The sequence below is a fragment of the Geotrypetes seraphini genome, chromosome 7 (genome assembly GCF_902459505.1).
Source record: "Geotrypetes seraphini chromosome 7, aGeoSer1.1, whole genome shotgun sequence".
Taxonomy (NCBI): domain Eukaryota; kingdom Metazoa; phylum Chordata; class Amphibia; order Gymnophiona; family Dermophiidae; genus Geotrypetes; species Geotrypetes seraphini.
In genome coordinates, this window is record NC_047090.1 from 170536307 (window position 1) to 170608395 (window position 72089).

Below are 72089 nucleotides of genomic sequence, written 5' to 3' on the forward strand. Positions count from 1 at the left end.
TCCCATTTTTTAGTTTGTAAATTACATGAGAGATAATAAAATACATCATTACTGTGATATATATCAATATGTTAAATGAAACATGTTGTTATTGGTACTAACCTTTATAAAAAATGTGACACGGATAATAAATTAAAAAAGTCGAGAATACTTATGTGGACATTTATTCTCAGCACCATATATATATAGTACTTGTAACAATAACTAATCAAACATAACACACAACATTGCCCCTTCCTATGTCCATAGTGCCCCCAGTGCGTCCTTCACCTCACCCCCCCCTCCGATGCCCACCTGCCTTCCATCCCCCTTCCATTGAACACCCCCCATGCCATCCTGCCTGCCTGCCTTCCATTAAACCCCCCCACTACCCCCTCCAATGCCAGCCTGCCTGCCTCCCATCCCCCTTCCACTGAAACCCCCCCCCCCCGATGCCAGTCTGGGCCGCCCTGTTCTGACGGATCCACGTTTTGCCTCTCTCCCCGCGGGGCTGGGCTTTGCCCAGCTGTTTCCGGACTGACGTCTTTCCCTCCCCGATCCTCCTCCCAGGGCGAGAAAAAGAAAGGGAGAAGCCGAGTCGGCGCCCCGTTGCGGCCGGAGCCGGTTCTGATCCCGAAGCGTAGAATTTCTCCTTATTTTTGGTTCAGTGTTTTAGTGTTCACTGTTTTTAGAATAGTGTAATTTTAATTTTGCTAACAATTTGAATGTAGGCCCCTCTTGATCTTGAGGCCCTAGGCTGAAGCCTAGTTAGCCTATAGGAAAATCTGGCCCTGCCTGTACACCATCACTGCAGTTTTTTCTCTTGTTCTTTTGATTTGTCATTTCACTGCAGTTTCGTTGGATATTTTTTTGTTTTCTTATTATTAGATGCGTACATCTTCTATATTAGTGATTGCAAATTTGGGACCTGCTCGACCTTTTTTTTTTGCTCATCAGCTCCTTTGGGGCTCCTTTTACAAAGGTGCGCTAGCGTTTTTAGCACACGCTATCCGAAAAACTACCGCCTGCTCAAGAGGTAGCGGCTAGCACGTGCGGCATTTTAGCGCGCTCTATTCCGCGCGTTAAGGCCCTAACGCACCTTTGTAAAAGGAGCCCTTAGTGTTTGTGCAGCCCCAGACAAATGTTTTTCTTCCAATGCGGCCCAGGGAACAGGTTGGACACCCCTGCTCTAAGGACTAGCTAGATGCATACAAATTGTTTTTCTATAAGTGACAAATGCTAAAAAAAAATTTCATGCATGCAACAAGTTCTAAAAACCAAACATTTTCCACGTTTGCAAGTATTTTTGTGAGCGGCCATGTAAAATCCATGAGTGACGCTTCTAGAATGTATGAGCAATTGCTCATGAGCTCCACCTAGAGGGAACATAGGCCACAACCGAAAAAAATATAAGCTAAATGCAAAATCTTTTCCCTTTCCTTTGTTCTATTAGGGTGTGAGCATTTTCTCCAGCTCTATCACTGGTGTATGTGATCTAGCCTAAGTGCATAGGTACATATGTGGTTTGTTCAAAAAGTTCCAGGCCTGATTTTATAAAAATTTATTAAACAATCTTACAACTTATTCCATTGGATAGAAACATAGAAACATGATGGCAGATAAAGGCCAAATGACCCATCCAGTCTGCCCATCCGCAGTAACCATTATCTCTTCCTCTCCCTATTGGCTAAGGCTCTTTACACCTGCATTGTGATGTCATAGAACTTTAGTAACATTGAAACATAGAAACATGATGGCAGATAAAGGCCAAATGGCCCATCTAGTCTGCCCATCCACAGCAACCATTATCTGTTCCTTTCCCTATTGGCTAAGGCTCTTTACACCTGCATTGTGATGTCATAGAACTTTGGTAAGATTGAAACATAGAAACATGATGGCAGATAAAGGCCAAATGGCCCATTCAGTCTGCCCATCCGCAGTAACCATTATCTCATATTCTCTAAGAGATCCCACGTGCCTATCCCATGTTTTCTTGAATTCAGACACAGTCTCTGTCTCCACCACCTCTTCTGGGAGACTGTTCCACACATCTACCACTCTTTCTATAAAAAAGTATTTCCTTAGATTACTCCTGAGCCTATCACCTCTTAACTTCATCCTATGTCCTCTCATTCTAGAGCTTCCGTTCAAATGAAAGAGACTTCAAAGTACTCCCCTTCCCTACATATACGCTTTTTCCAACGTCGTTTTCCACTTCTGGAAACAATCCTGAAACGCATCTTCAGGAATCGCTAAAAGTTGCTGCGTCAAATTTTGCTTTATGTCTTCAATGGTATTGAATCGCCTTCATTTCAATGTGGATTTAAGTTTAGGACACAAGAAGTCAGCAGGGACCAAGTCAGGAGAGTAAGGTGGCTGGGGAAGAGCTATCATCACATTTTTTGTGCAAATTTTGATGGCAGCGTGAGCAGGCGCGTTGTTGTGATGCAGGAACCATGACTGTTCCCTCCAAAGTTTGGGCTACTTCCTCCTGATTCTCTCACGGAGTCATTTCAACACTTTCAGATAGTAATTGTGGTTGACAGTTTGTCCTTATGGCAAAAATTCATAGTGAACAATGCCGCGACTGTCAAAAAAAAAAGTTAACATTATTTTGACGTTCAACCGAACTTGCCGAGCTTATGTCAGTATTGCCGATGTTTTGGTTCTCCATTGAGATGATTGAGCTTTGGTTTCCACGTCATAATCGTAGATCCATGTCTCATCACCAGTTATCACTTTATCAAGAAATGTTTCATCTTCATTTGCCTGCTCAAGAATATTCTGACAGATCATGACTCGGTTGTTCTTCTGGTCGTCGGTCATCAACCATGGAACAAACTTTGCCGCAACACGAGACATCCCCAACTTCTCTGTTAGAATGTTGTGGCATGAACCAATGGAGATGCTGCATTCCTCTGCTAATTCTCTAATAGTTACTCGTTGATTAACATGCATAAGAACTCTCACTTGATCAACATCATCATCATCATTTGACATTTATGGTCTTCCAGTTTGCGAATCGTCTTCCACTGATTCACGACCACTTTTGAAGGGTGAATACCATTCAAAACACCTTCCACGACTCATGACATGTTCCCCATAAGCCACTTTCAACATTTCATAAGTTTCTGTAGCGGTCTTACCCAATTTAAAACAGAACTTCACGCTGTAGCGCTGCTCATTGAGGTCGCACATGATGAAAAATTGGCGATCACGCAAACACACTTTCACAAAAACTGCTGTAGCTCAGAGACAAAAACAGATATCAACAAACAGAAAAAAAGGCGATTGCTTGTGAGGTTTCAAACTACTCAACGCCACCTAGCGTGTCTCAAAAGAACTTCCCATTGGTGCACAATTCAAACTGTCCTGGAACTTTTTGAACACACCTCGTATAAGGGATCTTCTAAAAATTTCTGCACTTTTATTTTTTTAAACACTGTGTATTAAATATTTTAAAAGCAAATTACATCACGACCTGCAAGATGAGATGGTTTGCATGACTGATTAGTCACATGGCATTCAATGACATGCCCTCTTCCCATTTCTCTTGCCCCAACCACTTCCCACGAAAATATGAACGTGTGGAAACGTTTGAAGAACCCTCGTATATACCTGGATAGAACAGCATTTAGTAATGGAAAGCAGGTGTGTGGGGAGTGTTTTAATGTTTGCTTCTGATAGGTTTTACGGTCTGAATTTGGTGTTCCTTTCTAATTACTTTGAAAATGTTTTATTATAAACCGTTGATTTATTGTGAGAGGTGATATTCTGGGTGTCCCAAAAGACACTACACATTTTTTTAATATACAGTATTCTTAGCATCAACAAAAGAGTCATTGCAGTTGTACTTGCTAGGCTTGCCATCACATTCCAACACTTCGAAGACTAGTTGTATACCTCCACACGAGCACCACCATTTTCGATAACTTTAAGCCACCTTCGAACGCGAGCCTCTCTGACGTTTTGCAGCATCTCTTCCCTGACCTCGCCTGCAGGCCATGCTTATTCTTTCCTCAAGCTGTGACAGGTTACGGGGCTTATTCTTTTGCAGATGGCCTCAAGTCTCTGCGAATGTTACCTGGAACGACATAAAAAAAAAAAAAGTGTGTTGTGACTTTTGGGACACCCTGTATAAAGTTCTGAATAAACTATATACTATACATTGACTCCTCAACTGCTCCCAGACAAACTTGGTGGCACTTCATCCCTGGGCAGCTTGCAAGCCTCAATTAAAGGTTGGTGATTTTTCAAGGAAATAGCATTCATCGTCTCTCCACGTCTGAATCTTACCAGCCTGGTAATCCATGTTTCTGATTCATACAGCATTAAGAGGGTTCATAGACAACCCCGTGAAAGACAAAGGCGCGTGCCGACAATTGAGCGCAAGACGGAGGCGTGCGCTGAAGAAAATTACAGTTTTTAGGGGATCCGACGGGGATCCACGCCCCCCCCCCCCCCGTTGGAGCCCTAAAAACAGTAATTTTGTGCGGTGCGCACCCCCGCGCTGCGCTCAATTGTCTGCGTGCACCTTTGTCCCGGCGCGCTTTTGACCTGACACCCATTAAGAGATTTGCCAGACATGTCCTCCTTTTGAGGACATGTCCAGGGGGCCAGACGGCTGTTCAAAACCCACCACATTGTCCGGCTTTTGAAAAGAAATTGCGGATGTCTTCTTGCCCAACGAATAGGCAGCAGGGGCCAGGACTGGGGGGCGGAGCTGTGGCATAATGGGGGCAGGGATGGGTGGAACTGGGCATGGCTGGGGGGGCGTGTCTAGGGGGTCCGGATTTAACTGACGTAAAATCTGGTAACCCTAAGTGTGTGAGGCAAACAAGCAGAAAGCTGAGCCGTGAAAGCGACGATGGCAGTTTAATTGCATGAAGGTGACTTTAGAAGGCGAGCCGAGGCCGGTGCGAGCAGCAGGTAGGAGATGTTACTCGCTGCCGGCAAAGTTTTGATGAGGTGGCTGGGCAGAGAGGAGAGATGCTAGCTCCGAGTGCCCCTCCTTGCTATGCCACTGTGCACAATAACACAAAAAAATGACGGCACATAAAGTCCCCCACAGTCCATCCAATGTGCCCTATAAGGTAGCCAGAGCCGTGCCTGCCACTCTTTGCAGGCCCCAGCCCCCTATGCTTAAACACTGGTTCAATCAAGTCTCCACCATGCCAACCATATAAGCAGCCAAACATGATGGGAAGTCTTGGTTATAACCTGCGAGTTCCTTTACGACGCTTACCGATTGTCTACCAAGACTAGTTACTCACTGAGCTGCTTAAATTAGACCAGTTCATATATGGATCTTTATTTATCAGCTGCCAATGGTCGCTGCTGTCCCCCTGGCTGTCCAGGAGGTGAAAGCTTGTAATTTAGGTCTTACGGTGCACTAAGCAGTTACGAGTCTCTTGGAAAAGAAAAAAACTATTTCTAGGGCTATTTCCCGGGGGCAGGGGTAGAAGCAGACAAGCCCTTGAACTTGATGTACGAGGTGCACTGGGCAACTGGTCGTTCAGACCTGCATATTCCCAATCTCGATTATGAGCTTTAGTTTTCCTTCTTAGCTTCCCGTTCTTGAATCTATTCAGGCAGCCTTAATGAAACAGGTTGTTCACCCTCTCCAAGGTAGGGAGAACGAGCGGGCACTCTCTAAAGTTGAAAGGGGATAGATTCCGTACAAACATAAGGAAGTTCTTCACCCAGAGAGTGGCGGAAAACTGGAACGCTCTCCCGGAGGCTGTCATAGGGGAAAACACCCTTCAGGGACTCAAGGCAAAGTTGGACAAGTTCCTGCTAAACTGGAACGTACGCAGGTGAGGCTGGACTCATTTAGATCACTGGTCTTTGACCTAAGGGCCGCCGCGGGAGCAGACTGCTGGGCACGATGGACCACTAGTCTGACCCAGCAGCGGTAATTCGTATGTTCTTATGTTTTATCCTTTTTCATTCTCCTTTCTTGATCTCTCCCTTTTGCATCTCTTTAGTCTATTTTGTTGACATATAATCCCCCTGGTTTTATGATATTTTGTACAATTGCCTAGAATTAAGATAGGTGATATAGAAAATTATCATTAAACTTGAAACTTGACTTTGAGTGCTATTCTGGGGGGGGGGGGGGGGCAGGTCAATGTGCTGCTTTGCTTCTGGTGAACACTGCACCAGGCGATTTCCAATTGCATTCCTTTTTTTTCCGTTGCGCCTCGGCAGTGCCGTAGCCATTCCCGTGGGCCGCTGGATATCTGCGAACAGAATTCAGGAACATTTGGTTCCAGCAGCCTGATGAATCTGGCACAAGAAGTGATGTCATTGTTCGGCAGATCGCCTCTCTGCCAGCTTGGCAGCTTTCGAAACAACAGGCTCTCTGCTAGCTGGCTGCGTTCGGCGGGGCCGCCTGCTGGTGTTTCCAATTCTGTGAAATTAAGTAGATTTCCCCCCCCCTCCCCCTTTTAGCCCTTAGAGGGACGCCATTTTGATGGTTTTCACCCTGGGGGATGAGTTTTCTAGACCTGGAGGCACGGGCAGTGCTGCCTCCTGAAATGCAGTCTCCATGGCAACGCTTCCTGCTTAGAGAGATCCTGGATGATTTTAGAAACGCCACACTTTTCAACATTTATGTTCCTTTGGTTTTCAATTGGTGGTTCACCCTCACAGGCTATCCTTTCTAAGGGGCCCTTTTACTAAAATTTAGTGCAGACTAACGGGCTCAGAACAGGTAACAAGGTTGACATACATAAAGCATAGACAAACAAATTATGAATTTACATGTGTACAGTAGCGTTGGATATAGAGTCAAGTCTAGCATACAATTTGGTCATTTTAAATTAACATACGGTTATTTCCATGCAGTGGTGTAGTGAGGGTGAGGCGCCTCTCCCTGCCCTTGTCTCTGCCCCCACCCTGCTTCTTCCCTGATTCTGCCTGCTGTGTGCACCCCTTCCCCCCCCCCCGTACTTCTAGTTGAAGTTGTTGCTCGCAGCGATCAACAACCTGCGTGGCACCCGGAAGTGACGTCAGTGGGAGAGCCGACGGGGTCGCGAGGAGCACGTGGTTGACCGCCGCAAACAACAACTTCCACTAGAGGTCTGGAGGAAGGTAAGGGGGGGGCACACTCGTGGAGGGGAGGAATGGGAAGAGGCGGGGGCAAAGAAGAGGAGGGGTGTCGGTGCCCCCACCAACATGGTGCCCGGGGCAGACCGCCCCCCCCTTACTATGCCACTGTTTCCATCTTCAGTTAACAGAGGGGATCTAGTTCAATCTATACTTCTCCCTCCATATTCACAGTGATAAGGGATTAACAGGCCCGCAAATACAGAAAAAAACACGAATAACTTTTTCATATGTTATTCAATTAAAATCCATCGTGAATATAGTGAAACCGCGAATAACATGGTGAGAGACCTGGCCTGTGCCTGAAGGAGAGGCAAAACACGGTGAAGAAAGTGCTGGGAATTGGTGATTTTCTCTGTAAACACTTGGAATCGGCGATTTTTCTATGCAAGCTGACGTAATGCGGGGGGATGGAGCCAGCAAGCTAAAAACTGCAAATAATCGAAATCGCGATGGCTGAAACTGTGACTACGGAGGGAGAAGTGTACATTAGAATATATATGGTATATGGTTGGAAGGGAGTGACTGGATTTATGGGAAGAAGTAGGTTTTTATTGCTTTCCTCACGTTCCGAAACCCTTTGAGTGATCTGACGTGAGGAGGCAGTTGATTCCAATAGCTTGGTAGGAGGTGGGAGTAGGAACGGTGTCTGGCGCTCTGGAGTTGGAGAGCGTGACCAGGAGGTATTTGCTTGCTCTAAGCTGTAGGAAAATGGCCCCTAATTCATCTCTCGGTCAGGAACTCAACGAGGTCTTCCCTTTTTCATATATGAGACTTGTCGCTAGCGTACTATTCATATGTCATATTTTGGCCAAATAGTGCAAGTCAAATGGCAAAATTATACTTATTGGGCCAGATTCTGTAAACAGCCCTAAATTGGCGGCGTTTACAAAAATGGACGCTGGCCACATGTCAATCATGCTTAAGCACCGTTAATAATAATAATAATGATTTATTTTATATACCACCATACCCAGAAGTTCTAGGCGGTTCACAACAATTTATACATACAATACAAATCATTTAAAAATTCAGCAAGTTAGATACATACGATATAGGAGGAAATACAAACAACTTTCAAATGAATAAAAGATAGTAAGGTAAATATTATGATACATTAGGAACCCTGCTTATTGAATAATTGAGTTTTTATTTGTTTTCTGAAATCAAGATAAGAGGAGGCTTCTAACACAGTTTTGGCATCCATGAGTTCAACTTGGCCGCCTGAAAAGAAAATAACAATATTTTATTGAAGGATATGCAAACAGAATCACGGCTAACAACGCCTACGAAAAAAACGTAGGCATCTGCAATGTAGGCCAGAGTTTTACTGGCCTACATTGCAGGCGACTAAGTTCTGTAGTGAATCGCGCCTAAAGGCGCCCAAGTGCCGCTCCACTCCTAGCCATGCCCACTTAGGCATAAGGCGCCTTTAGGCATCCTGCTGTAGATGCCTCCTGGTATCTACTATTTTTCGTGAGTTTTAATCAGTTTTAAACAACACGGTCAATTACCATGCCAATTAAACAATTAAGTTAGATGGCGCCATTTATAGAATATGGCCCTTCCTCCCCTAAACACAAGTTAGCTTATCGCAGTGTGACTTACCCACCCCCTTTTATCAGGCTGCACTAGGTAAGTGCTCTGAGCTCATAGGAATTCTATGAGTGTTGGAGTATTTGCCATGCTGACTCATAAGAACCTAAGCAATGCCTCCACTGGGTCAGACATGAGGTCCATCGTGCCCAGCAGTCCGCTCACGCGGCGGCCCAACAGGTCCAGGACTTGTGCAGTAATCCTCTATCCATACCCCTCTATCCCCTTTTCCAGCAGGATATTGTCCAATCCTTTCTTGAACCCCAGTACCGTACTCTGCCCTATTACGTCCTCTGCAAGCGCATTCCAGGTGTCCACCACACGTTGGGTAAAGAAGAACTTCCTAGCATTTGTTTTGAATCTGCCCCCTTTCAACTTTTCCGAATGCCCTCTTGTTCTTTTATTTTTTGAAAGTTTGAAAAATCTGTCCCTCTCTACTCTCTCTATGCCCTTCGTGATCTTGTAAGTCTCTATCATATCCCCTCTAATTCTCCTCTTCTCCAGGGAAAAGAAACCCAGTTTCTCCAATCTCTCAGCGTATGAAAGGTTTTCCATCCCCTTTATCAGACACGTTGCTCTCCTCTGAACCCTCTCGAGTAACGCCATGTCCTTCGTAAGGTACGGCGACCAATATTGGACGCAGTACTCCAGATGCGGATGCACCATCGCCCGATACAATGGCAGGATAACTTCTTTCGTTCTGGTTGTAATACCCTTCTTGATTATGCATTCTGTTTGCCTTCTTAGCAGCCGCTGTGCACTGTGCTGTCGGCTTCATTGTCATGTCCACCATTACCCCCAAGTCCCTTTCTTGGGTACTCTCAGTCAATAACATCCCTCCCATCGTATAGTTGTACCTTGGGTTTCTGTTTCCCACATGTAATACTTTACATTTCTCAACGTTGAACTTCATCTGCCATCTCGTTGCCCATTCCCCTACTTTGTTCAAGTCCCTTTGCAATTCTTCGCAGTCCTCTTTAGTCCGAGCTCCACTAAATAGTTTGGTGTCGTCTGCAAATTTTATTATTTCGCACTTTGTCCCTGTTTCTAGATCATTTATGAATATATTAAATAGCAGAGGCCCTAGTACTTAGCCCTGCGGGACCCCACTCGTGACCCTCCTCCAGTCCGAGTAGTGGCCCTTCACTCCTACCCTCTGTTTCCTACCCGCCAAACAGTTTCTGATCCATCTATGTACGTCTCCTTCCACCCCATGGTTCTTCAGTTTCCGGAGTAGGCGTTCATGGGCCACCTTGTCAAAGGCTTTTTGGAAATCTAGATATATGATGTCTATGGGGTCTCCTTTGTCCATCCATTTGTTAATTCCTTCATTAGGCATGGTCTCCCCTTGCAGAAACTATGTTGACTGGTTATCAGAAGTTCTTTTCTTTCAAAATGTTCATCGATGTTTTCTTTTATCAGTGCTTCCGCCATTTTTCCCGGAACCGAGGTCAGACTCACTGGTCTGTAGTTTCCCGGGTCACCTCTTGATCCCTTTTTAAAGATGGGCGTAATGTTGGCTATCTTCCAGTCCTCCGGGATCACGCCTGTTTTCAGGGATAGATTGCAAATTTGCTGCAGTAGTTCCGCTATCTCCTCCTTTAATTCCTTCAGAATGGATGTTAATTTTTCTGCTTGATTTCCATTGATGAATTGCTCAGGTTCCGGTATGTTGGATGTGTCTTCGTTTGTGAATACAGACGAAAAGAACATGTTAAGTCTTTCTGCCACTTCTTTCTCCTCCTTCACCACTCCCTTCCTGTCTCCGTCGTCCAGCGGTCCCACCTCCTCCCTAGCCGGCTGCTTCCCTTTAACATATCTAAAGAACGGTTTGAAATTCCATGCTTCCCTGGCTAGTGTCTCTTCATACTCTCTTTTGGCTTTTCGAACCACAGGGTGACATTCTTTTTGATACTTCCTGTGCTCTTTCCAGTTCCCCTCAGTTTTGTCCTTTTTTCCATTTCCTGAATGAATTTTTCTTATTGCCTATCGCTTCCTTCACTATTTTAGTTATCCACGCCGGGTCTTTTGTTCGATTCTTTTTTGCACCCCTTTCTGAATCAGAAAGGGGATATACAGATTTTGCGCCTGGCTCACTGTGTTCATGAGAAAAGACTAGAAATGTTCTACCATTTGCCATTTTTTTGAAAGTGTTCCTAAGTTTCTTCCTTACCATTTCCCTCATTGCTTCATAGTTTCCTTTTCTAATGCAGCTTGATAAAAAGGGCCCTTAATTAGATATAAGCCTTGCAAAAACATGCAAGTCATCTCATAATGCAAACTGAATAATACAACTTGGAGTAAGAGATGGCTGACGTATTTTATTCATAGGTAGCGCATGTTATTGTCCATTAGTCTAATCTAAGATTTCTGAATCGCTCTAATACCATTTAGTTCAAGGTGATTTACATCAAAAAGAAGCCATAATTATACTATGGGAAAATACAATTCCTTGGATAAAAAGATGTCCTTATAATTCTTTAACTAACAGTACTAACTTTACAATCTGTCAAATAAAAATGTTTTCAACATTCTACGAAACTTCCAATAAATCATTCCAAATAACAATAGCAGCATATGTAAAAGAACATAAGAATAGCTTTACTGGGTCAGACCAATGGTCCATCCAGCCCAAGGAGTAGCAACATTCCATTGAGAATCCTAAGGCATAGCAAGCTTCTGGAATCCCAAAGAGTAACAAAAGATTCCGGAACCCCAAGGAGTAGCAACATTCCATTCAGAATCCTAAAGAATACCAAGATTCTGGAATCCCAAAGAGTAACAAAAGATTCCGGAACCCCAAGGAGTAGCAACATTCCATTCAGAATCCTAAAGAATACCAAGATTCTGGAATCCCAAAGAGTAACAAAAGATTCCGGAACCCCAAGGAGTAGCAACATTCCATTCAGAATCCTAAAGAATACCAAGATTCTGGAATCCCAAAAAGTAACAAAAGATTCCGGAACCCCAAGGAGTAGCAACATTCCATTCAGAATCCTAAAGAATACCAAGATTCTGGAATCCCAAAGAGTAACAAAAGATTCCGGAACCCCAAGGAGTAGCAACATTCCATTCAGAATCCTAAGGAATACCAAGATTCTGGAATCCCAAAGAGTAACAAAAGATTCCAGAACCCCAAGGAGTAGCAACATTCCATTCAGAATCCTAAGGAATAGCAAGATTCCGGACCCCAAAGAGTAGCAACATTCCATTCAGAATCCTAAAGAGTAACAAAAGATTCCGGAACCCCAAGGAGTAGCAACATTCCTTGCTAATGATCCAGGGCAAGCAGTGGCTTCCCCCATGACATTTAAAATGTATATCTCTAAAAGGTACATTAGATAGATTGTGAGCCCACTGGGACAGACAGGGAAGAATGCTTGAGTACCTGAATAAATTCATGTAAACCGTTCTGAGCTCCCTGGGAGAACAGTATAGAAAATTCATTAATAAGCACAACACTACTCAGTGCCTACGTTTTAGATGACATTTGTAGAATCGGGGCCTATGTCTTATCAGGTTTATGTCATATTTGATGACTTTTGTTTTCTTAATCTGCCTAGAGTATGGGATGGCATGTACATTTTTTATACATCAGTAACTAAAATGCCGTTTGCCATTTTTCACAAGCAATTTCATATGTGGAAAACACAATACACAATCTACGTGAAAGAGTTAAGCTACACTATTAGTAAAAGACACTTGTAGGGAAGTTATCAGTGTAGGCTACTGTTAAGACGTATTATTGTACTGTTACCATCCCCCCTCCCCCCCTTCGTTATTAGTAATTAGGTCTCGTTGCATAAAATAACATAAGTTAGTGGTAAACTAACAAATCTTAACAGTGGTCCACGTTGATAAAGTTCCCCCCTTAGTGTGAAGAGTTTGAGTCTCTGATAACCAGAGCTGCTATTGTGATGTCATAATGCCTCATTCCACCAATGCCTAAGAGCCAACCTAAGTTGCTTTACTTAGAATCAAGTAGTATTGTAACTGTATTGATAAAAGTTTATAAATAGGAAATGGAAATAAGGCAATTTTTTGGACTAAAACCTCTTTTCCTCAGGTCAGGACAGGATACCATAACAGTACTGTTCTGAAGAAAAATTTGGCCTCTGAAAGCTAATTGAAAAATGGATTAGTCCAATAAAATGGTATTTTCTTATTTCTCATTATTTGTTTTATTTTTATTTGTTAATTTGTAAAGTGGTGATTGTTATGTATCAGTTTTTTCAAAATTACATCTACTGTCTTTATATTTTGCACTGTATTAGAGGACATGTGTTACTGTTTTTGTGGTGTTGCATTGTATGCAGAGTCTGGTTTCTTGGCGGTTCAGTTTAACTTTTGTCTACATATTTCTATTTTTAGTTTGTGATTATTCCATATTGGGCGAGGGTGTATCTCTTCTGTGTGTATGAAAAGGACATAGTTTTCAGATGGCATTGACTACAGGATCAATTGACTGCGGGATCTGGCTTGTTTAGTTTTACAATGTATGTGTTGGTGTTCTAGTGCTCACTGCAGTGTTTAAGATGCTGCCTTTTCCTAGGTACACTCTTGTGCGATATGTGGATTGTTACTAAAAATCATATTTTTCATATAGATGGGGGGGTGTCAAAAAAATGATGGCCCCCGGGTGTCACTGCTCCCACCCCCACCAAAATAAGTAAGATCTGTACTCAGACGATTTGAACATGGTATAAAATACATATCCTTTTTGCCGCATGTGGGATGAAGACCTTAGAAGACTACACTGCCCCATGGCTGGAGTTGCCGTAACATCTAATTCCAGCTCCCCTCCCCCCCCCCCCCGATCTGTCTTGCCATATACAGAACACAGACCATCGAAGTCGGTCCGGCTTCATCTTCCTTCCCCGATGCTGGGTTTCTACGCATCATAAATGAATATCTAGTTTTTGATCTGTCAAATTTTATGTCAAAACTATCCTCTTTCTGTTTAGAAGTCCTTTGAGTTTATCCTATGCATTTTTGCCTCCTCCAGAGGGAGGGCATTCCAGGCATCCACCAACCTCTCCGTGAAGAAGTATTTCCTGACATTACTCCTAAGTCTACCACCCCCCACAGCTTCATATTACGTCCTCTAGCTTTACTGCTTCTCCCTCTCTGAAATAGATGTTTGTGGATTAATACCCTTCACGTATTTAAACATCTGTATCATATCTTCTCTAGGGTGACGGGACTAAATCGCGTGAGACAACGGCGCGCCCACAACTGAGCGCAGACAACTGAGCGCAAGGTTGACGGCGCGCCGAAGAAAAGCACTATTTTAAAGGGCTCCGACGGGGGGTGTTGGTGGGGAACCCCCCCCCCACTTTACTTAACAGACATTGCGCTGCCATTGTGGGGGGGTTTGGGGGGTTGTAACCCCCCACAATATACTTAAAACTGAACTTTTTCCCTAAAAAAACAGGCAAAAAGTTCGGTTTCAAGTATAATGAGGGGGGCTACAAACCCCCCACAACGCCAGCGCAATGTCTGTTAAGTAAAATAGGGGGGTTCCCCACCAACACCCCCCGTCGGAACCCTTTAAAATAGTGCTTTTCTTTGGCGCGCCATCAACCTTGCGCTCAGTTGTCGGCGCGCCGTTGTCTCGTGCAATTTTGTCTATGAACCCTCCTCTATCCTTTCTTTCCTCCAGGGTATACAATTTCAGGCATTCAAGCCTCTTCTCATACTTCTCATTTCCGGCGTCTTCTTCTGGACGGCTTCAAGTCTTCTTATAGCCGAAGCAAGGTACGGCCTCCAGAACTGAGCGCGGTATTCCAAGTGGGGCCTCACCAATGACTTGTACAGAGGCCTCAACATTTCTCCTTCTCTGCTCAGATCCAACAAACCGCCGAAACCTGTCGCTTCCTCCTCGATAATATGACCAAAATCTGACCTCTCCTCCCTGAACACATGACCAAAACCCTTGTCCACGCCCTCATCACCTGCAACGTACTTCTCTCAGGCCTCCCGAGGCGCACCCGTCTCTCGCCTCTTCAATCCGTTCAAAATTCCTGCTGCACGACTCATATTCCGTGAGAGCTGCTGTTCTCACATTACTTCTCTCCTCATGTCACTTCATTGGCTCCTCATCCATTTCCAAATACAGTTTAAACTCCTCCTTGCTGACTTACAAGTGCATTCACTCTGAAGCCCCCCCCCCCAATATCTCTCTTCACTTATCTCCCCCTATGCCCCTCCCCGTGATCTCCGCTCATTGGGCAAGCCCCTCTTATCTGTACCCTTCTCTTCCACTGTCAACTCCAGACTCCATCCCTTCTTTCTTGCAGCGCCGAATGCCTAGAACAGGCTGTCTGAATCAATACATCATGCTCCATCCCTAGCAGTATTCAAACCCAATCTAAAAGCCCACTTTTTTGAAACTGCTTTCAGCTCTTAACTCCCACTCTCTGCTGTCAGATACCCACTGTATCATTTCTTCTACCATAATCTCCCAAACCTGAATATAAGAACATAAGCAATGCCTCCGCTAGGTCAGACCTGAGGTCCATCGTGCCCAGCAGTCCGCTCATGCGGCGGCCCAACAGGTCCAGGACCTGTGCAGTAATCCTCAATCTATACCCCTCTATCCCCTTTTCCAGCAGGAAATTGTCCAAACCTTTCTTGAACCCCAGTACCGTACTCTGCCCTATTACGTCCTCTGCAAGCGCATTCCAGGTGTCCACCACACGTTGGGTAAAGAAGAACTTCCTAGCATTCGTTTTGAATCTGTCCCCTTTCAACTTTTCTGAATGCCCTCTTGTTCTTTTATTATTCGAAAGTTTGAAGAATCTGAAATGTCCTGTCTAAATTAGATTGTAAGCTCTTCTGAGCAGGGACTGTCTATTGTATGTTTAAATGTACAGCACTGCATACGCCTTTCAGCGCTATAGAAATAAGTAGTAGTGGTATGGGGTGGGGTGATGGGTGGAGCTTGGGTGGAGGTACGCGGTTCATATTTGTTAGACTTAGGGGGTACTTGGCTTGAAGAAGTTGAGAAACTGAAATAACAGATCTTAAAAGTAGCCCATGTTGATATATAAAAGTGGTTTCCTTATTTATTTTATTTTTTTTTGCATGAATTAATTACAAGGGGTTGCTGAAAAGTTCTCAGCCCAACCAAGAAGAGAATGACGTGCATATGGTTTGACCAATGAAACAATGAAATAATGGCAAAACATTAGAATTTTGATTCTGGAAACTGGCACTTAATGAAATAAGATAACTCTCTTTTTAGCTACAGTGACAAAATAACGCTCAGAATTTAGGAAGTCAGTTGGTTGGGATGAAAACTTTTCAGCACTCTCTCACATGTAATAAAAGTGAGCCAAGTATAGGACAATGAAGCCATTGTGACATCACTGATGAGGTTGACTCTTATTGGTGGAATGAGGCATGATGACATCACATTCTCAGCTCTGGTTACCAGAGACTGAAAGTCTTCACACTACGAGGGGGTGCTGAAAAGTTCTCAACCCAACCAAGAAGAGAATGACGTGGATACGGTTCAATCCATGATCTGAAACAGTGTCAAAACGGTGATGGGACAAAAGCGCGTGAGACACCAGCACGCCGACAATCGAGCGCAGACAATTTGGCGCAAGACACCAGCGCACCGTGGGAAAACGTACTTTTAAAGAGCTCCGACAGGGGGTGTGGGGGGGAACCCCCCACTCTGCTTCATACCATTTGCGCTGCCGTTGGGGGGGGGGTGCAACCCCCCACATTATAGAGAAAACTGAACTTTTCCTGAAAAAATCGGAAAAAGTTCCATTTTCTCTATAATGGAGGGTTTCAACTCCCCAAACCCCCCCAAAGGCAGCGCGAACAGTATGCAGTAAAGTGGGAGGGGAAGTTTCCCCCACTCACACCCCGCTTCAGAGCTCTTTAAAAGTAAGTTTTCCCACGGCGTGCTGGTGTCTTGCTCCAAATTGTCTGCGCTCGATTGTCGGCGCGCTGGTGTCTGGCGCGCGAATGACTATGAACCGTCAAAACAGAGAATTTCATTTCTGTAAATTGGCACTTAATGAAACAAGATAACAGTTTTTTCAGATACAGTGGCAAAATAATGCTCAGAATTTAGAAAGTCGGTTGGTTGGGCTGAGAACTTTTCAGCACCCCCTCATTTGTAATAAAAGTGAGCCAAGTATAGGACAATGAAGCCATTGTGACATCACTGATGAGGTTGGCTCTTATTGGTGGAATGAGGCATTATGACATCACAGTCTTAGCTCTGGCTACCAGGGACTGAAAGTCTTCATACAACTAGGGGGCACTGAAAAGTTCTCAGCTCAACCAAGAAGAGAATGACGTGGATACAGTTCAACCAATGATCTGAAACAACGTTAAAACAGAGAATCTCATTTCTGCAGATTGGCACTTAATGAAATAGGATAACACTCTTTTCGGCTACAGTGGCAAAATAATGCTCAGAATTTAAGAAGTTTGTTGGTTGGGCTGAGAACTTTTCAGCACCACTTCAAACACTTCAGAAAAGTCTCTTTTGTGATGATTTTATGAGTACTGTACCACAAAAATATTATGTTAAATGATTTGTCTTCTTTCACACACAGTGTTTCCCTAATCTGGAGAGCCCTACAATTAAGCTTTACATTTGAGGCACTAGAGCAGTGGTTCTCAACCTTGTTGGAGGTACTGAACCCCACCAGTTTCATATGCGTGTTCACCGAACCCTTCTTTATTGGAAAAATAAAATATGATTTTTACAAATTCAAAACATAGGTATACAGTGAGGGAAAAAACAATATTAATTTTGAAAACTAAAAAGTTCTCCTATATTTCGAATAATAATAACATAATAATGAAATTTACTGCAAATCAGTGTGACTTCTGCTGTTGCCTCTCAGAGACCAGTTCAGAAATGCTTTGCGATCAGGTAAGCAACTTCGTACGATGCTGTGAGGATCGGTTTGTTGATGGGTACAAAGCCGAGAACAGGTAGAGTAGCCTTTTCATCGAATCTTGCTCTCTTCACCTTGAATTCAGCGAGCGTTATGTTCTTGTATTTTCCATCTCCATGCAGCTTAAGGAAGTGTTCCCTTAGTTTTGCCGGAGCTAGACTAGAATTACTCGACTTGGCATTGCAAATCATGCAATTAGGACGCTGACTCCCATCACGTTCCGTTATACATGTGAATCCATATTGTACATATTCGTCCAACCACTTTCGTATTTTGCTCGACATAGTTAGTAAGGGATTAAAATATTAAGATAGGTATCACACGACGTACCATCACAACAGTTACAATTCGACTACTGTGCGCATCAAATCCCCTGCAGCACAGATAGGCCAAGCGATGTTGCGTGATCACCTGCAGCCAATTATGGACAAGCGGGGCGTATCATCACGAATCATAAGCGCTTCGGTCACGTTCAATCATCTATCAGTTAAATCAAAAATTTTGATCAGGAATTGATTGATGTATATAAGGCGTTAGTTACAGATTGATAGATCAAGAAACCGAGTACACGATCAGTCTTGATCAAAATCACTGAATAACTGATAGATGATTGAATGTGACCGAAGCGCTATAGGAGTCGGAGGTGTGTTATGACCTCCGTCGAACCCGCGAGACTGACTCACCGAACCCCTGGGGTTCGGTCGAACCCAAGTTAAGAACCACTGCACTAGAGGGTAAAAATTATTTGGGGAGAAGGGTGCATTGAACTCTGACTGCACTGCTTTACACACCACTGCTCTAATCACTAGGCTGCCCCACTAGTAATTTTGGGGATGTACAAAGAAATATGTGGGAGAAAATTGGCACAACTCTTGGTCATTCCCATGAACCCACTTGCAGGTTTGCACATTAGTCCCTTGATAAGGACACATTTTTACACAGAAATTGCAGGGACCCTATGTTAATTTTCTTAAAAAATGAAAGGCACCAGGCTGGGCCTGCAGAGGGTTCCACCCACCAATCCAGCTGCTTGAGGAAAAAGTACATTCTGGAAGGTTCCAGGTCAGTGATAAAAGGCAGAAATCCACGCTGCAGGGAGCTTCATTTAAGACAAGTGATTTTCTTCTGGGGGGTTCCCCCTTTTCCTTTCTAAGGTTAATCTTTTAAAAAGAACAGATCTCATTTATTTTCAGCCATTTTGCAGTGCTCCGTCTCACAACAGCCACAAGGGGAACAGGGCTTGTGTTGCATGGACAGAATAATTCGTGACAGCTGATCAATGAAAACCAGGCTCAATGGTATGCGATGCTCGCCCTAGAACAGGGGTCTCAAAGTCCCTCATTGAGGGCCGCAATCCAGTCGGGTTTTCAGGATTTCCCCAATGAATATGCATGAGATCCGTGTGCATGCACTGCTTTCAATGCATATTCATTGGGGAAATCCTGAAAATCCGACTGGATTGCGGCCCTCAAGGAGGGACTTTGAGATCCCTGCCCTAGAATGAGGCAGGTGATTTTTTTTCTTTGCTAAAATAGTGGTGACAGCCCAAGGGGAACCGATACCCTAGGGCAGAGGTAGGCAATTCCGGTCCTCGAGAGCCAGAGCCAGAGCCAGGTCGGGTTTTCAGGATATCCACAATGAATATGTATGAGATGGATTTGCATGCACTGCCTCCTTGAGATGCAAATCTATCTCATGCATATTTATTGTGGATATCCTGAAAACCTGACCTGGCTCCGGCTCTCGAGGACCAGAATTGCCTACCACTGTCCTAGGGGAACCTTCAGCTGTAAATCACCACCACTATCACCTCTCCCCCTCCCCCTGGGTTATTTCAAAAATCAGTTTGGCACATCTAAACCCTACAGCCTCCCATCCAGGGTAACTTAAGGCCCTACCACCCCATCCTGGAGAAACTGAAGCTCTACCCCATTCCAGAAAAACTCTAGACCCTCCCAGGGCAGCTCAAGGACTTACTCTTTGCCTATCTTCGCCCCCTCCCCCCCCCTTGTTCTAGCATTTCCCCTCCCCACCCTACTCTGCCTCTCCCAATCTATGTCCCTCATTTACCTGAGGGTAAGAGAAGACAATTTTGAATGTTTTGAAGTTTTCTATCTGGGTAAACAAGCATTTATCCAAATAATTAATGCTTAAAAATATCCTCTTCTCGCTCATATGCGCATTGCAAGATATTCACCAGTGTTGGCAGTTTGTTGAAATGCTGAATCAGTGCATGATTCTGGCTCTTTACATCCAATTTACCCTTGAAATTGAAAACCATATAGAGCCTCTTGTCTAAATTAATCTTGGGCTTGATTCTCCTAAAATAAATATGACCTTCAAAGAATAAATAACAGGGGGGAAAAAATGCTTGTTAAAGAGACTGAGAACAAAATAGTGTATCGTATGGAAACTCAAAAAGTTATATTCAAGGGAATACAGGAGGTCAGATGGCTAATAAGAGGGGGTGCTGAAAAGTTCTCAGCCCAACCAAGAAGAGAATGACTTGGATATGGTTCAATCAATGATCTGAAACAATGTCAAAACAGAGAATTTTGTTTATGCAAATTGGCATTTAATGAAATAAGATCACACTCTTTTCAGCTACAGTGGCAAAATAACGCTCAGAATTTAGGAAGTCGGTTGGTTGGGCTGAGAACTTTTCAGCACCCCCTCTTATGTAAGAAAAGTGAGCCAAGTATATGACAATCAAGCCATTGTGACATCACTGGTGAGGTTGGCTGTTATTGGTGGAATGAGGCATTATGACATCACAATCTCAGCTCTGCTTACCAGAGACTGAAAATCTTCACACTACCAGGGAGTGCTGAAAAGTTCTGCACCCAACCAAGACGAGAATGAAGTGGATATGGTTCAATCAATAATCTGAAACAATGTTAAAATAGAAAATTTTGTTTCTGCAAATTGGCATTTAATGAAATAAGATAACACTCTTTTCAGCTACAGTGGCAAAATAATGCTCGAAATTTAGGAATTTGGTTGGGCTGAGAACTTTTCAGAATCCCCTCTTATGTAAGAAAAGTGAGCCAAGTATAGGACAATCAAGCCATTGTGACATCACTGGTGAGGTTGGCTGTTATTGGTGGAATGAGGCATTATGACATCACAATCTCAGCTCTGGGTACCAGAGACTGAAAGTCTTCACACTACCAGGGGGTGCTGAAAAGTTCTGAACCCAACCAAGAAGAGAATGAAGTGGATATGGTTCAATCAATAATCTGAAACAATGTCAAAACAGAGAATTTTGTTTATGCAAATTGGCATTTAATGAAATAAGATAACACTCTTTTCAGCTACAGTGGCAAAATAATGCTCAAAATTTAGGAATTTGGTTGGGCTGAGAACTTTTCAGCACCCCTCCATCCCCCCCCCCCCCCCCCTGTACCCTCCAAATCACCTTCGGGATTTCTTAGACTATATTTACTCCTACTTAAGGTCAAGCTGGAGCATCACCACAGCATCAGTAATTCATAGGTAGCAATTCTGATACTGTCAAATAAATGGGACCTATATACTAAGTTGACACATTGCCACAAGCTATTAGTTAATGCAGCAGCTTAATAACGCCTTAAGCAGGTAGGTGGAAAAAAAAAAAAAATCAGCGTAGAAAAGAACACGCTTGAAACCAGCAACTTTATTAGTAACAGTGGCTCTTGCTCCTGATAAGGAATGGATAATGAGGTTAATTTTTTTTTTAATTCTTTATTCATTTTCAAATTTACAATAAGTGTAACAATATATCCAAACAAATTAACAATAAATATAACACTTAATAATCATCAATGGTACAAATGATATGTTCTTATCTCCCACCCTTCCAACCCTCTTTTATCATATAATCAATACCTTATACAATATGTAACAATAAATTTACCCTCCCCTCCCCCCCCCCTCACAATTGAACTTGTAAATTCAAGGGGAAAAAACCCATAAAATAAAATGTCATCTAATCAGTACAATACTTTGTAAATGGCTCCCACACATCTTGCAATTTCCTGAAAAATCCCATGAGGTCATTTTTTAAAAAATAAATCAAGAACGTTTTTGGGACAAAAAATATTGATGTTTCCAGATGTCTCCAAAAACACTCAGAGAAGAAGGAGAGAATTTTTGCTAATGAGACCAGCAGTTACTTCTATGGGTGGAGTTTTCTTCTTGCGCTATTCGTGCAAGTGCATAATCAGATACAAATCCTTTAAATACGTTTTCTTTGACCCATCTCAGTTGTCTGGTTTCTTATCTCTAAAACGCCTCGATAAAGTCTAAGATATAACAACTTCATTTAACGTGGAATTATTCTCCTACCATTATAGGCTGTTCTTTTTCCTTGATTAACTAATTTGATTGTATGATGGGGTCCTTTTATCAAGCCGCGCTAGCGGGGTTAGCCCGTCGGACATTTCATCACGCGCTAACCCCCACGGCCGGCTAAAAAACTAGAGCCTGCTCAATGCAGGCAGTAGCGGCTAGCCCGGCAGGCGGTTTAATGCGCGTTAAACCCCTATCGCAGCTTGATAAAAGGACCCCTATGTTTAGATGGGGATTGAGGGATACAGATAGAGGTAGAGATAGGATTATGAAAGGTTATAGATAGAAGTATAAAGGGTTTTAGACAAGGATCACCTTACAGGTCATGGACCTGATGGGCCGCCGCGGGAGCGGACTGCTGGGCGCAATGGACCTCTGGTCTGACCCAGCGGAGGCAACTTCTTATGTTCTTATGTAGTCACTTAATTAATCTTGGAACCTCATAATTGAGGACTTGAAAATGACAGGAAATTTTCTGATCTTTTGGAAGTATATTCTTTATTTTATATTTTTTCAATTTCTGTCAATCTTTCTGTTCAAGATGATTATGCTTGGAAATGTATTTGAAAACTACATAAAGACTTAACAATAAAACAGGCTTAGCATTGTTCTATAAGCCATGCCTAAAGTTGAATACACTAAAACACGTGCACTAAAGCCTGGTGTAACTGCCCCCCACCTAAATTCTGCACAGATCGGGCACATTCTATAACACTGCGTGAAATTTTTAGACAAACCATGACCCACTCATTGCCCTCCCTTGGCCACACCCCCTTTTGCAAACTGCACAGTAGAATTTACATGCACCACTTTAGAGAGTACACATAGAAAATTGTGCATATAAATTCTAATTATAGCCAATTTCTTCCAATAATTGCTTGTTAATGGCCAGTTATCAGCCACAATTGGCTTGTGCGTCAAGCCGCATGCACAATTTGGCCATGTGGCTACATTTGCACATGCAACTTTAGTCACCATATGTAGAATCTGGAGGGTAATGTGGAACAGAGAATAAACAGTTCAGGAAAATGGTTCAAAGGTTATTTGAGCAAATTTATTTCTCATAATCTGGTTTTCTGTATTATTTTTAAAGCTTTGAACAAAGTTTGAGGAATTAATTTGTGTTGTAAATGATTACTGTTATTTTGCAATGTTGTTTTTAAGGGGAGGTTGTGTTTTATGTTTCTAATGATTTTATGTTGTAGGATTGGTAAGTTTTGTTTTGTTTTTTTATGCATGTAACGTTGTTACCCGCTTAGAATTGTAGGATATGCGGGTTATACATTTTTAAATAAATAAATGATTGCCCTTTGCAAAGGGCATAAATAGTAAGCACAGCAGATAATGTAGAGTAGTTAATGCCACTTAAAAAGGTAAAGTGGACTGCATTGTGCATTATTTGCCATCCAGTTAATACACTAATAACTTTTTCTTTGCATTAATGGCAAGCCAAAATACTGGGGATGCCCTCATGAATTAAAAGGAAACTCTGCAATGAGAGGGCATAGGATGAAGTTACGAGGTGACAGGCTCAGGAGTAATCTGAGGAAATACTTTTTTACGGAAAGGGTGGTAGATGCGTAGAACAGTCTCCCGGAAGAGGTGGTGGAGACAGAGACTGTGTCTGAATTCATGAAAGCCTGGGATAGGCACGTGGGATCTCTCGGAGAGAGAAAGAGATAATGGTTGCTGCGGATGGGCAGACTAGATGGGCCATTTGGCCTTTATCTGCCGTCATGTTTCTATGTTTCAATGTTACTAAAGTTCTATGACATCACAATGCAGGTGTAAAGAGCCTTAGCCAATAGGGAAAGGACTTAAATTGCAGCAGTGATGTTTATAGGTCGAGGTATTAGAGAAGGGAATTTCATGGTAAAAAGCAACTAAAGCTTATGTCCCTTTATCCAAGTTGCGCTCTGTCCATCAAGGCGACTTGTTTGTGCCATCGGTAAGGGAATTGAGATTGAATACCTCACGTGTAACTACGTTTTCCTGTAGGGGTTCCCCAGGAATGGAATCGGCTACCTTTGTACATCAGAAAGCAAAGCAATCTCGAGGTGTTCAAGAAATGACTGAGGAGGCAATTATTTTGCACGATGAAATATGCGCATTAGGAAACCTGCATCTGCAAAAGCGCTGGTCGTTTACCTTGTTTGTTTTATATATATTTTATGGTTTTTATTATGTACATTTATATTGTGAGCCGCCTTGGGTAAGGCGGATTATAAATTAAATAAAACAAAGAAATATACTTTATTTATTTATATTTTCAGTTCCAAAATTTTATTAAAATTTTATATAGTAACATACAATAAAGCAGGAGAAACATATTAAACAAATTGCTCATAACACTATTAACACAAAGCTTATGATATTAAAAGGCGAAATCCTTGAAATGAAACTCCCTCTCCCCATATACCACTTATAATCTAAGTGGTTTTACATACAGGTAAGAACATAAGAATAGCCTTACTGGGTCAGACCAATCGTCCATCAAGCCCAGTAGCCCGTTCTCACCGTGGCCAGTCCAGATTACTAGTACCTGGTCAAAACCCAAGGAGTAGCAACATTCCATACAGAATCCCCCAAAAGTAGCAAGATTCTGGAATCCCAAAGAGTAACAAAAGATTCCGGAACCCCAAAGAGTAGCAACATTCCATGCTGCCGATCTAGGGCAAGCAGTGGCTTCTCCCATGTCTCTCCCATGTCTTTCTCAATAACAGACTATGGACTTTTCCTCCAGGAACTTGTCCAAACCTTCCTTAAAACCAGCTATGCAGGTACTCAAGCATTTGTCCCTATCTTTCCCGGTAGGCTCACAATCTATCTAATGTACCTGGGGCAATGGGGGATTAAGGCCTAGATTCACTAAACTCATGTTTCCGATCCAATCCATGGGCGATCCATGGCCGAGTCTTGCCGGGCGACCGATTCACTAAAGAGTCCCCATGCAAACAATCTGATCGGACGCATGCCCACAAGTGATCCCACGATCGCTGTAGAGCGATCGAGATGCATGCGCAGGAAGCATTTCAACTTCACGAGACCCGCTCCCGCTCTGCATGTAAGCAGGGACCTGGGGAAGCCCCGCCCACTCTCTATAATGTCCATCCAATCAGCGCTACAGGGGGAAGGTTGCCAAGTGGAATGCACTTCATTATAAGCTAGCAGTTATTGATTGACATCTTCAGGGCTTTGCTAGTTAAAAATTGCTTGCCCAACAACTCAAATTGTTGTTTTAGGACTTTCACTTTGCAGCCAGACTATGGAACAGAACACGCTTTAAACCCGTGGGTTAAAACTGCGGGCTGGAAGAAAGGCAGGGCGCTTTTTGCACAAGGGAGATGTTTTATTTTGATGGTTTCAGAGCGGCAGGGCTGGGATTTCAGGCCAGCAGAGTGCAGGACAGTTGGCAAGGATGTGAGCGACTGGTCCTCAGCAGTTGCTTCTTTTTGGATCAGCCAGCCCAATCGGTGTTCCTTCTTCTGTTTAGTGAATCGCTGCCTTCCTACTTATGCATGTCATTTCCCCTCATTTGCATGTGCGGGTCAGATTGGGCAGAAGGTTAGTGAATCGGGTCGGGGTCGGAGAAGACTCACAGACTTATCGGGACACGATCGGCGAGCATAGTGAATTTGGGCCAAAGTGACTTGCCCAAGGTTACAAGGAGCAGTGTGGGATTTGAACCCACAACCTCAGGGTGCTGAGGCTGTAGCTCTAATCACTGCACCACACTCTCCCAAGGGCTGCTCTATTCACCTGTTCATTAACCATTCCCAAAATCAATGAAACTTCTTAATCCCTTATTTGGGCTGCTTGTCTGTCTTATCTAGGTTGTAAACTCTGTCAAGCAGGGACTGTCTCTGTATGTAGAGTGTTGTATTGGTCTAGCAGCAGTAACAGGCTTGTCAGAGAGGGGAGATAATAAACAAGTTATCATGAGCAGATCACAGGTGTTGTGATGAGATAAGGGGGGGGGGGGACAAGAACATAGAAAAGTGCTGCGGATGGCAGCTGAACATTACTGTGATACGGAGAGGGATAGCAGGGAGCCTCGTCCACATACTGTACATTCAGCATTGCCACCCATCCAGAGAGCAGTGCTGAATATTCATGTTTTTATTTAATTGCCCGGTTTGCATTTTTAACAAACACTCACCCCGGATTCGTGATCCAATGTAATGCATCATTGAGAGTTAGGCAAAGTTTTGTCGGTCGGTAGCATCCCGCTGGGACCAACCACTGGGTGTTTGTAAAGTTTGAGGATTCCAGCCTTCTGTGTCTGTAAGCTAGGGAAAGGGAGGGAATAGGAAAGGCTCTACTGACCCCGTCTCCTACCATTTGATAAAGAAAATTTACATAGTAGATGACGGCAGAAAAAGACCTGAATGGTCCATCCAAAGCTCTGCCCGGTACTGTGCTTAGGTTCCAACTACTGAAGTCTCTATCAAAGCTCACTCCAGCCCATCTACATCCTCCCAGCCATTGAAGCCCTCCCCAGCCCATCCTCCCCCAAACAGCCATATACAGACCATGCAAGTCTGCCCAGTACTGGCCTTAGTTCAATATTTAATATTATTTTCTGATTCTAGATCACAGTTCTTCAACTGCCGGTCCGCAGGAAATTTTTGCCGGTTTGCGCAGGACCGGCAAGATTGACTCATTTCAACTTCCTGCCGGTCTGCGCAGGACCGGCAAGATCAGCATCGGAAGCGTGCGCTGGGCCGGAGAGATCTTGGGGAGCCTCCGACAGTGGCTTTCTCCCCTCTCTGCAGCTCTCCTTTACTTCCCAGCGCAGCGATTCACGAAGGCAGCCTCGGGGCTTTTGCTGAGTCGCGGCTGCCTCTGATGATGCAACTTCCTCTTTCCTCAGAGGCGGCGTGACCCAACAAAGGACCCGAGGCTGCCTTCATGAATCGCTGCGCTGGGAAGTAAGAAGAGCTGCTGGGAGGGGAGAAAACCACTATCAGAGTCTGGGAAGCTGCTGGGCAGGGGAAAAAAGGGACAGCTGCTACTGGAGAGGGAGAAGGAGAAGGAGAGATGCTTCTGGGAGGGGAGGAGGGAAAGGAATCTGGGAAGCTGCTGGGCCAGGAAAAAAAAAGGGACAGCTGCTACTGGAGAGGGAGAAGGAGAAGGAGAGATGCTTCTGGGAGGGGAGGAGGGAAAGGAATCTGGGAAGCTGCTGGGCCAGGAAAAAAGGGACAGCTGCTACTGGAGAGGGAGAAGGAAAAGGAGAGATGCTTTTGGGAGGGGAGGAGGGAAAGGAATCTGGGAAGCTGCTGGGCAAGGAAAAAAAAGGGACAGCTGCTACTACAGAGGGAGAAGGAGAAGGAGAGATGCTTCTGGGAGGGGAGGAGGGAAAGGAATCTGGGAAGCTGCTGGGCAAGGAAAAAAAAGGGACAGCTGCTACTGGAGAGGGAGAAGGAGAGATTCTTCTGGGAGGGGAGGAGGGAAAGGAATCTGGGAAGCTGCTGGGCAAGGAAAAAAAAGGGACAGCTGCTACTGGAGAGGGAGAAGGAGAGATGCTTCTGGGAGGGGAGGAGGGAAAGGAATCTGGGAAGCTGCTGGGCCAGGAAAAAAAGGGACAGCTGCTACTGGAGAGGGAGAAGGAAAAGGAGAGATGCTTCTGGGAGGGGAGGAGGGAAAGGAATCTGGGAAGCTGCTGGGCAAGGAAAAAAAGGGACAGCTGCTACTAGAGAGGGAGAAGGAGAAGGAGAGATGCTTCTGGGAGGGGAGGAGGGAAAGGAATCTGGGAAGCTGCTGGGCCAGGAAAAAAGGGACAGCTGCTACTGGAGAGGGAGAAGGAAAAGGAGAGATGCTTTTGGGAGGGGAGGAGGGAAAGGAATCTGGGAAGCTGCTGGGCAAGAAAAAAAAAGGGACAGCTGCTACTACAGAGGGAGAAGGAGAAGGAGAGATGCTTCTGGGAGGGGAGGAGGGAAAGGAATCTGGGAAGCTGCTGGGCAAGGAAAAAAAAGGGACAGCTGCTACTGGAGAGGGAGAAGGAGAGATTCTTCTGGGAGGGGAGGAGGGAAAGGAATCTGGGAAGCTGCTGGGCAAGGAAAAAAAAGGGACAGCTGCTACTGGAGAGGGAGAAGGAGAGATGCTTCTGGGAGGGGAGGAGGGAAAGGAATCTGGGAAGCTGCTGGGCAAGGAAAAAAAAGGGACAGCTGCTACTGGAGAGGGAGAAGAAGAAGGAGAGAGGCTTCTGGGAGGGGAGGTGGGAAAGGAATCTGGGAAGCTGCTGGGCAAGGAAAAAAAAGGGACAGCTGCTACTGGAGAGGGAGACGGAGAGATGCTGCTGGGAGGGGAGGAAGGGAAGAGAGTTACTGCTGGACAGGAGGAGGAGGGAAGGGAGAATGAAAAAAGGAAGGAAACAGCTGGCAGAGAGATTAGAGGAGGGGAAGGGGAGACATAGGCATGAGAAAGTAGAGAGATTGATGATAGGAAGGGGTCAGCAGAGGGACAACGATGATAGATCTGGTGTAGGAGAGATAAAAATGAAGAGAGCAGTGAAGCTGGAATGAATCATGTAAAAAGGAGAGAGGGGGCACAAGCTGGATGGAAAGGGGAGAGGGATATAGAAAGAAGACAGATACCATATGGAAGGGGGAGAGGACAGACAGTGGATGGAAAGGGCAGATGCTGGATTGAAGAGACAGAGAGGGCATACGCTGGAAGGAAGAGAGTGAAAAAAAGATTGAAAGCAGAAACCAGAGACGACAAAAGGTAGAAAAAAATAATTTTATTTCTATTTTGTGATTAGAATATATCAGATTTGAAATATATATCCTGCTAGAGCTGGTGTTAGACATAACTGGGGACTGCAAAACCCAGGCAGTGCTTCTTTAGCTTCCAGCTGGCTTAGGGCGCTCTCTGACCAGGGGGAAGTTGCCCTAGTTGCACTCCCCTAAAACTATTCCTGTCATGTGTTACTTCAGTATTCTGTTAGCATGATATTTCTGTGTAGTATTCTGTAATAATTTGGCTTGTTCAGTTTTCTTGATAGTAGAGGGGATATATGTGAAGGGGAGGGGAGACAAGGGTTTTATTGATCCTTGCTCTGAATTATATGTATTTATAAAATGACAATTGTACAGAATATTGTTTCTTTTTATACTTTAATAAAATACATTCAATATAAAATCATAACTGAGGCTTGTGTGGATGGAATCAGATGATTTGTGGGGACCGAGCTCGCGGAGATGGGGCGGAAACGGGGTTTTTAAATTTTAGTCCTAGTAGTTTGCCGGTCCACAAAATAATTCTTTTTTTTCTTCCGGTCCACGGGTGTAAAAAGGTTGAAGAACACTGTTCTAGATCCTCTGTGTTCATCCCACGCTTCTTTGAACTCAGTCACAGTTTTACTCTCCACCACCTCACTCGGGAGCGCATTCCAGGCATCCACCACCCTCTCCGTAAAGTAGAATTTCCTAACATTGCCTTTGAATCTACCACACCTCAACCTCAAATTATGTCCTCTGGTTTTACCATTTTCCTTTCTCTGGAAAAGATTTTGTTCTACGTTAATACCCTTCAAGTATTTGAACGTCTGAATCATATCTCCCCTGTCCCTCCTTTCCTCTAGGATAGTGTATCGCAAACTCTGTGCCTCCTGAGATTTCTGCTGTGCCACGGTACACTGGGGAAGAGGAGAGGTTCTGGCGCTGGCTGATTGTCTACAGCAGTGTTTTTCAACCTTTTTTCACCTATGGATCAGCAGAAATAAAAGAATTTATCTGTGGACCGGCGGTTGAAGAACACTGGGCTAAGTCGTGGGCCAGACCCCGCCCATCTCTACCCAATCTCCACCCCAGACCCCGCCCCCATAATAGTACTAATTGCACCTTGCACGTCCCATGCCTCATCTGGAAGCCTTCCCTTGCAACGTCAGAGAGAAGGCTTCCGGTTCAGGCACAGGATACCCGTAGGAGCCACTGCCCGTGGCTTTATGCACTGAATCAGTTAGGAAGAGGGAGTTGGCTCAAAGATAACGCCGCATCGATCGCACCGTGGACCGGCGGTTGAAGAACACTGTTTTCGGCCTGATGCACGTGCTGGTTTGGGGATTGGCCCCTACCTACCTTCTATCTCATTTCGTGCTATACAGCCCTATGAAGATAACCAGGAATTTCAATTTATGTTATGTTATGCTCTATTTTATGTATTTTATTATTTATATGCCACTTTATCATATTTCTGTATCTGTCCTGGTGGGCTCAAACTCTGTCTAGTGTACCTGGGGCAATGGGCCACAGGGCTCAGTCCTGGGCCTATTGCTTTTTAACATATTCATAAGGGACTTGACCCGAGGGCTTCAGGGTAAAGTAACACTATTCGCAGATGACGCCAAACTATGTAATATAGTGAGTGAAAGCAATCTGCAGGATAGATTGACACAGGATCTGCTTACGTTGGAAAACTGGTCCTCGACATGGCAGCTGGGCTTCAACACTAAGAAATGTAAGGTTATGCATCTCGGCAGCGGTAATCCATGCAGAACTTACACCTTGAATGGAGAAACACTAGCTACGACTTCAGAAGAACGAGACTTGGGAGTAATCATCAGTGCAGACATGAAGGCTGCCAAACAAGTAGAGAAGGCCTCATCCAAGGCAAGGCAAATGATGGGATGTATCAATAGAAGCTTCGTCAGCTGCAAACCTGAAGTCATAATGCCACTGTACAGAACCATGGTAAGACCTCATCTGGAATACTGTGTGCAATTCTGGAGGCCACATTACCGTAAAGATGTGCTTAGAGTTGAGTCGGTTCAGCGGATGGCAACTAGGATGATCTCGGGGCTCAAGGGTCTCTCGTATGAAGAAAGACTAAACAAATTGCAGCTCTACACTCTAAAGGAACGCAGGGGGACATGATTGAGACATTTAAATACATCACAGGACGTGTCGAAGGGGAAGACGACATCTTCTTTCCCAGAGGACCCTCGGTCACAAGGGGACACCCGCTCAAACTCAGAGGAGGGAAATTTAATGGTGACACCAGGAAGAATTTCTTCACAGAAAGAGTGGTGGATCACTGGAACAAGCTTCCAGTACAGGTGGTCAAGGCCACCAGCGTGCTTGACTTTAAGAATAAATGGGACATCCACATGGGATCCTTGCGAGGGTCGAGATAAGGAACTAGGACATTAGCACCCAGACCTAATGGGGGGGGGTCAGTAGAGTGGGCAGACTTGATGGGCTATAGCCCTTTTCTGCCGTCAACTTTCTATGTTTCTATGTTTCTAATGAGGGGATTAAGTGACTTGCCCAGGGTCACAAGGAGCAGTGAAGGATTTGAACCCATAGCCTCAGGGTCCCTATCTGTCCCGGTGGGCTCAAACTCTGTCTAGTGTACCTGGGGCAATGAGGGGATTAAGTGACTTGCCCAGGGTCACAAGGAGCAGCGAGGGATTTGAACCCACAGCCTCAGAGTCCCTATCTGATCCGGTGGGCTCAAACTCTGTCTAGTGTACCTGGGGCAATGAGGGGATTAAGTGACTTGCCCAGGGTCACAAGGAGCAGCAAGGGATTTGAACCCACAGCCTCAGGGTCCCTATCTGTCCCAGTGGGCTCAAACTCTGTCTAGTGTACCTGGGGCAATGAGGGGATTAAGTGACTTGCCCAGGGTCACAAGGAGCAGCAAGGGATTTGAACCCACAGCCTAAGGCTGTAGCTCTAGCCTCTTCCTGGGGGCAAGGAGGGGGGGGGGGGAAATACTTAACAGTCAATCAGAATGAGAAGCAAGAAGTCAAGTTCCAGCTGCCTTCCCTTTTAACTCCCTGTCCAACTAAATCTTCCTCATTCCCACTGTTGTATTTAGTTTTCATTTTTTTGTGTGTGTGAAAGGGAACTACTGGGGAGCCGCTGCTGGCTCTGACAGCTGTGGGAAATTGATCTAGATGAAATTCAATTGGCAACCGCCTATAGAGAGGTTCCACCGGAATATTTCACAGCCCGCTCGCCACTGAAGCACTCCCTGAGCAGCCTGGCTATAAATAGACGTGGCTGGCTTTGATGAACAGCAAAATGTTCTCTGTCCCCATGAGGAACAGTGTACATTAAGAGTTAGTAGGTATTTCTCCAGAGGTACCGTGAATGCACGACGGCATTTCGAAGCTGTTAAAAGGGAGCGCAGGGTCAGAAAGTGAAGCTTACCCTTTCCCCCCCACTGAATTCCTTGGGCAACATAAACTGCAAGATTGAAAAAGTAGAAACTACAGGCCCGATATCCAGCGCTGTTTAGCTAAATAGCAAATAGTCGGCTATCTTCTAATATTCAGTGGGATCTTATTTTTTTACTAATACTACTTCTACTACTTATAATTTGTATAGCGCTCAAAGGCGTATGCAGCGCTGTACATTTTGACATTTATAGACGGCCCCTGCTCGGAAGAGCTTACAATCTAACTTGGACAGACAGACGCGACATATAGGGTTGGGGACGCAGAACCCAAGGGGAGAGGAGTTATGGAGTCGAAAGCGCTCTTGAAGAGGTGGGCTTTGAACTGGGCCTGGAACACTGCCAGAGACGGAGCCTGCTGTAGGGATTCGGGCAACTTGGTGCGGCAAGGCAGAAGAGAGAAGGGACGGAGTTGGCAGTTGAAGAGAAGGGCACAGACAGGAGGGACTTACCAGCTGAGCAGAGCTCACTGGGGGGGGGGGGGGAGCATGGGTACTCGGTTGATATTTGTTAGACTTAGGGGGTACTTGGCTTGAAGAAGCGTAAAGCACCCCTTTATCTTACAGACAACCAAACAGTATGTGAGGAAGTCACTGTCTGAGACACAGGCCTTTCGATTCGGGGAGTCCACCCACCGCCTTCCCCTTCTTGCAGCTTCTCTTTCTGCTTCAGTGCAAATTGCTGTGTTGCATTTTTTGGGCATTTCTCTTTCATTGCAAATTCTTGTTGGCAACAACTTGTAATTGCTTGTAAGCGGCTCTAACTAGTCATAATTTCTTTTAGTGTTTCTTCTGTATGTTATTGACAGAAGTATTAAATGATCAATAAAGTAGAAAGTTATTAGAATTTTGAGCTTGCTTTATCAGCAAGGAAGTGAAAGTGTACTAGGTTTGACTTGTTCTAAGGAAGGAAGTCTGCTATGTACGAGTTGACTCCATTGAAATGAATGCAAGCCAACAATGCAGGTGAGACTGTGCATCCACTGAAACACATTACACTAGTCCCCCCAAATTTCAAAAACCCGCGGATGCGGTTTAGGAGCGGATCTGAAGCAGGAGAGGGCTGCAGGGGTGGCGGCGGGGGGTGGTGCTGAAAATTGGGTGCGAGATCGTTCTTAGTATTTTCTGACCACCTCTTCTGGGAATTAAAGTCAGGCTACAGCTACACCAATCAGGAGCTGCTTTGACACGCTATCTGGCGCACCAAAGCAGCTCCTGATTGGTATAGCCTGACTTTAGTTCCTGGAAGAGGCGGTCAGAAAATACTGCAAAAGACTGAGTTTGCGATTTGCGAACTGCGAATTCACGGAGTTTTACTGTAAAAGGAAATGGTCAGATGACGGGGCCTGAGGAGTCTGAGCAAATCAGGGACTTCCAGATGGTACACCGACAAACCCAACAGGCCGCAATTCTCTTGCGCGCACTTGTCCTGCGCGGATTTGTCGGCATACTACGTTTTTCTTGTTCCCATTTCCCCCCCCCCCCCCCCTCTGACATCCTAATCAAACCGTATTTTGCAATTCGGGACATATCTTCTAATATGCCCCTCTGAAAACTCCTAAACTGTATATAGAAACATAGAAACATAGAAAACAATAGACGGCAGATAAGGGCCCACGGCCCATCTAGTCTGCCCACCTTAATGTCCCTCCCCTACCTTTGCCCTGTGAATAGATCCCATGTGCCGATCCCATTTGGCCTTAAAATCAGGCACGCTGCTGGCCTCAATCACCTGTAGTGGAAGACTATTCCAGCGATCAACCACTCTTTCAGTGAAAAAGAATTTCCTGGTGTCACCTCGTAGTTTCCCGCCCCTGATTTTCAACGGATGCCCTCTTGTTGTCGTGGGACACTTGAAAAAGAAGATATCTTCCTCCGCCTCGATGCGGCCCGTAAGATACTTGAACGTCTCGATCATGTCCCCCCTCTCTCTGCGCTCCTCGAGCGAGTATAGCTGTAATTTGTCAAGCCGTTTTTCGTATGGTAGATCCTTGAGTCCCGAGACCATCCGGGTGGCCATTCTTTGCACCGACTCCAGTCTCAGCACATCCTTGCGATAATGCGGCCTCCAGAATTGCACACAGTATTCCAGGTGGGGCCTCACCATGGATCTATACAATGGCATAATGACTTCTGCCTTACGACTGACGAAACCCCTTCGTATGCAGCCCATGATTTGTCTTGCCTTGGACGAAGCCTGCTCCACTTGATTGGCAGACTTCATGTCCTCACTGACGATTACCCCCAAGTCTGCCAATCAAGTATATTGTAATTTTTCGATGTATGTTTGTAATTCGCGACCTTTTCCTAACAGGTCCTCTCGAAAATATCTTAGCGTACTGTACACTTTATACTTTCGCATTCTTAAAGCTGATGTACTCTGTATTTCCTCTGACTATCTGCATATTGTAACTCGCTGAAATGTCCAGCTCTCTTGAATGTAAACCGCCCAGAAGTCGCAAGATTGTGGCGGTATAGAAAAATAAAGTTATTATTATTATTATTATATTTATATCCGAGAATGGCCAAAAACGATAGATGTAATAAGAACCAAAACGTCTACATAGGTCATTTAAAAAGAAAACAGAGAGAGACTTCTTGCTGTTTTCAGAATGGACATTTCATCTACTGGATTTCTGGACGTCTTTCCCAAAACGTACAGACTCCGACTTGGACGTCCTATTGAAAATGCCCCTCCATGAATCTATTTATACAGTCCAAGTTAGTACTGAATATTGGGTCCTAAGTGTGACCAAAATACCCAAACTCCGCTGAGATAGCCAGCTGCCAGTTATGTGCTAGCTTGCAGATACTCAGCAGAGATAACCAGAATTGGGTCAGTCTGAATTTTCCAGATTCTCAGGCAGTACTTTTAAAATTCAGATTTAAGGAATAAATCAGATATGAGCAAGCCAATTTTTTTTTTATTCACTAGCAAATACAGAATGCTTCTTTTATCAAAATGGGCTTCAACTACAGCCTCAGCACCCTCTAGCTTGTGGGTTCAAACCTTGCGCTGCTCCGTGACCCTGGGCTGCTCCGTGACCCTAGTCCTCCACTGCCCCAGGTACATTAGATAGATTGTGAACCCACCGGAACAGATAGGGAAAATGCTTGAAGTACCTGTGTGTAAACTGCTTTGAGTGTGGTTGTAAAACTACAAAAAGGCAATCCCTTTTCCTGATGTCATAATGCCTCATTCCACCAATAAGAGTCAACCTCATCAGTGATGTCACAATGGCTTCATTATTCTATACTTGGCTCACTTCTGCTATTGTATTGGAGGAGAGTGTGGGGCAGTGGTTAGAGCTATAGCCTTAGCACCCTGAGGTTGTGGGTTCAAACCCCACACTGCTCTTTGTGACCCTGGGCAAGTCACTTAATCCTCCACTGCCCCAGATAGACTGTGAGCCCACTGGGACAGATAGGGAAAATGCTTGAAGTTCCTGTCTGTAAACTGCTTTGAGTGTGGTTGTAAAACTATAAAAAAGCTGTATACAAGTCTGAATCCTTTTCCCTGATGTCATAATGCCCCATTCCACCAATAAGAGCCAACCTCATCAGTGATGTCACAATGGCTTCATTGTTCTATACTTGGCTCACGTCTGATATTGTATTGGAGGAGAGTATGGCACAGTGGTTAGAGCTACAGCCTCAACACCCTGAGTTTGTGGGTTCAAACCCTGTGCTGTTCCTTGTGACCCTGGGCAAGTCACTTAATCCTCCACTGTCCCAGGTACGTTAAACAGATTGTGATCCCACAGGGACAGACAGGGAAAATGCTTCAAGAACCTGTATGTAAACTGCTTTGAGTGTGGCTGTAACACCACAAAAGGGTGGTCTACTGTCATAATGCCTCATTCCACCAATAAGAGCCAACCTCATCAGTGATGTCACAATGGCTTCATTGTTCTATACTTGGCTCACATCTGGTATTGTATTGGAGGAGAGAGTGGCGCTACTGCCTCAGCCCCAGGTACATTAGATAGATTGTGAACCCACCGGAACAGACAGGGAAAATGCTTGAAGTACCTGTATATAGGGTTGCCAGATTTTCCATTTGGAAAATCCAGACACCTAGAATCGCCCCCCCGAGCCTGCCCAGTTCCATCCATCTCTACCCCAGTCCCACCCCAGCCCTGCTCCCTGCTCTCATCAGCCTCTTAATTCCTTGATTCATGTGAAGCTTTGAAACATCTAATACCTCTTTTGAAATGATTCCCCTCCTAATGTTTTTGCCACTCCCCATTTACCGTCCTTTTTTATTAATTTTACTTCGATGTATTTTAAACAACCTTTCCCTCCCCTGCTTTCCTTCCGCCTCATGTACATTAATCCAAATTCATCTAGTATTTTTAATATTTGATAAAATATTGCTTCTATTTACCTGTTTTAATCGTCCCTTACAATCTTTTTATATTGTACACCGACTCTAGACATTTGTTTTGATAGACAGTAGGTCCTGCCAATCCAATCTCATCAGCTTCTTTGACTGGGTAACAAGAAAGTTGGACTTGGGAGAGTCTTTGGACGTCGTGTACCTGGACTTCAGTAAAGCTTTTGACAGTGTCCCACACCGCAGGCTGCTAAGCAAGATGGAATCGATGGGGTTAGGAGAGACACTAACTGCATGGGTCAATGATTGGCTGAGTGGCAGACTTCAGAGGGTGGTGGTTAATGGTACCCTCTCTAAAACATCAGAGGTGACCAGTGGAGTGCCGCAGGGCTCGGTCCTAGGTCCACTCCTTTTCAACATATTCATAGGGGATCTGACTCAAGGGCTTCAAGGTAAAATAACACTATTCGCCGATGACGCCAAACTATGTAAGTAAGTGAATGCAGTTTACAGAATTATATGGCGCAGGACCTGCTTACATTGGAAAGTTGGTCCTCAACCTGGCAGCTAGGCTTCAATGCTAAGAAATGTAAGGTCATGCACCTCGGAAGCGGAAATCCATGCAGGACGTACTTGTTGAACGGAGAAACTTTAACTAGGACTTCAGCAGAACGAGATTTAGGAGTAATTATCAGTGCAGACATGAAAACTGCCAATCAAGTGGAGAAGGCTTCATCTAAGGCAAGGCAGATATTGGGTTGTATCAATAGAAGTTTCGTCAGCCGAAAGCCTGAAGTCATAATGCCGTTGTACAGGGCCATGGTGAGACCTCATCTGGAGTACTGTGTGCAATTCTGGAGGCCACATTACAGTAAAGATGTGCGCAGAATTGAATCGGTTCAACGGACGGCCACCAGGATGATCTCGGGGCTCAAGGGTCTCTCGTACGAAGAGAGACTGAACAAATTGCAGCTCTACACTCTCGAAGAACGTAGGGAGAGGGGAGACATGATCGAAACATTTAAGTACCTCACGGGACGTGTCGAAGTGGAAGATGATATTTTCTTTCTCAAGGGACCCTCGGCCACAAGAGGTCACCCGCTCAAACTCAGGGGCGGAAAATTTCATGGCGACACCAGAAAGTATTTCTTCACAGAGAGAGTGGTTGATCATTGGAACAAGCTTCCAGCGCAGGTGATCGAGGCAGACAGCGTGCCAGACTTTAAGAATAAATGGGATACCCATGTGGGATCCCTACGAGGGTCAAGATAAGGAAATTGGGTCATTAGGGCATAGACAGGGGGTGGGTAAGCAGAGTGGACAGACTTGATGGGCTGTAGCCCTTTTCTGCCGTCATCTTCTATGTTTCTATATCAAAAATAAAGAAACTTGAAACTTGATGTCTGCGCCTGCCCTCCTGCCCAGCGCAATGTGGAGGAAAGCTTTTCAAAACCCGGACAAAGTGCCGGGCTTTGAAAAGCCGTCCAGACCCCTGGACATGTCCTCAAAAGGAGAACATCTGGTGACCCTATGTATGTAAACTACAAAAAGACGATATACAAGACCCAATCTCTTTCCCCTTTTCCTCCCTCCTCCCCGGTGTCAGGTCAAAAGCGCGCCGGGACAAAGGCGCGCCCAGACAATTGAGCGCAGCGCGGAGGCGCGCGCCGCAGAAAATTACTGTTTTTACGGCTACGAAGGGGGGGGGCGTGGGGGGAGACCCCCCCACTTTACTTAATAGAGATCACGCCGCGTTGTGGGGGCATTGTGGGGGGCGTGGGGGGTTGTAACCCCCCACATTTTACTGAAAACTTCACTTTTTCCCTGTTTTTAGGGAAAAAGGTTAAGTTTACAGTAAAATGTGGAGGGTTACAACCCCCCAAACCCCCCACAACGCCGGCGCGATCTTTAATAAGTAAACTGGGGGGGCTTCCCAACAAAACCCCCCGTCGGAGACCCTAAAAACTGTAATTTTCTTTGGCGCGCTCCTCCGTCTTGCGCTCAGTTGTCGGCGCGCGCCTTTGTCTTTCGCGGGGTTGTCTATGAACTCTCCTCCCCCCCCCCCCATTTCCTATATTAGGAGACCCTAGAAATCAGATATTTTACTGTATAATTTATTTTTGGATATTCATTTTTTTCCTGTTTATTTAAATATTTATAACCTGCATATCCAAAAGTTCTACTCATTTCCTAAATAGCTCTAAAACCCCTCCTTCTCAAATTTTCTTTCACTTATAATATATTAAGTATTCACTGAGCCTCAGCCCCATCCCTCCACCGCCTCAATATTTCTCATCGCGGCGAGCTCTACGTGGTCTCATCATCACCGGCTCCCTTGAAAAAGCTGAAAGGCGAAACTTGTTGGGTCATAGAAACATAGAAAGTGACGGCAGAAAAAGGCCCACACCACTTACCCCCCCCCCTATTTAATCGCTCTCTGATGACCTTTCCCTCGCAGAGATCCGACATGAGCATCCCATCTGTTCTTAAAATCCGGCACGCTGCTAGCCTCGATCACCTGCACTGGGAGCTTATTCCAGCTGTCAACCACTCTTTCGGTGAAGAAGTATTTCCTGGTGTGGCCATGAAACTTCCCGCCCTTTATTTTCAGCGGGTGTCCTCTTGTGGCGGAGGGTCCTTTAAGAAGGAAAATATCATCTTCTACCTCGATACGACCAGTGACATACTTAAACGTCTCAATCATGTCTCCTCTCTCCCTACGTTCTTCGAGAGAGTATAGCCGCAATTCGTTCAGCCTTTCTCCGTATGATAGATCTTTGAGCCCCGAGACCATCCTGGTGGCCATTCGCTGTACCGACTCGACTCTCAGCACATCTTTATGGTAATGTGGCCTCCAGAATTGTACGCAGTACTCCAGATGAGGCCTCACCATGGTTCTGTACAAGGGCATTAGGACGTCGGGTCTGCTCCTTCCATAATGCGCTATGAGAATACATAGAAGGATCACTGAGAGAATTATGGGCAGATAAGTCTATGCTCTAAATGAGATATATATTAAGATTAAAATTATTTATTGATTGATATATTTATAAAGAGAGATAAGAATATAGAACATAATACACGAGCACTTTAAAATAGGAGCCGGTGATGATGAGACCACGTAAAGCTCGCCCCGATGAGAAATATTGAGGCGGTGGAGTGGTGGGGCTGAGGGTCAGTGAATACTTAATATATTATAAGTGAAAGAAAATTTGAGAAGGAGGGGTTTTAGAGGTATTTAGGAAATGAGTTTAAATTATTACCTCTAAAGAAAATCGGGAAAAAGATTGAAACATCACTGTGCTATAAGTGTCCAACAGTCCTAAGCAGGCAACAGCATCACCTACATAATAAAAATACACAGAACGCAAAACAAAATACTCTCTTCGTGATTAAAAATTCAAAAACAAACCCACCAACCCCATTACAAATCCAGCGCCCAAACAACCACTTCAATTTACTGTAAAAGCTCCAGGATCACCATTTCTCTCTCTCTCTCTCTTTTTCCTGGGTGGTCCGGACTTGTGGCATTTAGATTTTTGGACTTGTATTGCAGATGGAAAAAACATTTGTTAACTCCCTTCCCCCTTTCACCGTCTTCTGCCACCGTAGTGCTGATGGCCTCCTGTAATGCACAAAACTAACTGCAGATATGTGTACAAGATGCAGACAAAATTTATTGTGACAATAAAAATCTATTAAAGTCAAACCCTTTTACCAAACAAGGGACCCAACATGGTCCATGTTTTGGACAAACCTTCGTCAGGGGTCCATGGTAAAAAAGTGTTAAGAAATATGCCACAAAAAATAACAACAAAACCAGTCTAGTTCACCAAAATCACAATAAATTTTGCCTGCATCTTGTACACATATCTGCAGTTAGTTTTGTTTGTTCCTGGTTGGTGTTTTTTCTGCAGATAAGGTTGGACCCTTCTTTTTGTTTTTGTTGCTCCTGTAATGCACAGCAGAAGTAGAGCATCAGCTGGAAAAAAAAAAAAAGACTGAGCTCAAAACTTTTCAGTCTCTGGAGAACTTAATACCCAGCTGACCTAATTTTGAAGATTTTACTCAGGCTGAGTGGAAAACTTGGTTTTTTGGGGGTTTTTTTTAACTGAAAAAAAATGATATCTCTTATAGTTTGAGACATCGTGTGGGTGAGGCCTCAGGCTTCCTCCTTGGGCTCCTGCCAGAACAAAGAAATCCACTGTGAGAGCGTATTTTTAGCACTTCTCAGTCTCAGAAAAGACCAGTCTATTCACATCCAGCCGGCTGCACACGGCAGCTGTCAGTTCAGCACAGCAGAACATGGGTAAACCAGCCTGGTCATGGTAAGTCATGTCAAGTTCACACTGTGATTGCCAGTTCTTACCAGTGGAGTAGTAAGAGGGGGTGGGCACCGTCTGGATAGGGGAACCGGTACCCATCCTCCTGTACGCTCCCCTTTGCTCCTTCCCAACCCTCCCTGTGTACCACTTTAATTTTCCCTGCGCGAGTAGCCATTATGAGGATTCATAGACAACCCCGCGAAAGACAAAGGCGCGCGCTGACAACTGAGCGCAAGACGGAGGCACGCGCCGAAGAAAATTACAGTTTTTAGGGGCTCCGACGGGGGGTTTTGTTGGGGAGCCCCCCAGTTTACTTAATAGAGATCGCGCCGGCGTTGTGGGGGGGTTTGGGGGGTTGTAACCCTCCACATTTTACTGTAAACTTAACTTTTTCCCTAAAAACAGGGAAAAAGTGAAGTTTTCAGTAAAATGTGGGGGGTTACAACCCCCCAAACCCCCCACAACGCCCCCACAATGCGGTGCGATCTCTATTAAGTAAAGTGGGGGGGTTCCCCCCACGCCCCCCCTGTCAGAGCCCTAAAAATAGTAATTTTCTGCGGCGCGCACCTCCGCGCTGCGCTCAATTGTCTGCGCGCGCCTTTGTCCCGGCGCGCTTTTGACCTGACACCATTATGAGCATGCTGCCCGCGTCAGCTCTCTCTGACGTTACTTCCGGGTCCCGTGCCTAGGAAGCGGCGTCAGAGGGAGAGCTGACACGAGGCGGGCAGCAAGTTCGTGAGGCCGCTCGTGTCTGGGAAATGAAAAAGGTACGGGGGAAGGAAAGGGGGCGCGCACGAGACAGGGGGGAGTTGGGAAGGAACGGGGAAATGGGGGGAGGAGCACCACTTACCCTCGATAAGCCACTGGTTCTTACAACTGTCCATATCTGGGAAATGCTACTACTGGAAAATATTTCTATAGCACTGAAAGGCGCACGCAGTGCTGTACATTTTAACATACAATAGACAGTCCCTGCTCAGAAGTTTATTGGTTTTTTTTTATATCCCGACCATAAAACAAATATCTGACCGGTTAACAATAAAATTTAAATAGGAAGAAATGAAATATTTAATGGAGTTTTAGGAAGATTAGTGGGAAAGATAACAACATATAAAACATACGAACGGACCTGACAGTGAGGGTAAATGGGGAGGTAGGGAAAAAGTTACATAATCTTAGCAGAAATGAGATAGAGGGAAGGGATATAACATAGAGGGCGGGGGTGCATGATATGAGCTTACAATCTAATTTAGACAGGACATTGCAGGGTTGGGGAGGTTATAGCGGGTCTAGGTATCTGACAGCAGTGAGGGGGAGTCTAAGAGTTGAAAGCAGTTTCAAAAAAGTGGGCCTTTAGCTTGGATTTGAACGCTGCCAGGGACGGAGCACGACGTATTGATTCAGGCAGCCTGTTCCAGGCATACGGCGCCGCAAGAAAGAAGGGGCGGAGTCTGGAGTTGGCAGTGGAAGAGAAGGGTACAGATAAGAGAGGCTTGTCCGATTAGCGGAGATCACGGAGTGGAGCATAGGGGGAGATAAGTGAGGAGAGATATCGGGGGGCTTCAGAGTGAATGCACTTGTAGGCCAGCAAGAGGAGTTTAAACTGTATTCGGAAACGGACGGGGAGCCAATGAAGTGACTTGAGGAAAGGGATAATGTGAGAATAGCGGCTCTCACGGACTATGAGTCGCGCAGCAGCATTTTGATCGGATTGAAGAGGCGAGAGACGGGCGCGCGGGAGGTCCGAGAGAAGTGCGTTGCAGTAGTCTAAGCGGGAGGTGATGAGAGCAAGTGTTATGGTCGTGTGTTCAGAGAGAACAGGATGAATTTTGGTAATTTTATAAAGGAGGAAGCGGCAACCCTACTCATACTAAACCGCTATGTTCTGGGCTGCCTGAAGTAAAGAGGTACGTGGAGAGTTTTGTGTAACATCCACAGACTAATTAGCACAGATACTATGAGCACATACAGTAGATACTCTAGCTTTTTGGGGGGTTACTTACATACTAATACCGTGCATACATCAAGTTAATTGTTAATGTACACTTCTCCCTCCGTAGTCGCGGTTTCAGAAATCGCAGTTTCAATTATTTGCGGTTTTTAGCTTCCTGGCTCCTCCCCCCAAAAAATTATGTCAGCTTGCATAGAGAAATCGCTGATTCCAAGCGTTTTCAGAGAAAATCGCTGATTTCCAGCACTTTCTTCACCGTGTTTTGCCTCTCCTTCAGGAACAGACCAGGTCTCCCACCATGTTATTCGCGGTTTCACCATATTCATGATGCGCAGCAGTGGCGAAAAGGGTGAACAGAATGCTAGGAATGATCAAGAAGGGGATCTGAGAAGGTTATCATGCCGCTGTACCGGGCCATGATGCACCCCCACCTGGAATACTGCATGCAAAGCTGGTCGCCGTACCTGAAAAAGGACACAGTACTACTCGAAAGGGTCCAGAGAAGAGCGACAAAAATGGTTAAGGGGCTGGAGGAGTTGCCGTACAGCGAGAGATTAGAGAAACTGGGCCTCTTCTCCCTTGAAAAGAGGAGACTGAGAGGGGACATGATCGAAACATTCAAGATATTGAAGGGAATAGACTTAGTAGATAAAGATAGGTTGTTCACCCTCTCCAAGGTAGAGAGAACGAGAGAACACTCTATAAAGTTAAAAGGGGATAGATTCCGTACAAATGTAAGGAAGTTCTTCACCCAGAGAGTGGTGGAAAACTGGAACGCTCTTCCAGAGGCTGTTTTAGGGGAAAACACCCTCCAGGGATTCAAGACAAAGTTAGATAAGTTCCTGCTGAACCAAAACGTACACAGGTAAAGCTAGACTCAGTTAGGGCACTGGTCTTTGCCCTAAGGGCCGCTGCGTGAGCGGACTGCTGAGCACGATGCTGAGCACGACTGGTCTGACCCAGCAGCGGGCAATTCTTATGTTCCTTATGATGGTTTTTAATCGAAAACAGCGAATAACATATGAAAAAGTTATTCTCGGTTTTTCAGTATTTGCAGGTCTGTTAATCCCCCCCTATCACGGTGAATACGGAGGGAGAAGTGTATACAGAAACGAAATGCGCATGTCACGTGTTAAATGGTGGTTTACAACGCACAGATTCTGGCGGAGTCAATCAGAAGTTATGCTGGTCCTTATTCCAAAAGGACTTTACCACCTATGGAGGTCTATTGAGTAAGGCCTGTCTATAAACCAGCTAATTGCCTCCACTTCATCCCAAGAACGACTGAGAGTTCAGCTGAGTCTGCCAATAAGAGGCTTCCAATTAGGAGCCTCCTGCATGTGTAGCTGTATAAAGATCCCCAATAGAACAGGATCTGTCAGAACAGAATGCAGATAGAGAGATGATTCTAATTTTAAAACAGAAATTTCTCTAAACTGACTTATAAGGGGTTTTTTTTTTCTCTGCTGTCAGTGGCGCTCCTGATGGATCCACATTTGCATGTTGACGTGATGACAATGTAAAGTCCCACCTAGAACACCTGTCAGATTCACAGCAATGATTTCAAGAAGTTTAACCGCTGTATACCATAACTCTGTCTGAGCACGCCACACAGGGTAGCCATTCCTTATGCTCAGTTGTTATCAGAGCAAACCAGGGATTCTTTCAATTGTGCATCTTATAATGCCTTTTAGAGAATGACGCGGGGGCAAATTTGTCCCCCGCAGGAACTCAATTTTTCCCGTCCCGTCCTCACAAGTTTTGTCACTGTGCCTGCCCCATGCCTTAACCGCACAAGCCTCAACCTCTTACGATTTTAAAGTGTTTGAGGCTTGTGCAGATGAGGACGGAGCTTAGGCATTGGTGGAAATTGGAACGACGACCGAGGTGATTAAATTTGCAGATGATACAAAGTTATTCAGAGTAGTAAGGACGCAGGAGGATTGCGAAGAACTGCAATGTGACATAAACACGCTCGAGAAATGGACCACAAGTGTAAGGTGATACATGTCGGTAACAAAAATCTTATACCCGAATACATGATGTCCGGGGCAGTACTTGGAGAGACCTCCCCAGGAAAGAGACCTGGGAGTATTGGTTGACAAGTCAATGAAGCCATCCACGCAATGCGCTGTGGTGGCGAAAAGGGTGAACAGAATGCTAGGAATGATTAAAAAGTGAATCACGAACAGATCGGAGAAGGTCATCATGCCGCTGTACCGGGCCATGGTGCGACCTCACCTGGAATACTATGTCCAGCATTGGTCACCGTACTTAAAGAAGGACACGGTACTACTCGAAAGGGTCCAGAGAAGAGCAACTAAAATGGTTAAGGGACTGAAGGAGTTGTCGTACAATGAGAGATTAGAGAAACTGGGCCTCTTCTCCCTTGAAAAGAGAAGACTGAAAGGGGACATGATCGAAACATTCAAGATATTGAAGGGAATTGACTTCATAGAGAAAGATAGGTTGTTAACCCTCTCCAAGGTAGAGAGAATGAGAGGGCACTCTCTGAAGTTAAAAGGGGATATATTCCGTACAAACGTAAGGAAGTTCTTCTTCACCCAGAGAGTGGTGGAAAACTGGAACGCTCTTCCAGAATCTGTTATAGGGGGAAACACCCTCCAGGGATTCAAGACAAAGTTAGACAAGTTCCTGCTGAACCAGAACGTACGTAGGTAAGGCTAGTCTCGGTTAGGGCACTGGTCTTTGACCTAAGGGCCGCCGCATGAGCGGACTGCTGAGCACGATGGACCACCGGTCTGACCCAGCAGCGGCAATTCTTATGTTCTTACGTAGTCTGTTATTGAGAAAGACATGGGGGAAGCCACTGCTTGCCCTGTATCGGTAGCATGGAATATTGCTGCGCTTTGGGTTTTGGCCAGGTACTGGTGACCTGGATTGGCCATCGTGGGAATGGACTACTGGACTTGATGGCCCATTGATCTGACCCAGTGAGGCTATTCTTATGTTCTTATGTATAAAGACACATAGCAGACAGAAATCCCAAAAGTCTGTCCTTCATCCACATGAGTGGGCTTATCTGTGAATAGCTACAGATAAGCTATTAAGAAGAAGGTTCATAGACTTTCTACATTTTTAGCAGCAGTTTTTCATGCACAGGTGTTTGGATGGGAGGTTGTTAATGAGGCAAAACTGTACTCATTTGAAAGTAATTAAGAGAAAGGATTGAATGCGTGTTTGATATGTATTCCCCAAGCGTCGTTATTCATTGATATCAGTTTGATCAAAGTAGATGAGTCAATGCTATTAAAAAAATTACTTTTCTCTTGTGGGAGTGTGTGGTGCAGTGATTAGAGCTACATCCTCGGCACCCTGAGGTTATGGATTCAAATCCCGCACTGACCCTGGGCAAGTCACTTAATCCCCATTGCCCTAGGTACATTAGATAGAGTGGGAAGCCGCTGGGACAGTTAGGGAATAATGCTTGAGTACCTGAATGATTAGAATTATAGGATATGTGGAATATAAAGTATTAGAAAGAAAGAACACATTTAAACATAGAGACATAGAAAGTGACGGCAGATAAGGGCCAAAGCCCATCCAGTCTGCCCACACCAATGACCCTCACTTACCTCTCTCTGTGAAGAGATCCCATGTGTTGATCCCATTTAGTCTTAAATTAAATCAGGCACACTGCTGGCCTCAATTACCTGTATCGGAAGACTATTCCATCGATCCACCACCCTCTCGGTGAAGAAGTATTTCCTGGTGTCGCTATGCAATGTCCCTCCCCTGATTTTCCACGGATGCCCTCGTGTTGTCGTGGGTTCCTTGAAAAAGAAGATATCCTCCTCCACCTCGATACGGCGCGTGAGGTATTTGAACGTCTCGATCACGTCTCCCCTCTCCCTGCATTCCTCTAGTGTGTAGAGCTGCAATTTATTCAGCCGTTGCTCATACGGGAGATCCCTGAGTCCTGAGACCATCCGGGTGGCCATTCGCTGGACAGACTCAAGTCTCAGCACATCTTTGCGGTAATGTGGCCTCCAGAATTGTACACAGTATTCCAGATGTGGTCTCACAGGAGCAGTAGCCAATTGCTAAAGCAGTGTATCGCAAACTGCATGCCACGACACACTAGCGCGCCCCTACAGATTCCAGGTATGCCAAGAGATGCCGGCAAGGAGGCGAGGTGCTGGAGCCAGCTGACTGCGCACATGATGTGCCTCTTGCGGCAAGCGGCACGTCCTGTAGGCAGTCAGCCAGCACCAATGACTCTCCTCCTCCCCACACCTCTCCCTCCTCCAGGAAGCACCACCAGCGAAGTGACAGGTTCAGGGTACGGGAGGGCCTCCACCCATGCATGGGCATCAACGTGATGACATCACGCGTGCACGTGGCATCATCGCGTCAACGTCCGCGCACTTCCGGAAGCCTTTCGGCCGCGGCACCGGATTTAGTGCACCCCCGGCACCGAAAGGCTTGCGGGACACTGAGTTAGAGCAATAGGCTAAAAAGCAGAAAACCCAGAGCTGAAATTCCACCTCCTCCTCTGACGCTCCTTGTGATCTTGGCCAAGTGGCTTTAGCAACCGTTTACTAACACGCATTACCTGGAAAAGGCTAGGGCACATTCAAGGGAATGTTAGACGCTACTTCCATGCCACATTTTCAGCACGGAAAAGCGTTCCAATCAGCGGCATAGTAAGGGGGAGTGACGCCCCTCCCCCGCTCTCATCCCCGCCCCTCCCTGCCGCGCACGCATCCCCTTCCCTTTCCCCGGGCCTTTTTAACTTCCCCGGCGTGAGCAGCACACCCACATCGGTGTTGGCTCGCCCTTTGACGTCAGAGAGAGCGCCGATGCCCGATGTGGGCAGCAACCTCACACCGGGGAAATGAAAAAAGGTACAGGGGAAGGCGAGGGGTGCACACGCGCTTGCGGCACATAAAGGAGCAGGTGGTAAAGAGGAGGAGGGGTGCCACGCCTTTAGGAAGATAACGCCTGGGTCGGACCGCCCTCCTCTTGCACCTCCCTCCCCATACTACTTCACTGGTTCTAATGTATGCAAGGCCTCGAAATAAGGCAGAAAGAACAGATCAGCATGAAAACATGCTTACACATCCATGTACAGAATAGCATCTAAGTGTTTCCATGCAGGTCTGCAAAGGGGGCATGAGCGGGTCAGAGGCATTACCTTAAAATGCATGCGCCGTTACAGAATACTGTGGATCCATACTCTTCACTCCCCATACCTGGAACCTATTACCAGCTTTGGTAAAAGAAGAAAGAACTCTCGGAAAGTTTAAATCAAGGAGGAGGAGCTTACCTAAGATGGCGGCAGGCAGCTCGAACTAAGACGCCGTCGGAGTTTCGGGGGGAAACTTTTCCTGTTTTTACCTGATGGTGAAAACAAAATCCAAGATCCGGGTTTTCCCGGAGGAATCTGCTATGCCAACCAGACTGATGGACACCTTTGTCGAGCGGGGCACCAGAACGCAGGAACCGGAGGAATCCTTGGCAGGGAGAGACACGCAGGCTGAAGCATGTAACTTCTCCTTTGAGGGCGCCATCTTGTCTCTGGAGGATCTAAGTCCTCCGATGCGGCCCAAGGCGACGGAGGGGAAATTGGAGGAAGTACCGGCCCGGGACGTTATCTTCCTGACCCAACAGACCGCGGGAAACGACTCTGGATGGGAGTTGGAGAAGCCTTCTTTGCAGCCACCTGTGTAATCGGAGAATGGGACTGAACAGGCCTCACGAAGTTTTCCTCACAACTAAAGGTACCGCTGATGTGGCCTTTACAGTTGGCTCCAGAAATGGTGTTGCACCTATGCAAAGGCCTGAAGTTTTCAATATGGAAACATTATGGGAAGCGATATCTAGTTTGCAACTCTCTCTGCGAACTCAAATGCAGCAACTTTCAACGCGTTGTACGACGGTTCTTTCAGAGAATTTGGAATTAAAGAACAAACCATCATGTCTGGAGAATAAGATGGCTGAACATGAGACCAGATTTAAAGCGGTTGAGGCTCAAGCCTTAACTTGGGTTAAGGATAGCGGAAAGCTTCATTTCAAGCTAGAAATGCTGGAGAATGCTACTAGAAGGTGTAATCTTCGGATTCTAAACTTCCCAAAAGTATTTTCTATATCAGCACATGATATGTTTAAAAAGTATTTGTCTGAAATTTTGGTTCATAGACAACTCGGCGAAAGACAAAGGCGCGCGCCGACAACTGAGCGCAAGACGGAGACACGCGCCAAAGAAAATTACAGTTTTTAGGGGCTCCAACGGGGGGTTTTGTTGGGGAGCCCCCCCAGTTTACTTAATAGAGATCGCGCCGGCGTTGTGGGGGGTTTGGGGGGTTGTAACCCTCCACATTTTAATGTAAATTTTACTTTTTCCCTAAAAACAGGGAAAAAGTGAAGTTTTCAGTAAAATGTGGGGGGTTACAACCCCCCACACCCCCCACAACGCCCCCACAACGCGGCGCGATCTCTATTAAGTAAAGTGGGGGGTTCCCCCCCACACACACCCCCGTCGGAGCCGTAAAAACAGTAATTTTGTGCGGCGCGCACCTCCACGCTGCGCTCAATTGTCTGCGCGCGCCTTTGTCTCGGCGCGCTTTTGACCTGACACCGAAATTTTGAAGGTACCTGAAGCTTCATACCCACCTCTCTCTAAAATGTATTATTTACCTAGGAGAACTAAGGGATCCTTTTACGAAGGCGCGTTAGGGCCTTAACGCATGCTGAATTGCCCCCCGCGCTAGCCGCTACCGCCTCCTTTTGATCAGGTGGTAGATTTTCGGCTAGCGTGCAATAAAACCACTAGCACACCTTCATAAAAGGAGCCCTAAATCTCAAAATCCTAACCAGCAGAATTTATCTACTGATAGTTTGGATTTATCCAATTTTTTTGGAGAGGTCAGATACTGAAGTTCAGATTACTGCTACGCTGCTGGTACAATTTGCTATAGATTCCGGTAGGGAATGGATGCTAAAATTATTTTTCAAATATAAAGATGTTCCCTTTATGTCAAACGTAGTAAGAATGCATCCTGACGTATCACGTTGCACCCAGAAGAGAAGAAAGCCGTTTCTTATTTTGAAACCTCAGGCAGTGCAGCTGGGCGTAACATTCGTTTTGAGAGGCCCCTGTAAATGTGTTATGGTCTATCAAGAACATAAGAACATAAGAAGTTGCCCCCGCTGAGTCAGACCAGAGGTCCATCTTGCTCAGCGGTCCGCTCCCGCGGCGGCCCATCAGGCCTAGTGCCTGAACAGTGGTCCCTGATTAATTTTGTAACTTACCTCTAATCCCATCCCTATAATCTACCTTTACTCTTATCTGTACCCCTCAATCCGTTTGTCTTCCAAGTACCTATCCAAAGCTTCTTTGAACCCCTGTAGCGTGCTCCTGTTTATCACATCCTCTGGTAGCGCGTTCCATGTATCCACCACCCTCTGTGTGAAAAAGAACTTCCTGGCGTTTGTTCTAAACCTCTTTTTTATGAGCCACACCAGTTGTCAAAATTGATTTCGGCCAAAGCGCAGTCTGTTTCAACTACGTGAGACCTCTCGGTCCCTAATATCAGCTCAGTGAGGATATGTCTTGGTGCCACCTAGCCACATCTTTATTTTCCTTTTTTACAAGCATTTAGTTAAATATTTCTGTCTATTTGCAGCTCTGTCTCTACTATTGTGGACTAATGATACATGTCGTGGTAAATTTTCCTTTGTTAACTTAAGCAAGATACTGCTATTCTTGCTATGATATTTCTGTTGGCAATGTATTTTTTCTTCTTTTGACTGATTAGTTTGTCAAATATTGAAATATATAAATAAAGAAGAAAAAAAAAAAGAAGAAGAAAAGTTTAAATCAAAATTAAAAAGCTACCTATATAGGGACACCTTTAATTTATTTGCCTTTGAAGCTCAGTTAACATTCCATTCAAAGCAGGCAAGCACCAATCTAATAAATCATAGTAACATAGTAACATAGTAGATGACGGCAGATAAAGACCCGAATGGTCCATCCAGTCTGCCCAACCTGATTCAATTTAAATTTTTTTTTTTTTTATTTAAATCTCCTATTGTATCATCCCTTCTCTGTTCTCTTACCAAATTGCAGTTCCTCCCTGTATTTCTCCAAATTGATTCTCCAAAATGATTCTCCAAAAATTGTTTGTCTCCCCTACTTTAATTTTTATTGTCCATCGCTTTGTAATCTATGAAAAAAGCAATTTTATCAAATACTAATTAAACTTGAAACTAAAGTTGAATATGAAGCTTGATGCTATTCTATAAGGGGTGCCAGCATGCCCATAATAGAATCCTGGAATGCCCATAACAGAATACCGTTCAGTGCTGATTTTTTTCGGCAACAAAATTTTGAGTACCATTTACTGAACCCAACCCATTAAGCACAAAACCTGTGAAGGAGGGCTGCCATGCACTCACCAGAGCAAAGTTTCCTACTACCCTAGGAATTATTAGGAAAGGAATGGAAAACACAGATGAGAATTTTATAATGCCTCTACATTTCTCTATGGTGTGACCGCACTCCTGTGTGCAATCCCAGTCACCAAATATCAGAAAAAGATAGGGGAATTAGAAAAGGTTACAGAGAAGGGCGATAAAAATGATAAAGGGGATGGGATGACTTCCTTGTGAGGAAAGGCAAAAGTGGCTAGGGCTCTTCAGCTCGGAGAACAGACGGCTCAGGTGTGATATGATAGAGGTCTATAAAATGCTGTGTGGAGTGGAAATGGTAAACATGAATCTCTTGTTCACTCTCCAAAAAAACTTGGATTAGGGGGCATGTGATGAAGCTACAAAGTAGTAGAATTTTTTTTAATTTTTTATAAATTTTTATTAATTTTCAAATGTAACAGTGCCATTCAATGAATTTAAGCATAAACACTACACAGAACCTACTTTAAATACACAAATAATTCAAAAAACAATCGTTTTCTCCCCCCTCCTCCCCATAATTAATAGAAGAAGAAGTACATATTTAATTTCAATAATATAGATCAGGGATAGGGAACTCCGGTCCTCGAGAGCCATATTCCAGTCGGGTTTTCAGGATTTCCCCAATGAATATGCATTGAAAGCAGTGCATGCAAATAGATCTCATGCATATTCATTGGGGAAATCCTGAAAACCCGACTGGAATACGGCTCTCGAGGACCAGAGTTCCCTACCCCTGATATAGATAATTAAGTATAGCAAACAAAGTAGTAGAATTAAAACAAACCGGAGAAAATATTTCTTCACTGAATATGTAATTAAACTCTGAAATTCATTGCCAGAGAATGTGATGAAAGCAGTTAGCTTAGCAGGGTTTTAAAAAGATGTGGATAATTTCCTAAAAGATGGACTTGGAGATTCCTAGAAAAAGCAGCATAAAATCTGTTTTACTCTTTGGGATCCTGCCTGGTACTTGTGACCTGGATTGGCCACTGTTAGAACAGGATACTGAGTTTGATGAGCCTGACCTGCCCATTTTTGTACCGCACCTAAGGGTGGACTTATGCTAGCATTCTATCACAGATCTGATGTGCACCCCTGCCACTATACCAGTGTAGTCTAAGGAAATACTTTTTGACAGAAATGGTGGTAGATGCGTGGAACAGTCTCCCAGAAGAGGAGACTGTGTCTGAATTCAAAAAAGCCTGGGATAGTCAAGTGGGATCTCTTAGAGAGAAGAAGAGATAATGGTTACTGCGGATGGGCCATTTGGTCTTTATCTGCCATCATCTTACTATGTTTCTATATCTTAAAGTATAACTAACTGAGTGGTGCAGATAACCAATACAACCTCAATAACAGGTAATCCATTCAAATGGAGGGGTCTAGAATCAGTACTCCTCTGTCTAAACTAATCATATTAATAGACAGAGGAGTATTGATTCTAGACCCCTCCATTTGAGTGGATTACGTGTTATTGGGACTATTTCTATAACCATAAAGTTCTATGACATCACAATGCAGGTGTAAAGAGTCTTAGCCTATAGGAAGAGGAGATGCAAATGTTAAGAGCCTTAACCAATAGGGAGAGAAGAAGAGAGTGAATGCTGTGGATGGGCCATTTGGCCTTTATCTGCCATCATGTTTCTATGTTTCTATAAAGCTTTCAAAAAAAGAAAATTATCAATTTTTTAAATTTTTTTTATAACTAATCAATAATTTAATTAATAAATGAATAGTGCTCAGTGAAAGCCAATACAAACCATACAACGAGTACAGGACTCTACCAGTTCAGGCTTCAGTCATCATTGCACTCCTCCCTTCCTGCCTATAAATCTAATGATATAAATCACACAGTGAAAATATATACAGATATATGTATAAGTAGAGGAATACTTATCTTAACTGGAATAGTTATTTAAAGTCCTTGGCTCGGCTGCAACTTCAAAGTGCTTAGTGCTCCCCAATCACATCCAAAAAAAACCAAACACAATAAAATTCAAATCCAAACCATAAAGCTCTCTGACCTCACAATGCAGATGTAAAGAGCCTTAGCCTATAGGAAGAGGAGATGCAAATGTTAAGAGCCTTAGCCAATAGGGAGAGGAGGAGATAGTGGCTGCTGCGGATGGGCAGACTTGATGGGCCATTTGGCCTTTATCTGCCATCATGTTTCTATGTTTCTATAACCATAAAGCTCTCTGACCTCACAATGTAGGTATAAAGAGCCTTAGCCTATAGGAAGACGAGATGCAAATGTTAAGAGCCTCAGCCAATAGGGAGAGGAGGAGATAGTGGCTGCTGCGGATGGGCAGACTTGATGGGCCTTTTGGCCTTTATCTGCCATCATGTTTCTATGTTTCTATAACCATAAAGCTCTCTGACCTCACAATGTAGGTATAAAGAGCCTTAGCCTATAGGAAGACGAGATGCAAATGTTAAGAGCCTCAGCCAATAGGGAGAGGAGGAGATAGTGGCTGCTGCGGATGGGCAGACTTGATGGGCCTTTTGGCCTTTATCTGCCATCATGTTTCTATGTTTCTATAACCATAAAGCTCTCTGACCTCACAATGTAGGTATAAAGAGCCTTAGCCTATAGGAAGAGGAGATGCAAATGTTAAGAGCCTTAGCCAATAGGGAGAGGAGGAGATAGTGGCTGCTGCGGATGGGCAGACTTGATGGGCCATTTGGCCTTTATCTGCCATCATGTTTCTATGTTTCTATAACCATAAAGCTCTCTGACCTCACAATGCAGATGTAAAGAGCCTTAGCCTATAGGAAGACGAGATGCAAATGTTAAGAGCCTCAGCCAATAGGGAGAGGAGGAGATAGTGGATGCTGCGGATGGGCAGACTGGATGGGCCATTTGGCCTCTATCTGCCACTATGTTTCTATGTTTCTAACTTTTAGTGACCTACCTATAAAGTGTACCCCATGCATAAGATTGTCCTAGCTTTCAGCTGAATCTTTTCCTTCCTGGTAGTTTACTGAGCCAAGCCAACCACTGTAGAATTCATGTCATTGCCTCTGCCCCTCTGGTTAATGGTTTCTTTCCTCATCTCCAGGAAGTCTGTGAGCTTTCTGACTGCCTTCTGGTCACAGTCTATTTCATTCCCTTCACCTCTTTTAGTTGAGCTGTCAGTCGGCCCATGTTCTTTAGATGCAAATCTCACAGTGTCTCTGCTAGAAAAATCTTCACTGCGTTATGCGTACAAAGACCTTTGAGAACTATTGCAAGGAAAGGTTAACAGCAAACCGTTAGCTCACAAGTCAAAGGATAGATCATCTAGGCATCAGTGACACTTAAGGAACCAGAAGCAAGATACTGGAAGTGCACCACTCCTCTTAGTCTCTGGGAAAATAAATGCATCTGTTGGTGATGCACACATAGGGAGGGTTACCAGACCTCCGGATTTCCCCGGACACGCCCTTCTTTTCGAGGACATGTTGGGGGGGTCCGGATGGCTTTTCAAAACCCGCCACTTTCTCCGGGTTTTGGAAAGCCTCTAGCAATGAGTGACGTCGGGACGGCATCTGCGGATGCAACGTGGTGACAACACACACATGCACGTGACATCATCGCACACACAGATGCCGTTCTGACGAACAAACAGGTTGAGGGGGCAGGGCTGGGGGCGGAACGAGGTGGGCCTGGGGGCGGGGCCATGGGTCCAGATTTTTGTGTACGAAAACCTGGTAACCCTACGTACACATGGGCAGGGAAGAACCTTTCCATTGCAAATGCAAGCAGTGTCTCACTTCCGGCTCACCACACAATTGTTTCCCACGTACTCACCTTTATAGGACCCCCAGGGACCCCTGAAGAAGACTTTTTGTCGAAACGCGGACCGTGTTGGGTCCTGTATCCCTATCGGACTAGGTCCTTTAAGGCTCTTATGTGGATGATTTACTTTTATGTGGATGGAATTATTTTATGTGGATGATTTCAGTGTACCTTTGGAACTTCGACACTTTCAAATAAAGTCCATTTAGAAACAACATCACTCCACAGAGTTTTTTTGGTTTTCAAAACGACAAGATCCAAACCACATCCATCCTTGACATAAACGCAACCAAATATCCCATCCAAACAACCATAAAACTACTAGGCATGACCATAGACAGATGCTGCACAATGCAGCCACAAATAAACAAAACAACTCAAAAATCATTCGCAATCATGAGAAACCTGAGACAAGTCCGAAAATTTTTTGAAAGCACACAATTCCTACTTATAGTACAATCCCTAATACTAGGAATACTGGACTACTGTAACATTCTCTTCCTCCCATGTCCGGCAAATACGACAAGACAACTCCAAACAATCCAAAATACAGCCTTAAGACTCGTCTATTCATTGAAAAAACACGACCACATCACTGAAGCCTACATCAACTCACACTGGCTCCCAATCCAAGAAAGAATCCAATTTAAATTTTACTGCATATTATTTAAAACACTACACGGAGACAGCCCATCATACCTGAACAATCGCCTCATCCAAGCAACCAGCACCAGACACAGAAAAACGCACTCCCCATTCATACCCCCCCCATCCAAAGAAGTGAAAAGAACAAAACTACATGACGGCCTCCTGGCCACACAAGCTGCAAGACTAGATAACCAAATCTCCAACCTTCTGATGACCACCCCAGACTATAAGACGTTCAGAAAAGAAATAAAAACCACACTTTTCAAGAAATTCCTAAAACAGAAATAACAACACGACCACTAAAAGCCCTCAATATCTTCATATTACCTCTCAAGCTATTCTCTACAATTCATATAATTCTGTTATTCTGTAACTCTGTAATTCTTTATTCATTGTAATTCTGTCCTTAAACTAACCTTTTTGTAATCCGCCTTGAACCGCAAGGTAATGGCGGAATAGAAATCCCTAGTGTAATGTAATGTAATGTAATATTTCGGGGTCAATTCCTTTTGTTTTTTGCTTGGTTTTTCTTGGTTTTTCAGGGAAGAACCGTAGACATATCAGTTGTCCCATTATAGCAGCCCATCCGGCATGGGAAAGCAGGTATGCTCAGGCAGTGCAGAGACTGGACTTTGTGTGTTCAGGAGGACAGAGCAGAGGGGGATAGGGTGGGCTACTGCCAGGGTGCCCCAGCAACATGGGGAAAGAACTGGTTGCCATTTGTGAGCACCTCAATCAAATCCACTATGACAACAGGGACGTTATGGAGGGTAAGAGCAGCCCACACCTCCACCTCCCCCCCCCCCCCACCCAGTTATGTGTGGAGGTCCCTGGGATTGGAAGGAGTGTGCCCCTGCTCTGCCTCTGCTGAACAGGGGAGAGAAACATAGAAACATGATGGCAGATAAAGGCCAAATGGCCCATCCAGTCTGCCCATCCCCAGTAACCATTATCTCTTCCTCTCCCTATTGGCTAAGACTCTTTACACCTGCATTGTGATGTCATAAAACTTTAGTAACATTGAAACATAGAAACATGATGGCAGATAAAGGCCAAATGGCCCATCTAGTCTGCTCAGCCACAGTAACCATTATCTCTTCCTCTCCCTATTGGCTAAGGTTCTTTACACCTGCATTGTGATGTCATAGAACTTTAGTAACATTGAAACATAGAAACATGATGGCAGGTAAAGGCCAAATGGCCCATCCAGTCTGTCCATCCCCAGTAATCATTATCTCTTCCTCTCCCTATTGGCTAAGGCTCTTTACACCTGCATTGTGATGTCATAAAACTTTAGTAACATTGAAACATAGAAACATGATGGCAGATAAAGGCCAAATGGCCCATCTAGTCTGCTCAGCCACAGTAACCATTATCTCTTCCTCTCCCTATTGGCTAAGGTTCTTTACACCTGCATTGTGATGTCATAGAACTTTAGTAACATTGAAACATAGAAACATGATGGCAGATAAAGGCCAAATGGCCCATCTAATCTGCTCAGTCCCAGTAACCATTATCTCTTCCTCTCCCTATTGGCTAAGGCTCTTTACACCTGCATTGTGATGTCATAGAACTTTAGTAACATTGAAACATAGAAACATGATGGCAGATAAAGGCCAAATGGCCCATCTAGTCTGCCCATCCGCAGTAACCATTATCTCTTTCTCTCTCCAAGAGATCCCACGTGCCTATCCCAGGCCCTCTTGAAAAAAGGAACGGGAATTTCAGACTCCCCTGGACATGTCCTCTTTGTGAGGACTGTATTGAGAGATCGGGCAGCTTGTTAATGTTACAATTTTTGTTCAGGGAAGCTGGACATCTAGTATTTTATTTATTTAATTTTCTGTACCGTTCTCCCAGGGGAACTCAGAATGGTTTACATGAATTTATTCAGGTACTCAAGCATTTTTCCCTATCTGTCCCAGTGGGTTCATAATCTATCTAATGTACCTGGGGCAATGGGGGGATTAAGTGACTTGCCCAGGGTCACAAGGAGCAGCGTGGGTTTGAACCCACAACCTGAGGTAGCTTTAACCACTGCGCCACACTCTCCCCTACAGCAGCTCGCACACCTATCCAGAATCCTCCCCCCTTCCCCCCCCCCATCTATCCAGAGTCCTCCCCCCACCCATACCCTAGGGGGATGAAGTAAAAATCAAGCATTGCTGACACCTTGTGACTGGATTTAGGGACCACAATTTCAGAATCCTGGTGCGTGACACCCGACTGTGCTACTGAAAACCGCCACATCTCCCTCTGGGGTTCAGCGCTACCCTGACCCAATGCAGCAGCTAGTTAGCTGAAGTCACAGGTCACGGGTCAAGGTACACTTCCTCCCGAACACACTGCAAGAGTGAAAACTTTGCAACGGCTTTGGATGGTGCGAGTCTTAATGTACACCTGGTAAAGGAATACAACTTCACAAGTTCCAATTCAAAATCGATGAAATATTTATTGCACAAAACCAAAAGTTACATTACATTACATTACATTAGGGACTTCTATTCCGCCTATACCTTGCAGTTCAAGGCGGATTACAAAAGAGCTAACTGGACATTTCCAGTGAATTTACAACAGTTTTGGGGTTGTTTGTTTTTTTTTGTTACAAGGAAGGAGAGGTACCTGGATTAATTCTGGAAGAACTTGCAAATTGGATATTACATTGACTGTACGTTACTGTGTGATATAACAAATAGATTACAGTTAGAGTACAAATAAGATTACGTTACATTTCAGGGATCTGAATACTTGGTTGGTGTTTTGGGGAAGAAGAGATTATTTAAGTGGAGGTTTTGGGGGAGAATTTATCTAGGAGGAGGGGGAAGGGTTGGGTTAAGATATCTGGATAAATTTTTTGAAAAGTACATTGCATAACATCAAAGTACTTTTCATCATCTTAAAATATCATTTAAAAACAGCATTAAAACATTCTTCATTTGAAGTGCGGTATTAATTATTCTAATTAAAATTATTCCCTTTTTTGTGCTACGGGTTTGACATGTTTTGACTAGTTGTAACGTGTTTAAAACACTGTTATTTACACAGATTTTTTTTCAGGCAGACACTAATCTTAGTTAATAAAAGCTGTAAAAAACATGAAATATTTACACTAGTTCCAACAGACTAACCCCAGATCCCACTGCAAGTATGCACATTATATAGTACTTAATCCGAATTCAAAGTCAAACCAGTTGAAATTAGAGCCTGTTTGGAAACTAAGCCAGATGAAAGTTTTAATGCCAGCATGTTTGTATTCATACATACCCCACAGATTTTAATGTAGCTTGTCTGTAACATGTTCTGCTTCCATTTCTGTACTCTTAGTTTTTGTTATGTTTGGATTTATATCATATCTATGGTTTAATGTTATGTTATTTCACTGTTATGACTTAAAATTCCAATTAAAAAAATTATTTCAAAAATTCTCTTTAGCAACTTTCTGTTGCATAAAGTGCTTAAATGATCCGTTTTTGTCTCCTACAGGTCCCACTTGGAAATTTAACAATACTTAGGAACCTTTCAGGAGAGTATCTTTTCACGTTACTTCTCCCACCTCTTAAATTATTTATTTCTATATACCGTGTCACTATCCCCCCTTTTTACTAAACCGTGATAGAGGTTATTAACGCAGGGAGCCACGCAGAATGCTTTGCGCTGCTCCATACGCTCATAGAGTTCCTATGAGCGTCGGGAGCAGCGCAGAGCATTCGGCGAGGCTTCCTGCGCTAATAACTACTATCGCGGTTTCTTAAAAAAGGGAGATATGTTAAATATCTTGTCTCTTCTCCCATAGGTAATCAATAAGGAGCTCCTGTTTACACTTCTCCCTCCATATTCGCGGTTTTAGCACTCGCAATTTCACTTTTTCACAATTTTTCAAAAGCTGACTCTTCCCCCCAAATTGCGTCTAGAGTAAAGTGCATGTACACTTCTCCCTCCATATTTGCGGGGGTTAGGGGATCAACATGACTGCGAATGCTGGAAAACTGCAAATAACTTTTTCATATGTTATTCACGGTTTTCTTTTAAAAACCCTCCCGCATTTGGTGAAACCGCGAATAACAATCTCGCGTTCCGGTAGTTCAACCTTATTCCAACCTTACTTCATCCCCACTCCCCCCTCTGACGCAACCACTTTCCCTGTGCTACGTTCTGCCTCCCATCTTGACTCAACTTCCTGTTTCCGGCGGGGCGGGACGCAGCGGAGGAAAAGCTCCAGGGCCACCGCAGGTAACCTCAGAGGCAAGTTTGAAGGTCGAACCGGTGGGGTTTGAGAATGAGCAAGAGATGCCAGACCTCAGTTGCAGTAGGAGCGTGGAAGGAAAGATACCAGACTGTGGACGGGGGTGGGGGAGGCATGCTGACTGGGGAGAACGCAAATGCGTGTGACTTGGTTCCATTTGACTGATTCTTGAAAAGAGGCCGGTAATCTGTGATTTTCTCTGTGCATCATGTTAATACCAATATTACCATCTGGGAAAACTTGATGGAGATGATGAACCTATCATAAATCATGGATCTATTGCAGGGAACAGAACCTGCACATCTCCAGAGGGAAACACTTTTAAAACCAATAGGAGGAAAACATTTTTCACTCAGGGAAAAGTTAAGCTCTGGAACACATTACCAGAGGTTGTGGTAAGAGCGGATAACGCAGCTGGTTTTAAGAAAGGGTTGGACAAGTTCCTGGAGGAAAAGTCCATAGTCTGCTATTGAGAAAGACTTTTCCTCCAGGAACTTGTCCAACCCTTTCTTAAAACCAGCTGCGTTATCCGCTCTTACCACAACCTCTGGTAATGTGTTCCAGAGCTTAACTTTTCCCTGAGTGAAAAATGTTTTCCTCCTATTGGTTTTAAAAGTGTTTCCCTCTGGAGATGTGCAGATTCTGTTCCCTGCAATAGATCCATGATTTATGATAGGTTCATCATCTCCATCAAGTTTTCCCAGATGGTAATATTGGTATTAACATAATTTATTTGGGTCTGCCAATGAGACTCTTGATGAACATTGCTGTAAAACTAATTTTTTATGCTCATGTATCTGACAGAGGTAACCCTTATTCATTTAGATTATACTGGCTTCTAATAGGAACCAAAATGGAATTCAATTTATTATACAGACCGGTCCGTATTCAGACAGCCAAAGAAGACACTGACCTAGATCTTCACAGACAGGAAGCGAGTTTTGGTCTCTTTTATTTAAGGCAGAGTAGTAGGTTTGGATCCTGGGCTTCCTGTCTCTTCAGCAGTTCCAGCAAAGCAGCCCAGTAGACTGGTACCCTACGCAGGAAAGCACCTGAAGAAAAAGAAAGGGTTTAAAAAAAATATATTAAAAGGTTTTTCCTGTGTAATAATAATAATTTTATTCTTATATATTGCCAAAGCCATAATAGTTCAAGGCGGTTTACAACAAGAAGTGCTGGACAATAAAGTACAATATAAAATCATCAGTACGTACACACAGTTTAAAAATAAAAAAAGTAAATCCTTAACTTACAAATCGATTAAATAATTTTGTTTTTATTAATTTTGGTTAGTGATTTCAGACACGTACCTGAAGAGCCTTCGATAGGTTCCTGCAAAGGAAAGAAGGAAAAGGGGTACTTACCTGTACACTCCTCCCTCCGTATTCGTGGTGGTTACGGGTGGAACATAACTTTTTATATGTTATTTGCGGGATTTTTGTAACAGCCAGCGTTTTTAGTATTGAAACCGCAATATCGGTGAAGACAGCAGCGATTTTCAGGCTGATAGCAGGCAAGCAGTGATTTTCTCTGTGCGCGCTGGGAAGCAGGGAAGCAGCGATTTTGAGGGTGAAAGATTTGAAGCAGCAATTTTGTGGGTGAAAGCATGGAAGCAGCGATTTTCTGTGTGAATGCCGGTAGGCACTAAACTTTTTAATCAGTATAGTGCAGTACACGGTTCATAGACAACGGCGCGAAAGACAAAGGCGCGCCCAGACAATTGAGTGCAGTGCGGAGGCGCGTGCCGCTCAAAATTACTGTTTTTAGGGCTCCGACGGGGGGTTTTGTTGGGGAACCCCCCCCACTTTACTTAATAGACATCGCGCCGGCGTTATGGGGGGTTTGGGGGGTTGTAACCCTCCACATTTTACTGTAAACTGAACTTTTTCCCTAAAAACAGGGAAAAAGTTAAGTTTTCAGTAAAATGTGGGGGGTTAGAACCCCTTCCAATCAAACAAATCCTCACTCAACAGGAAAAGGTATACAATGGAAGAACAGACCAACTTGTATCTTTCTTCTCATTTCTTTATTGATAATTCTTCATTCATATAAACATTCTTGCTCCAAGCAATACTGCCCGACAGGACCCGTTTCGCCAACAATGGCTTTTTTAAAGTTTCCAGCAGGGAGCACTCATTTTGGCTTCCTCATTCCTGAACGTATGAGGAAGCCAAAATGAGTGCTCCCTGCTGGAACCCTTGAAAAAGCCATTGTTGGCGAAACGGGTCCCGTCGGGCAGTATTGCTTGGAGCAAGAATGTTTATATGAATGAAGAATTATCAATAAAGAAATGAGAAGAAAGATACAAGTTGGTCTGTTCTTCCATTGTATACCTTTTCCTGTTGAGTGAGGATTTGTTTGATTGGAAGTGATTCGATTCACCTCACCTTTCTATCTTCAAGTATTTGCATTACGGGGGTTAGAACCCCCCACCCCCCACAACGTGGCGCGATGTCTATTAAGTAAAGTGGGGGGATTTCCCCCCACGCCCCCCCGTCGGAGCCCTAAAAACAGTAATTTTGAGCGGCACGCACCTCTGCGCTGCGCTCAATTGTCTGGGCGAGCCTTTGTCCCGGCGCGCTTTTGACCTGACACCGCAGTACACTTCTCCCTCCGTATTCGCGGTTTCCACAATCGCGGTTTCGATTATTTGCAGTTTTTTTACTTCTGGCTCCTCCCACCCGAAAGAGTTCATCCATGGTTACAGAGAAAAATTTTGCCGCGTTTTTCCAAGCACCGATCCAGGGCAAGTCACTGCCCATTCCTTCCCCAATCCCGCCCCCCAAACCTGCTCCTCGAGCTCAGAGTGCATACGCAGATGCACTCCACACACGGCCCTGAGCTTGAAGCTTTTCATAACCTGGACAAAGTGCTAGGCTTTGAAAAGCCTTCCGGATGCCTGGACAGTCCTCTAAAAAGAGGACATGTCCGGTTAAATCCGGGTGTCTGATAACCCTAGTGTGAGCGGACCAATAATATTCAATTTAGCTGGCTATGTCCATATTTAAGTTTCAAGTTTAATAACAATTTGCATACCGCCTATCAGTCTTCTAAGCGGTTTGTACATAATAAAATAGGGTAACATACATTAAAACATACAGGACCTATTGGAACTATAGGATTAAGATAAAGAATCCATCTAATATAATAAAATGCTAGGCCGCGCATGCGCACTCAAAAGTCGTGTTCCCTGATCCGTCGCGACGGCACGAGTGCGCATGCGCGCCAGACAAGCTTCCCTGCTCTCCACCTCACAATACGGAAGTTTATTTACACGCTGACGATCACCTCCACAAGCCTGCTGCCAGCCAGCCGACGATCGCCTCCACAAGCCGGGACTGGGGTACAAAGAGCACCTCCTCCCCCCCCCCCCCCCCGGGATGAACCGAAAAACTGACCCCGCTGCCCGGGACCTGAGTCCTTTGCCACCCCACCCTTCCCTTCCCGCGGACCCGACTACGAACCTTGCGATTCCAGCGTGTGCAGCAGTCTTCACATGCTGCTTCGGGCCCTTCTACTGCCCTGATTTGCTCTGCCGCGTCTCTGATGATGTCATCAGGGACGTGCCAGAGTAAATCAGGGCAGTAGAAGGGCCCGAAGCAGCGTGTGCAGACTGCTGCACACGCTGCTGGAATCACCAGCTTTGTAGTCGGGACTGCGGGAAGGGAAAGGGGGTAGAGGAAACGCTAATGCTGCTGCACAGGGCACCCATTAATGTAACGGGCTTGCTTTCGAGAGGGGGTAGGGAGTCAGAAGGGGGCCACGGAGAGACAGTCAGGCATGGAACAACAGATAAATACAGGTAGGCAGGGGGCCAGGGAGAAAGACAGAGAGACATACAGAAAGAAAGACAGGGGACCAGGGAGAGAGACAGACATAAAGAAAGACAAACAGACAGGGGGCCAGAGAGACAACAGATAAATACAGGTAGGCAGGGGGGCCATGGAGAAAGACAGAGAGACATAGAGAAAGAAAGACAGGGGGCCAGGGAGACAGATAGAATAAACACAGACAGAGAGCAGAGAAAGAGAGAAAGAAACCTCCCCCTCCCCAGACAAACACTAGCCAAGGATAGAGAGAGAGAAAGAATGACAGACAGGGGGCCAGAGAGACAGACAGAAAGAAAGACAGACAGACATCTATTCTAGCACCCGTTAATTTAACGGGTTTAAAGACTAATTACATTATAAAATAGGAAAGCGAGCCATATAAGGAAAATACAAAAGGAAGGGGGATCCCATCTGATAAGCAAAGCAGAAAATGAAGATAATGTTTCATAAGGTAAGTGGATTAGAGGTTGAATGCACCTACAAAAAGAAACGTTGTTAGTTTTCCTTTGAAACGATCTCGCATGGGTTCATCCCGTAGTTCCGGGGGTAATGGGTTCCAAAGAGATGGGGCTGTGACGAAGAAAGTTTGCTGCTCGTGTGGTGCTAATAATATGGAGAGATGGAACCGTTAAAAGATTTTGTGATTGTGATCTCCGTGTTCTAGCTGGGGTGTAGGGAATTAGAAAATTGTGAGCAACCTGATTTGGCTGCTATCGTACGATATGGTCAGCTGTTTGAGCTGCTAATATTAAGTTGAGATAGCTTCCTCCCCCCCTTCCCCAATGAATATTAGAGGTTAACTGGCCAAGCACTATTTAACCAGCCAGAAGCTTCTCCTGGCTGGTTAAATAGCGCTGACGTGGCCTGTCCCTAATGGGCTCAAAATCTAAGGTTTTGTACCTGGGGCACTGGAGGGTTAAGTTCCCCAGTTAGAGAATGACACGGACAAGTTCTGTCCCTTTCCCTGTCTCTTTCCTGCAAGCTCTGTCTTAACACAAGCCTTGAACACTTATGATTTTAAAGTGTTTGAGGCTTGTGCAGATGAGGACAGAGCTTAGGCATTGGTGGAATGAGGCATTATGACATCACAATCTGAGCTCTAGAATGCTCTTACTTATGATTCTAAAGTGTGTGAGGCTTTTGCAGATGAGGACGGAGCTTAGGCATTGGTGGAATGAGGCATTATGACATCACAGTCTGAGCTCTAGAATGTTGCTACTTATGATTTTAAAGTGTTTGAGGCTTGTGTAGATGAAGACGGAGCTTGCAGGAATGGGGCAGGGACAGGGACAGAGCTCACGGGGACGGGAAATAGAGATCCCGCAAGGACCCAGGATCTCAGTCCACCATACTAAACTTTAGGCTACTCCTCCACATCACGTGTTTCCAAAATGAAAAGCCAGGATACCTTCACTCCTAGTATTTCTTGCAAAAGCGAATACCTCTGGCAGAGCTGTAGAAATAAGTAGTGGGTATTCAGTTCTTTCATCGGGGATAACGGTTTATGGTTTCAGGTTCTTTACATGTCCATCGGAAACTTTTCTGGAAAAGGTCAGTTGTGATGATATGATATCACTTCACGGATGAGCGCACCCAGGCTGCGTTGACCTTAAAATCAATTGGCATTATAAACTTTATGAGATGAGTTGTTTACTCCAGCTGGCAAATACATTACCTGGAACCTTAGATATATTTTTCTGTAAAACGGTCAAAGTAATATCCAAATTCTTCATCTCAACTGTCATAAAAATAAGTTTCAAGTTGATTAGGTTTTTAGATACCGCCTATCGCAAAATTAGAAAATTCTTCGGCAAAGATCAATACAGACTCATAGTTCAATCCCTAGTCCTAAGTCTACTGGACTATTGCAATATCATCTACCTTCCTTGTCCCACCTACCTATTAAAACAACTACAGACTGTCCAAAACACTGCCCTCAGACTGATCTATTCCCTTCGAAAATTTGACCACATCACCAACGCCTTCCTAGATTCACACTGGCTTCCAATACAAGCCCGCATCCAATTTAAGCTATATTGCATAATATTCAAAACATTAAACGGAACGGCACCCTCCCACTTAAACAACCGCCTAAATAGGAACCTCTATTCCAGACAAAGGAGAACCCAGTCCCCTTTCTCCTACCCCCCTTATAAAGGAACTAAGCGCAAAAAGATGTACGACAACCTACTAGCAACACATGCAGCTAAATTGGACCCCTCCATCACCAACCTACTGACAGCTTCAACTGACCTCAAAGCTTTTCAAAAAGAAATCAAAACCATACTATTCAAGAAATACATCCTAATTTCCTAACCACACTCTTCCCCCCTCTCTCCCCTTCTTAGGATCCTCCCTTCAACATGTGATTTAGACCTAACGCCTTTAACTGTATTCCTCTTCCTGAAAATGTATTAGGCCCTTCGTCGTTAATTGTATTCCTCTTCCTGGAAATGTCCAGTTATCTTTTTGTTGTAATCCGCTTAGAACTGCAAGGTACAGGCGGAATAGAAGTCATTAATGTAATGTAATCTAAGCGGTTTTATAATCAGGTACTCAAGCATTTTCCCTATCTGTCCCGGTGGGCTCACGAGCTTCCAGTGCAGGTGATCGAGGCACGCAGCATCCCAGACTTCAAGAATAAATGGGATACCTATGTGGGATCCCTACGAGGGTCATGCCAAGGAATAGGGTCACTAGGGTATAGACTTGAAAGAGCAGGTCAGTAGAGTGGCAGTATAATTACAATTATACTTAAGGGGGTCAGTAGGCTTAAAAGGGTGGGTCAATATGTGGGCAGACTTGATGGGCTGTAGCCCTTATTTGCCCTCATCTTTCTATGTTTCTAATCTATCTAATGTATCTGGAGCTATGGAGGACTGAGAGACTTGCCCAGGGTCACAAGGAGCAGCAGGGGATTTGAACCCACAACCCCAGGGAGCTGAGGCTGTAGCTCCATCCACTGCACCACACACTCCTCCCATGCTGTACAAGGTTGCTTGCCTTTACATGCATGTTTCATATCGGAGGAAAGGTACACTTCCCCCTCCGATTTCGCGGTTTCGTTAACTGCAGTTTTTATTATTCACGGTTTTTCGTTCCCTGACTCCGCCCCCTAATTTACATCACTGAAATCAGCTGCTCCCGGCAATTCACGGAAGAAATCGCTGCTCCCGACGTTGTATGGAGCACATTGCAGGTCAGGTTATTCGCAGTTTATTATCTTTTTAAGGGCTATTTTACTGAAAAGCCGCAAATAACATGCGAAAAGTTATTTGCGGTTTTTCAGTATTCGCTGCCTTGCTGTTCCCCCTATCACCGCGAATGCGGAGGAGGAAGTGTATTAGCAAGAACGGAAGAAACTAACAGTGCCATTATCAGTGGCCACCTTAAAAATGTCCGCCGATCAGGTGTCGATCGCGCAGCAGTGACATTTACAGAATTGCGGCTACATGAAAGGTAGGCTCCAGGGTTTTCAAGGCCTACATTTCCGGCGCCCACATTTCTCAAGAATCACGTTCACGGAGGCGCCGTATGATGCCCTAATACCACATCCAGTGTTAACCAAGCCTACAGCAATGTTAGGCATCGTAAGGCGTTTCCATAGGCATGATAACAGCACCTCCCATTTTAAAAAAAAAATTGGCATTTTAATCATTTTTTTTTAATGGCGCAGTCAATTAGTGCACAAATTAAATCAATTTAAACCAATTAAGTGAGGCAGGGTGCCTACCGCCTCCTAACTTACACTGCCATTTTTAGAAATCGGGCCCCTAATTGTACATTAGGCGCTTCTGCCTTTGTAAATTTAAAGGCAGAGCGCGTATAGAAGGTGAAGGATTTCAAAGGTCCACGCCTAAATGTCATGTCCGAAATGGGAAACTAGTTCTAATTTACGATCTATAATCAGTGGCGCAGTACAGGGGGGCGGACCGGCCCGGGCACCCTCTTGGTGGGGGCGCCAGCTCCCGTCCTCCTCTCTGCCCCCCCTCCTTCCCCGCCCACCCCACCTCCCACTACCGTGCGCACACGCTGCGCCCCTTCCCCCGTATCTTTTTAACGTTCGCGGCACGAGCGGCAAACCCCAACCATGCTGCCCGCTGCAGCGTCGGCTCGTCTTCTGATGCCGCTTCCTGGACCCGTGCCATGGAAGCGACACCAAGAGGAAGAGCCAACGCTGGTGCAAGCAGCAGGTTGGGGTTGCTTTTCTCGCCGTGAACATTAAAGAGGTACGCAGAAGAGCACATGCGCGCGTGGCATGAGAGGGCAGGGAAGGGGTGGAGAGGGGAGACATGATCGAAACATTTAAGTACCTCACGGGACGTGTCGAAGTGGAAGATGATATTTTCTTTCTCAAGGGACCCTCGGCCACAAGAGGGCACCCGCTCAAACTCAGGGGCGGAAAATTTCATGGCGACACCAGAAAGTATTTCTTCACAGAGAGAGTGGTTGATCATTGGAACAAGCTTCCAGTGCAGGTGATCGAGGCAGACAGCGTGCCAGACTTTAAGAATAAATGGGATACCCATGTGGGATCCCTACGAGGGTCAAGATAAGGAAATTGGGTCATTAGGGCATAGACAGGGGGTGGGTAAGCAGAGTGGGCAGACTTGATGGGCTGTAGCCCTTTTCTGCCGTCATCTTCTATGTTTCTATGAGAGGCAGAGAAGAGGGCGGGGGAGGCACCTCTCACCCTCACTGTCTATAATCATTTCTCTAATTTTTAGGGAAGTCAAAGATCCTCTTGTATCAGGAGCACAGTTTGTTCTCAGGCAATTCCAAAAGAAAGCTTTTTTTTTTTTTTTTTTTTGGTGCCTGCCTAGCTCTATCCAATGTCTGTAGTGGCAAAAATACACAGCTCGCTCCTTCACACTCCAGTAATTTGAGAAAGAGCGTCCTTCCTCTCCATTCTATTCATTTAAACAGTCATCCAGAACCATCCAAATTATAGGTTTCTCTTATGATTGATCATGTTAAATAACAAGCTGTCCTACCATTTAGTGACTAGCTCAATGAAAAGTTATAACTCCCTGTTCAGAGCAAAACAATTTCAGCATAATATGTGCGGACTGAATCCCACACCTGCCCATAATCAAAGGAAAATGCAGACTCTTATTTTAAAAAGCTCATATGTGTAAATAAAAAAGCAGTACTTACATGTGTATACAGCACACACGTGTAAAAATCAGTACTTCACACATATAGAGCACACATAAAATCCAAGATGTTAAAGAGAGCTTGCAGAGACTCATCAGACTCTTATCCGATGCTGCTCATCCACGTTGGCACTAATGATAATGGCAGGTCCCCCTCCGAACGTATCGACAAAGTGAATTTGTGGCTCTGGGAGAGAAGGTGAGGCGGTCAGGTCTTAGGCAGCATAATGCTCTTTTGTTTGGGGGGGGGGGGGCCACGAGCTCTGCCCCCAGATCCCACCCAATCTCCACCCCAGACCCCACCCCCATAATAGTACTGCCCCCCAGAGAAATAGAAACAAATGCATTTCTTCCTGAACAGTGTAAAATATAGACAGCAGATGTAATTTCTCTAAACTGACACAATTCAATCACAAAATCTATATCTATAAAATCGGAGGTATGTATTAGAGAATGACACGGTGGCGGTTTACCCGCGGCCACCGCATTTTAGCTGCGGGTCACCGCCGAAAACGGGGAAGAAAACTAGTAGTCGCTGCGGCGACGGGGACAAGGCCATTCACCGCCCGCGGGGCGGTGAATGGGTCTTGTCCCCGCAGTGAGGCATGAAGGATCGCGCGGTCCCCGCAGCTCACACCCGCCTGCCCAATCGATTCTAGTGTTTAGCCAGCTCTCTCCCTTCTCCTCACCTTAGTTTGTAGATTTTCTTTTTCGGCGACCCGCACGCTATCAAAGAGCCGCTGCTGCTCAGTTTCGATCTTCTGCTCTGACGCAACCGGAAACAGGAAGTTGCAGCAGAGCAGAAGATTGAACACTGAGCAGCCGCGCGTGCGCGGCTCTCTGATAGCGTGCGGGTTGCCGAAAAGAAAATCTACAAACTAAGGTGAGGAGAAGGGAGAGAGCTGGCTAAACACTAGAATCAATTGGGCAGGCGGGTGTGAGCTGCAGGGACCGTGTGATCGCTAGTGTTCCCGGCTCAAATTGGAAGGAGGGAGTGAAAGGGAAAATGATTCTGGGCCAAGGTGATGAAAACGGAAAGAAAAACCCACAGCAGGAAAGAAAGGGAAGGACAGGCAGGTAAGCCAGATGCTAGAAGCAGGGGGGGGGGGAAGAAAGAGGGAAAAAAGCTAGATGGGGTTGAAAAGAAGAGACACACTGGTATGGAAGAGGAAGATAGGGGAAATCTGGACACAGGAAGGTAACAGAAAGAGGGGAAATTATGTGCATGGGGCATAGGGACAGAGACAAAAAGGGGACATGCCATGGGGATGGTATATGGACACAGGGGGGGGCAATGGCAGATACATAGGGGAGATATTAGAAATGGGGAAAATAGGAGCACAGAAGCGAGATGGTTTGTGGGGATGGGACAGGGATCGATCTCGCAGGCTCCAGTGGCTTGCACAAATTACATTGTAACGTGCCATGAAAATAAGAGGGAGGAAGGTAGATAGATAGGCCACGCGAGAGGAGCTGAAGGGTAGTAGAAAGGAACAGATGGTAAAGGAGGGAGGGAAGGAATTCAATGAGAAGATGTTGAAAGCAGAAACCAGACAACAAAGGTAATATTTAACTAAGTTTTAAAGTTTTAAAGAATGTTTCCTTTATACGTAAATAAAGAAAAGTATATAAAATCGTACCCGTTTGAGGCTTTTATGTATGCAGCGGTGACGGTGACGGGGCGGTGAATGGGGTTGCAGTGGCGGTGACGGGGCGGTGAATGGGGTGGCAGTGGCGGTGACGGGGCGGTGAAAGGAATGGCGGTGACGGGGCGGTGCAGAGGATGGTGAGACGGGGACGGGGCGGTGACAGGGACCAATTTTTTCACCGTGTCATTCTCTAGTATGTATGTGTGTATGTGTGTGTGTCTGTGTGTATGTGCCGCGATCACGCAAAAATGGCTTGACCGATTTGAACGAAACTTGGTATGCAGATCCCTCACTACCTGGGATGATATGTTCTGAGGGTCTCGCGGCCCACCTGCACACGTGGGCGGAGCTACTAACAGAACATCAGATTTCACCCATTCATGTCAATGGAATAAAAGTAAAATGCTGCCATTCTCACAGTAATTCAAAACCGGCTTGACCAATTTGAACGAAACTTGGTATGCAGATCCCTCACTACCTGGGGTGATATGTTCTGGGGGGTCTCGCGGCCCAAATGCACACGTGGGCGGAGCTACAAACATAAAATCAGATTTCACCCATTCATGTCAATGGAAAAAATGTAAAAAGCTGCAATTCTTAAAGTAATTCAAAAACGGCTTGACCGATTTGAACGAAACTTGGTATGCAGATCCCTCACTACCTGGGGTGATATGTTCTGGGGGTCTCTCGGCCCACAACTCTATGTTGCTTGCTCAAGGGTGGGTTCACCCAACAATTTATATGTTCTTGCTCCTGGAGGTGAAACTAAAAATGTTGTTTATAATCACGTTTTGCGTTAGTTGTATTGTATTCATTTTGTCAAATATTTAACATTATAATCTGAATATTGTACTTTTTATTAAGCTGTAAAACAATAATTTCATTCACCACTATAAAGTATCTTTATTTGAATCCATTTACAGTGTTATTGCTATAATTAAATACCCGTGCAACGCCGGGGCATCAGCTAGTTGAAAATAAAATCATTTCCCCTACCTTTGTTGCCTGGTGATTTTGGTTTTCAAACCATCTTTCTCAGTCTCTGGCTGCACTTCCTTCTGTCTGTGCTCTTAACTGTGTATCCAGGCCACCTTATCCATTTGCTGTTTTTCTCTCCTTCACTTTCTGCCATACATCCATTTTAGCATTAACTTTTAAAATTCAACTTTCTTCCATTTTTCTGCTTTCTTCTCAAAATCTACTTTTCCATGCCTTACCTTCCCATCTATCCATGTGTACCATCTCCTCCCTCTTTCATCTCCCCTACTCCCTTCTATCCATAAGAAGCATTTCTTCGTATCTCTTCTCTGTTGCACCCATTGCTGTGCACCATCTCCTCCCTCTGTTTCTCCTTCCCCTCCATCTCTATGCACTATCCCATCTCTATCCCATGGTCAAACATCTCTGTCTTCCCCCTTTCCCCCTCATATGGTCTAACATCTCTCTCCTTTCTGCGGTCTGGCATCTCTCTCTCTCCTTTCCTTCCATTCCATTGTGGTCTGGCACCTCTCTCTCTCTCCTTCCCATTCCAGTGGTCTGACATCTCTCCCTTCTTTGGGTCATCTCTCCTCCCTTCCAGTGTAACATTTCTCCCGCCCTCCTCTCC